The 57,748-nt window shown below is 42.0% G+C and overlaps 1 protein-coding gene across 1 annotated transcript; it reads left to right on the top strand.

Annotated features, from left to right (window-relative positions):
• Window positions 1-379: 379 nt before the first annotated feature.
• Window positions 380-52,159, top strand: igsf9ba (immunoglobulin superfamily, member 9Ba). Its single transcript, XM_071536350.1, has 21 exons — window positions 380-443; window positions 16,754-16,951; window positions 22,953-23,099; window positions 28,377-28,528; window positions 31,579-31,696; window positions 33,216-33,357; window positions 34,498-34,643; window positions 35,828-35,970; window positions 36,767-36,907; window positions 37,027-37,146; window positions 37,283-37,433; window positions 39,090-39,213; window positions 40,061-40,236; window positions 43,033-43,259; window positions 44,192-44,276; window positions 44,471-44,632; window positions 45,088-45,133; window positions 46,084-46,170; window positions 46,887-48,512; window positions 51,729-51,859; window positions 51,951-52,159. The coding sequence occupies exons 1-21, from the start codon at window positions 380-382 to the stop codon at window positions 52,157-52,159; spliced, it is 4,395 nt and encodes a 1,464-aa protein (XP_071392451.1).
• The last annotated feature ends 5,589 nt before the right edge of the window (window positions 52,160-57,748 follow it).

Here is a 57,748-nt window from a genome sequence, read left to right as displayed (position 1 = left end):
TGAATCGGTGCACGGCTGCTCCGCTGTCATTCGGGCACGGGGCGTAGGAAGAACCAATACACGCCCCAAAGCCTCAATCAGTAACCAATCCAATGACAGAAGAGGCGGACCTGTGGCTGCATTCTCACACTTGGTTTCACTATGCGCTCGTAAAACGGCTCCGTCTACTACAAACGCGGCGGTGCAGGTGCTCTGTCTCTTCGGGAGAGGATGCGGATGGAAGGACGGGGGAGGGAAGGGATGAAGGGAATCGCCAAGAGGAAAGAATATAGGATATGAAAAAGGGGTGCTGATAAGAGACCGTGCGGTGCAAGGTCGAATATGAGAGATTGGTTGAACGGGGCACTTTGCGTGGTAATAGCTGGTCGGCAATAGTACTATGATTTGGTATGTGGCCACTCTGATAGCAAGTGTATTCAGCACCAGAGGAACGGCCGCTCAAGGTGAGTTGAAGTGCAATATATCTTGTGCCGCACATAACATATGATTTCTGGCGTCTCCGTGTGCGTTTGGTAGTGTTTTTTTGAATCGCATGACATTTTTTTCTATGATAGGTCATATGAACTGTGGGCTTTTTCATTGTAACAAATGGCTGCATATCTCGTGTCACGTGAAAGTTCAGCCTCGGTTAATTCGTATCAGGGAAATAGCAATTGTCTTCAAATGCCCAGGCTATGTATGTTGGTATCATTAGCTTATGAATGATGTAGCCTATATGGGATATAATAGCCAGGGAATATTCATATCTCAGGGAATTGATGCTAGTGTCCAAAATGATTGACCATTTCAAAGGTAGGTTGAAGTCTATTGATACGGCAGTTGGTTTGTGCGATGGGTTAGGCCTGCATTGTTTTGTCTATGTGGCACAGTTGTGTGATAAAACACGAAGCACATACTGCTCCCTTTGAAATAACGTTACCGCTGAGGGAAAATGTATGCAGTGTATCATGGCAAGCAGTCCCATTTGAGTTCTCCAGAGAGGGGTGTGACCGTCTCAGCCTCCAAGATGGAAAAGTAACTAAATAATGCATCACGTGTCAGATAAAATGCACTCTTGAGTTTGATAGCATCCATTGCTGCATGCATGTATGTGATATGCTGAATTTCACATTTCACACCGGGTCAAGTGCTGTGTGTGTTGCACGCAGCCCACTACAGGCAAGCCGTCGCCTGGTGCTCATTTAAGTGGCTCATCAAGCAGTAATTCCTCAAGATTACCCGTTATTATTAATTTTATGATATTTTCCCGAGCACTGTGTATTGACCTATGTACTTACTTAACCTTGCTTTTCCGCTGATGCCCAGATGAGGGAGACATGTGCCACGCTGTCGCCTGGTAACTGATCCCAATGACCCCACATACCCAGTCAAAACTGGTCTGCTCACAGGTCTGGCTCCTCTGTGATGCCAGGTCCAGGCTAAGCACGATGTGAACACCTATAGTGCAGTGACACATGTTGGATTTAGAAAGGAGGACGCTCATAGATAGTACTGTTAAAGCATTTTTTTCCCCCCAGTTTATGAAGGCATAGATATGGCTTAAGTAGTGAGAAAACAAAACAATAGCTATTGAACCCTCAATCTAATATGGCATTAGATTGAAGATTCTATTAAAACACAACAGATTTTAATTACAAAGGAGGTCTTGTATGCCATACGTGTACATTACAATGTCTCAATGTACACCGATGCCAATTTTGTGCCACACAGAACCACAGAAATGCATGTTGGTTTTTGCTACTTCAAAAATCTATTGATTACCTATCTAATACAAACAACACACCCACCTATCATCAGAATTTATGTTGTGACCGCATTTGACAATATTTAAGCAGTTTTAATCAAATGATTGCCTAGAGTGACCTACATTCATATCAACATAGACGTTTGACAGATTATTGTTGGCTGACAGGCCTGTGGGGTAACTGAAGTACAAAAAAACTATCACCACACCTAAGTTAGGCTCACTGAACAAATTGCTGATCATTGGGGGAACGTGCTATTTGCAGTGCTTGTGGGCCGACATGCTAGGCTACAACATAGTAATCTACATGACATTGAGGGTTACAGTCGCAAAATAAGTCGAAGTGTGTTGCACTAACTTTTAAGATAAAACATTGATTTTTGGAGGTTTTGCACTGTGGGACATATATAAAAAAGTAATGGTATCAAGTCAGGAAGCTGCCATCTTTATACACCTGCTCTGTTATACAAATCTGCTAACCACATGCCTTCTTGTCAAAAGCCAGGGGCTAGTGACATGCACGTCAGCTGTTTTAGCACCTGCCTTATCCGTTGAGAGCAAATCTGAGCCAATCCTGTCTGATATCATACAAACAAAATAGTGGTTTACACCTGACCCTCATTTACCAATATAAAAAAGAAAAAAATGCAATATAAAGGAATGGTTGATTCTTTTCTGGGATTTAGCCTGGTGAGAGGTAAGAGTAGCATTTCATTAATTTCATTCATTTTGTTTATTTGCCTCATGCATAGCAGGTGCCGGTCCGATTTCCAGGTAGCAGTGAACATGAATCTAAACCAGTCCATGACAGATGGTTGAAAAATCACTTGCTACAAAACAAACAAGATGGAAGAGTTGGGCCAGTGCATCTCAGTTGAGCTGGGACTTGGCGCCATTTTCTTTAATGGTATTTTGTTGTGTGTGCACTTTGCTGAATGTTAGGCTTTAACAAAGGATTGCAATGAGCCTACAGTAACGTATTGGCAAGAAATGCTTTAATTCCCTGTACAGAATCAGAATCCAAAACACTCAAATTGCCAAGTACAATAAATGTACAGTAATTTTTCTTGGCAACATTTGTGTAGAGATAGACACTAACCCTAACACAATACACTGAGACATATGATAAAAGAGCAACAGAACAATGCATTGCAGTGGGACATAGCAAAGATGACCAGGCAGGCTCCTGTGGAAGTCAGTCTTCAATCCAACCATTTTGAAGACTGTGACATCTCTCTCTTGTACATTGACTCAGCATTGCTAGTCATGAGGCCCAACAGGGCGGTGTCATCTGCAAACTTCAGCGGTTTGATGAAAAAGTGACTGGGGGAACATGCATTGATGTACAAGGAGTAGAGGAGGGGGAACAGCACATATCCCTATACAGTAACTGTGCTCATAGAGAGAACGTCTGACAAATAGGGTCCCAGATGCATTAATGGTTTCCATTTGTAAGGAAAACCGAGATCCACCAAATGGGCGAAGTTAGGTTGGGACAATTTTCTGTGGACCAGAAGGATGGTGTTGAAAGCAGAGCTGAAGTCAACAAATAAGATCCTGGCATAACAGCCTGGGGTGTCGAGGTTTTTCAAGACTTAAGTGTAAGTCCATGTTGAGCGCATCCTCCATTAACAGATTTGCCCATTGGGCAAACTGTAGGGGGTTTAGCAGTGGGTCTGTCAGGTTAAAAGTAGGATAGTACCAATGCGCTCAGGTTTACATTATGATTGAAGTCAGTGCCACTGGGCCTGGGCCTTCTTAGGAACATGAATGATAGCAGCAGGTAGAGAGAGATTCTGGTGAACCCCGGGGCTAGCTGGTCCATCAGGCCCTGCAGCCTTTTTGTTGTTTTGCTGCTGTGTATTGGGCAGGAAGGGAAGTTGTGGAGGAGTGATGGCTGTTACAGGGGAAGGGTTAGGGGGACCTGGGTCCACCCCACTTTGCCCTTACAAAGCTCAACAATAATTTGAGGCGACAAAGATCCTTGGTTGAGTTGTATTCTTGTTACTGGTCATTCTTTCCAAGTGCTGGGAGTGCTGGACTTTGCAATGTGCCCTTGTATTAGCCAGTGGATTAGGCTATAGCTTTTTACACAATGTATTTAAACTTGAAAGTGGAAACAGGCTACAAGAAATAATGAATTAAATTAAACAATTAAACCAGTTCCACAAACTTTTGAAATGAATTATGGAAAAGCAGGCCACAACTGTTTGAATAGATAATGAATGAAATTAAGCAAGTGACCAGACCCACAAATAAAATATAAAGAATTGACCAATTCCACAAATTGTTTTGAAAGCTTAACTGGACGAACTGAGTGAATGGACCATCATATTTAAATGTCAACCTCAGAGGGCTATTGTAAACAAACAACCAGTTAACTATATCAACTGGTAAACTATATGAAACAGCTTAGGAATTAAACAATATGTATGATTAGTCAGTCACAGTAAATGGACGGTCAAAGAAGCCCTCTTGGCAAAATGCCCATTGGGGAGAAAGCATTCGGCCGTGAGCCTGTAGCTCAGTTTGAAAAAGCCGACAAGGTGACTTGGCGACCAATCGGGGTGGAGCGAGGGAGACCCTGTCAGCAATATAGAAGTAATTAAAAGTCATTGGCAAGTGGGGGGGAGGCGTATATTTGAGAGACTCTTTGCCTGTAGCTTATTAGTGTGTTGAGCAACCACTATTCAGTCATTGATGGCAAACTGACTCTCCACTCTGGTTCTGTACTGGGACTTGACGTTTTTGATGGCTTTGTTGAGCTGGCTTTTGGCCAGATGGTATTCATCTCTAATTCCCTTCTTGCGAGCTTGCTCCTTGATGTTTCACAGGCTCCTGAGCTCCCTCGTGAACCATGGCTTGGCATATTTGTACTTGTCAATGGGCTTCTTTGGAAGGCAGGCTCCTTCAGAGAAAGAAATATAGGAGCAGACAGTATTTGTGAAGGTGTCAAAACTGTCACTCACTGATCTGAAGGCCTCCCAGTAGTGCTGAGGCAGAGTCTGAGAGCTCCCCAACTGTCTCTGGGGTCCAACTTCGAATTGTGGTTCAGATAGGTTGGACTGTTTTCAGTTTTTGCCTGTATGTTGGAACTGTCTGGAGCATTGTCTCTAACTGCTTTCCATGAGATGGTTGAAAGAAAATTTTGACAGCCATGTTCATAATTCTACATGTTTAATATAGGTAAGGAACATGAGTGTCCGTAAAACTTTATCTAAACATCTCCAAGGCATTTTCATAATGTTTTAGGATTAGGATTAGGATTTCCTTGATCTGTGGAACTCAGAACACAAAACTCACAAAAAACACCCTGGGAAATTTTAGTCTTCTTGAAATATCTACTCTTGCTGCTAGAATTCCCCTTTAAATAAGATTCATTAAGTTGGTTGGGCTCTACCAACTGTAGGGCTGTAGGCCTCCAAGACCCCCCAGAGCTCAAGCCCTGGTAGTATTGCAGTGTGTGCAGTCTGTTGGTGACGGACACTAGAAGATGAGGTGCCAGATTGGGTTGCAGGGGTGGGGTCAATTCCATTTCAAAGCAATCAATGCAGCAAATTAATAAAGAAAGAAAGAAAAAAAAACAATATTTGAGGAAGGCAATGGGCTTTAATTACATTTCTCTTCATCTCCTGGATTGACTTGCTTAAATGGATTTGACATAAATAACCTTGGTCTTTTAGGACGGGGTTTGTCTGGAGTATTTCATATATGTTTTTATATGCTGTTCAGTATTATATTTGAGGTGCATTTTGCAAGTTTGTGTGCTTGTTTTTTCAGTGATAAATAGCCATAAATGCTGTATGTAAACCTGTGATGCTGTTTAACTTGCTGCCCTCTGTTGTGCATTATATGCATCATACTCTCTGCACTGAGAATAGAGAGACCAGACTGATAAAAAATACTGTGAATGTGTTAAACTCATGAATGTTTTTTTATCTGCTGCCCACTGCTGAGTACTTTGTGCACTGGCCTTAATATTCATTCCTATAGTGACAGGACTGATAACTGCAAATGTTGTAAACTTGTTAATATGTTATATGTTGCCCATTGTTGTGCATGATCTTGTGTATGATGCACAATATATTTTCTATGCTGGCCTTTGCAAATTGAATTGTCTTCGAGACAGTAAATGGTGTTATATCAAATTTTATCAGATTGTATCACATCCGCTAAGGCCCGCTGTACTGTGCCACTTCTGCATGCTGCCCAGCCCCACTGCTCTGAATCTGAGAGAGGGACAGAGCTTCACCTCATCATACTTCCTTCTTATTCATTCGCTGGTCTCTGTAATTACCCACTTCTTATACACTCACACTTCATTTTTGATGTCATTCATCAACCTGAATCATTATGCTGATTCATTCACTATGTCCAGCATCATGCCTGTACAAATTTACACAACAATCCCCCTCAGATTTGCTCTCTTTTGGTTTAAAGATGTTGTCACTTTTAAGATTTAAAATTATTACTTGGTAAATTGCACCCTTATGAATCTTTAGTACATGCATATTTAGTAGCAAAAGGAAGATACAATTTTAATTTGTGCTTAGATTCTCTCAGACGGAACACAGAGGTCACTGGAGCTCTTTGAAGTATGTTTCGACTGTAACCTGACTTATTTTCACCTATTATCACCAACTTAATTATGTGCTTTATCTTATTTTACTTGATCTCAGAGAACAGAAACTACCAATATGAACCCTCTCCTTGAAGCACTACTAGCATTACAACACTATAGAAGGGGATCATGTACTAATAGAGGTATTATAGGGCCTTAATATCTTGAGGACAATTTTACCTGATTAGCGAATACTTACGAAAACCTTAAGTAAACCTATATAATATCTTTGCGCTCAGAATATGACCAAAGGTATTTTGAAGATCTCGATGCTCAATTGATGAATTAAAAGATTCATTTGGAACACTTATGCCATTTCACAGAAATTTCCCATATATTTTGAATTTATGTTGAGAAACACGTTCTATCGACCTGTAAGCTCTTACCATTAGATTTTCATTAAAAAAAAAAATTCTCCCATACATTGTAAATTAAAATATAATTTTCAGTTTGATTGGTGAAGGTGACGCGGCATCATATGTGGGAGACAACAAATGTATTGTTGGCTTGTATTTGAACTCCATCACCACCACCTGACATCTGACACCCAGTCTGATCATACCTTTTATTTGCTCAGTGAAGTCTCATAAATAGTATTATGTTAAAAATGTAAACTTTAAATTCTTAATTCTGAGAATGGCAGACTTCGTCCTTCTTTCAAAAGTCACTCCATTTCCTAAAAGTTCCTCCAACAAAATCTCCTTTTTAAGAAGAGGTCTATCAGAATTCTGTGCTTATTTGCTTAAAGTGAAAACAAAAATCACTTTGTTTATTGCTTATTGTCATTCCACATATGCATGACTTACATACAGGGGATGAAACATCGTTTCTCTTGGACTACAGTGTGACATAGAACACGTAACATATATAACAATATGAGACTCATGTATAATTTAGCTGTTAATGTAATTCATCCCTATTGTTTGCTGCAAATTATATGTAATTTTTGCTGTCACCTAGCCATTTTTTTAAGTTTGCTTTTTTGTGCTTAAAACTGGGTAACTATGAATATGTGTAGGTGATGTCTCATTGAAACAAATTTCATATTCACTTGACTCATACAACTTGTCAGCCGGTCTAGCTATCTTCCTCTGATATGGTCCAACCACTTAGTCACAGTCCTGTGTCACTGATTTTCCAAGAAACATACGTACATTAGTGTACTCTCACTTATTCATTCTGTTTGCTGTACTCCAACCATGAGAGCAACGCTTGTAAAACTAGCTTAGAAAAAGGGCCTGCGCTCAAGCTGTGGATGGCAGACTCACAGCACTGGGCATGTGCCAGCTCTTTCTGCTAATGCTGGCCCCCACCCCCACCCCAACCTCTCCCCCCCTCCATACTCTCCTCCCTCCACCAGTCCAGTCCCAGTGGAGTCTCCTTGCAAACAAAGCCTGCAGCATTCTGGGAAAGCCAGTTTTTGAGATCATGTGGTTCTGGTTGGAGGACCACTCTCTCTCATCCACAAGCTCAAAGATCCTCATCTAGCAGGCTGATAACAATTGCATTCAGTATTTTATACAGTAGCGTATGTTAGGAAAGCCTATGTCAAACAAGTCTCCACATATTAAAAATGTGGTCAGGCGGCCAAAGGAAAGATGACCTTGATCACTGAATAGGGAGTTCCAATGATTTAAATTGAGAGATAAAAAAATAGTCAATGGATCATCAGAATTTAAGTGCAGTTTATTCAGGCCATGATTCAGACTGCAAAGTTCTGCATGTCTTTCACAGTTCTGAGATTTGCACATTTGAGCTGTTCCTTTTCATACTTGGCATATTTGATATGCATATTGACAATTTTGGGTGGATGTTCATTTGCGTGAATTTTTATCAAACGTTTTCGCTTTTTTGTCCCTCTCATCTGGATGGTACAAAGTTGTGTCATGGATCAATCACATTTTCAGTATCTTGGCACTGAGTCCATTGATGGCTATGCAATGATGACAGGCCAGTTGTGCTGATCTTGCACATAATGAAGACCTTTGAGAGGCTGACAGGCAGCACCTCGGACCTCAGACTACGGCATCAGATACCTGCTCCACAGGACTTATTCCCACCTGGAGAGGCCTGGAGGCACAGGGAGAATGATCTTCTTTGATTTCAAGTTTTTTCTACACCATACAGACCTACTCAGAGCAATGCCGGTGGACAGTGCCATGGTTTCCTGTATTACAGTCTACCTCACTGACAGGCCACAGTTTGTCTGCCTCCGGAACAGGGTGTTGGACATGCTGCAAAGTAGCCCCGAAGGAGGTGTACGGTCATCTTTCTTGTTCTCTCTCTACACCTCTGACTTCAGATTCAACTCTGGGTCATGCCACCTCCAGAAGTTCCCAGATGACTCCTTTATTGCGAGATGCATCCTTGAGGGTAAAGGTGGAGGAGTACAGTAGTCTGGCAGCGAACTTCGGCGGGTGGAGCAGGGAGAACCGTCTGCAGGTCAATGTCAATAAAATGGAGGAGCTGGTAGTGGATTTCCAACTGAACAAGAAGTCACTGACACCTGAGAGATGGAGATGGAGATAGTGCAGACCTACAAGAACCTGGAGGTTCGTATCTACAAACTGGACTGGACTGATAACACAGGCACTATATTAGAGAGGGGCAGAGTAGACTGTTCTTCTTGAGGATGATCAGGTCTTTGAATGTATGCAGCAGACTACATATTCTATCAGTTCTGGCCTGCACACTGTTCTTTTTGGTGGCGTTCTGAGGAGGCAGCGCCAAGGTGGCGGAAGCAGGCAGGGTAAACAAACTGGTGAAAAAGTCTGGCTCTTTCATTTGGGCTGAGCCTGGACACCCTGGAGGCATAGCAGTGGGGAGGATGAGGACTGAACTGAACTCCATCCAAAACAAACACCTCCCATCCCCTCCATGGTGAGCTGATGCAGCTACGGAGCGCTGTAGGAGCTCTTGTACCAACGGCCATCAGACTGTACAATGCTTCCTGCCCAAATGGCCCCGACTTCAGCCAATAAGGAGGGTACTGAAGCAGGGTGACATGCAAGTAGCTAAATACAACACAGATATAGTATGAGGAATAATAATGACTGTGTAGGCCCATTTATCACCATGAAATTCTACTGTTATTGATTACCAAATAGTACTTATTTGGATATCATTTAAGTATTAATTATTAGTCACATTGATTGTAGAAATTAGTTTGTTCTATGCGAGTAGATCTAAGTTTTAAACTCAGAGTAGAAGTCAGTGTCTTCTGTGTTGTAGAGGATAAATATAAGAATTATTATATTATTATATTTGACTATAATCCTCATAAATTTAGTGTTTTTCAAAACAGTGTTACAAAGGGCTTTACATATAACAAAACAGTAATAAATAAAAGACAATAAGGCAAGCGGGCAATTAACAAATTATGCTAATGGTGCCAATGAATTTAATCAAGTTTTCCTAAAAATGAAATAAACAGTATGTGTAAATATAAAAGCCTGTGTGTATATTACCATCTTTCTTCAAAATACCACTATGCTCGCTAGACTCACTCCACCTTCAATCAAGAGCAGATATTCTGCATGTAAAAGGAACTGGATTTGCAATTTGGAACCCCAGATATGTCGTGGCACACCTGTGTTTTGGGGAAACCCATACATGCAGCTGCCCAAGAAGCACTTAGGCCCAAAAATAAGTCTGATGTGCACAGTTTTGGTAATAAGTCCACAGCACACTTATCTCAGCTGTGTACTGTACATGAGAGAGTGATGGAAGTCAAAGTGAGAGAGAGCGAATGGAAGTGATATTCGAGTGAATGGGAGAGAGGATAGATTGATGGGAAGATGTGGGGATTTGATCTTGGTCTTTGGAAGTTTTAGCAGTACGCATAAAGGAGTGCTGGCATTACCTTGAATTTATGGAGCAGCTTCGACCTTTCACACTGTGTTTTAGAGCTGTGCATAGTTGTAAGTGATTTATTGATGCTGAATAAACAACAGTCTCATAACCAGCTGTAATTAGACAAGCCATATGAAAGCACTAATAAGCACTATTAGCAGCAATATGCCTCTTTGTGTAATTAATTTAAAACACCTTCAGGTCGTGGCTGAAGCATTTATAACTCATCTGAAAAATTGCTGTGAGCAACTCTAAAAATGACTGAATCATTGCTGGCATGAGGAATTTCAATGACTTACAGCTCCTGCCAGTGATGCCCCCCTGTAATGTGCACCTCTGGCAGCGCAGGGCCCAGAAGTGTTGGTTTGCCCTTTGGGCCTTTGGCAAGCCAAGCCCATTTCACACCTTCACTCTCTCTCTCTCTCTCTCTCTCTCTCTCTCTCTCTCTCTCTACATCTCCATCTCTCTGCCTCGCTCTCTCTGTATTACTCTTATGTGCTCTGTGCTGGAACAGGTGTCAGCACATTCATTGCTTCCCTAATTGGGCATTGCTTGTCTGAGCGGGAAGTGTGTCATTAAAGAGGGCCAAAGGATGGAGACACTGGACTTTCTACTTTGGACTGTCCCTTGAAATGTAAAAGTTGATGACACTGAGGCCATCGTCTTGTCAAGCAGCAGTGCACAGGATCCTGGGCTGGATTGGAAAACAAAATCAGCGGCCTTTTAGTCTGCATACTGTAGCTGGGGGAACATGTGTAAAATGTATTAGAGGGAAGGCTCACGCCCCCTAGACATAAGATTGTGCTTAACTGCCTTACTCTGTTTAGATGACTGCAGTCTTGCACCCAGGTGAATAGTTGTGTAGATAGAGTGTGTGTGTGTCTGTGTGTGTTTGTGAGAGAGGGAAACTGAGAGAGCGAGAGGAGTGGTGAATGGGTCACTCATATGGATAAAATGGAGTGGCAGTAACCTGAACATTAGAGAGGCAACTGGAGGTTGCCAGTCTGAATCCCTGGACCAACAGTGAGAAATCTTTGTGGTGGACAAGGGTTAGTCAGAAGCTGTTTCCTGACCCTCAACAACCATCAAAGTATTCTTGAGCAAGGCACTACTGCAAAGCCAACAGCTATAGAGGAGCTCCGAAGTGTGTGTGTGTGTGTGTGTGTGTGTGTGTGTGTGTGTGTGTGTGTGTGTATGAAACCGTCCTCACATCTATCCCTCCCAGATCATTGCTGTAAGAGTGCTGCAACAATTGCTACCTGCTGTAAACCCACAGCAGCCTGTGTGTTGTGGGATGCTGGACTTTTAATTTGACAGACCTCATGTGGAAGTGGGAGTGACTGTGTGTGAATTATGGAGCCTCTGCTCATTTTAACATGATGTTTACTCATATGCTTGTATTACCATCTCAGGTTTCTCTGTACGTGTATGTGTAGCTGTTTATGTGTCTGTGATGTCCATTTGGGAACATATGCAGTAGTACTACTATATGCCATGTACTATTTAGAGCTGAACAATCAATCGAAAAAAAAAAAATAGAAATTGCAATATGAACTTCTGCAATTTCCAAATCGCAGAGGCTGCAGTTAATTGCTAAAGAGAGAGGAACGTCCAAAATGGATTTCTGTCTGTTTTAGAAGTCCAAATAATCTTTGGTCCATGAATCAAGTACAATATTGGTGAAAACCTTCTAAAAAAAACGATGAGAAAAACTTGATACGAAAAACTTGATATGAATCGCAGTTAAAATTACAATTGCAATATTCTGTCAAATAATCACATTTCGACTATTTCATCTTCTCTTTGCTTTCCTAGACAGAGATTTTGGATTCTGTTGTATTTTAGGTGCTGGTGTGCTTTAATTTTACAAACCCAGATGAACACTGATACACAAAAACCTACAGACATACACAACCCCACCACCCCCACCACACACACACACACACACACACACACACATTCAGGCCGTTTTCTGAAGTGACCTTCAGCACATGCAGGCTGGCATTCAATTACCGCCCTGTCAGTGGCCCATCCAGCCCAGTGGCTGCACGTCCTTGAGATTCCCTCTCTAGCCTCCGTCCAGTCTATATTCCATTACATCCTCTACATTGGGAGTTCTGGTCCGGCATAATTTGGTGCTCATATCCTCATCATTGTGAAGCACACACAGCTTTTCAGCTCTTGTCCTTTTACCAAATCTCTAACTGCATTGAGCAATGGTTGCCCTTCCTTATAACCAGAATCAAATCCATTTCTGTACCAATGTAGCATGCGATAAATATTGGATATTAGTTTTGCAGTGTGAAATATTGTGCGGGTGTCAAAAAGAGGATTTAGGCACCCTAGACCAGAAAATCCAAACACTGCTCATCTAAAATTGTCTCACATTGAACTCCCGAGGTTTTCATATTTTTCCACAATATCGTACAGTGTGTTATTGGCCCTCATTACTGTCACAATATTTCACAGGCTTTGTTCTGCTTGATTATTGCCCAAAATTGCCTCGAGAGACTATTTACTGTACAAATCTGTGATCATTACTGCAAGTACAGTGCAGTGTGCTTTTCGTTCGAGAGCCATTATCAGCACTGCCATTTGAAAAAGCTGTGAGTTGAAATCTCTTGCGGATTTAACTCGTCGTTCCCCTGCTGTTCTGCTGTGATGATTCATGTGCTAGTCTGGACAGATGTTGATTGACCTGGAACAGATGTCTTTTATTGGTTTATGGCCTGAACGTTTGTTACATCACATCCTGTGTATTGGTAAATGTTTCATTCTTTTTTCTTCTTTATTTAGTTGTTTGTGTTCTTGTTCATGTTCGCTATTTATTTATTGCTTATATTTTTTTTATTTATGTTTTAAAGCACTTTGTGACACTGCTTTGATAAGTGCCCTATAAATATAGATTATTATTATTACCGTTATTGATTAAGTGAGCTGCAACAGAAGGAAAGCGCTTGCTATGACTAACTCCACTGTCTGTTTAACCTATGCCAAACAATGAGGAATTATTCCCCCTGTATTTTGCTTTTGTACATGAACTACCTGCGATTTAGATAATTTATCTGACAGGTGCAGACGGTAGAATCTACTGAGTGAAATGTTACCCTTCAGGAATTCATGATCATCACAGCAGTAAATCTTCTATATGCCGAGGATAGATACATAAAACATATTGGTCTCCAGGATTTATTAGATGTCTGATTTATGCAGATCTTACTCAACAGATTTCTCTTCAGCCCTCACTCTGCAACTTGAGTTCAATTGATATTTACAGCACCAAAGTAGCACTGGTCCAGCAACAGTCCTGAAGTGCCATCATCCCTTGGCTGTATTGATCCCTTGACCGGCTACAGTTCTGTATGTTGGACGATCTCGGGCTGCATGGAGGTTGTATCACAGTTTTTACAGCTGCCATTTATGTCTTGTTGGGAGCGTAAATATTTTCCCCTGAATAAGCCCCCATAAACCCTACTGGGTCACCGTGTCTCCATTAAGGAAATGAAAATGGCAAGAGCAGTGACCGGGCCCGTGCCGATTGTTCCCTCGTGAGGATCTCATAAAGGGATTGGGGAATTATTAGCCACGCAGTATATTATCTGAAGTCTTTATAGTCAGTTCTCTGTCCAAGACTGCTGTCGGTGCCACCAGGATCCAAAAATAATGTCAGCCAGAAACCTGAACCGGTGAACTTCTGCAACCTGAACTGTCTGCAGAGAAAACAATGGATTTCAGCAGCATACGCTGTTGTGCCCCAGGGTTTGAGCTTGTGCTTCATGTCAAGTGACTCTGCTTACTCAAACCAAACAATGTATCCAGTGTGTTTCATTATGGATGGGAGCCTACTCCTGTTGTTTCTAGAGTGAAACCATAGAGCACGAGAACCACAAGTTAAGACAAAAGCCACGTAAAAGAACCATTCAAAGTCTTTGCCGTACTTTGTTATCCAACACCTGCTGATCTTAGGTGCATAGATTAGATTCCTGAAAATCTAGTCTAGAATTCAAGTCATTGGTTACCTCCAATGGAATTTTCTAAAGAGCATTTAAGAGAAATATCCAGGATGAGAGTCAAATTCCTATAGGCACATGCACTGTTTGGGGTGTTGATAGGGGTTATTGTAATCTTTTTTTAAGGTGTTATAATTCAGGTTGCAAGGGAGCATGTTCAGGTGTAAATTTCAAGCTTTTGGCAAGGCTGAAAAGGATTAGGTTATAGGAGACTTCTGATGTTGTTGTGCTCATAAGTGCATGGGACAGGTTTCCTCAGAAGCGCATTAAAAGGTCATGGTTCTTACAGGTTGCAGGGCAGCGTCATGCTTTCAGTAATTCTCTGCAACAATCAGCTCCCCTCTCTTTTGTTCAGACTCAGATGTTCTTCTGCATGTTGACATGTTACACTGTGAGCTTGATCAAACATCGAGTCCCCCCCAGTTTCACTTAATGAAAAATGCTGCTTTATTACCGATATGATTCAAAATGTGCAAATTCGCACATGCGGTTTTGATCTTTCTTTGATGAACAACCTCGGCTCTATGGCTTGTAGTTGTAAATCACAGCGGCCCTCTGAGCTTTTTCTCTTTTAAAATTTAGGGCAAATTTTTATTTTAGTATTCAGAATTGTGCAGCTTCTTGTCTCTTCTCATACTGGTCTAGCAAAGACCTAAAGTCTTGTAGGGCTATTTAATGGTCATGTGGGGGTTCATTGAGTCATGCACATGTGTTTCACTCGGTTGGTGTTGCTCATTAGAGCTTAGCCATGGCTTTTTTCCCTTCTTACCAGAGAGGCACAATGGCAAAGCAGATTCCAGGAGTGAGGGCTGTGACTGGCGGACCACATCTCCACTTTATAAAAAGTGTAATTTGATTAAATCTGCTCTGTTTCAGTCCAAAATCTGTGCTGGCTAAATCGAATAAAGTGGATTAACTCTATCACAGGATAAAGCAGATTTAACTGGTAAACACAATCACTAAGTGATGCATATGGCCTTTAGGGGTGGGGTTAGAGCTTTATTTTTCCGATAGAAGAACTGGATGAAAATATTTGGGTTTTAATTCCAATGTGCTCAGTTGGAAAGGCACAATGCTAGGAGGTCATGTAATAATTTTCATTTCACACAACAGTGATAATGGTGGAACACAGAGTAGAGAACAGACTTCATTACAGAAAGTAACACTACTGTTGCCTCCAGCTTGAGCCTCTATTACCTCCATGTCCCATTGTAGTCGTTCTTCCTGTAAAAATTAGCCCTGATAATGCAAATGATACTGCTAATGAAAGCGTTAAGTTATTCAGCTGGTGTTTCTCTAGAGTGAAACGTCAGCATGTCTCTTGATCCCCGAAGCGATTTTCCCTCTGGGCGAGGGCGGGCAGCCATGCTTGCTCTGACGGAGGAGATCCAGCAGGTTCAATGAAAGCGGGGGAGGCAGCTGGAGAAAATCCATTCCCAGAGTGAGCGTTCTGCTGAGGCAGGTATGCCGACCTTTCAGTCATCTGATAGGTCAACGCTCGGCAGCGTGCCTGGACATCCGTGGCTAAACGCCAGCCCTGGTAGCGCTCATAGTAAAGCTCATCTGAGCAGCAGCCAGCTATGATCAATGGAGCCCCTTGGCAGCTCATTTACAGTACAGTATGGCACCGCCACAAAACATTCACCAACAGATGCAGGTGACAGATGACGAAAGAGGAGAGCATCTGTGGAAGGATGAGGAAAGTTGATAAAAGGGACAGGGTTTACCCTCGTGCCCGTTGACCATTCAGAAATTACACAGCCGGGGCGCCCAGGTGGCTCAGTGGTTTAAGGCGTGTACCATGTGAACGTGACATCCTGGGTCCGAATCCGGCCTGGGACCTTCGCCACATGTCATTCCCCTCTCTCTCCCAATCTTTCCTATCAATCTACTTTGCGCTGTCAAATAAAGGCAAAAATGCCCAAAAAATAATCTTTGAAAAAAAAGGAAATTGCACAGCCATGTTGTCATAGGCCGTTGGCGTTCAATGTATCTTACAGAAATGTACTTTTGGTTCATTGTACAGTAGTTTTATCGATGGCCCTCAATCGCCATCCAATTATTGTGTAAATTGGGGACTTAGGTACAATGAGATTTTTCTGCATATTTTCCGTATTCAGGAATTCAGGGTTATTTATAAAGTGCTTTACATGATACTCAAAGACACTTTACAACAGCTAAGGGAAAAAGGAAAACACGTAAAATATATAAAACAATAATGATGATAATAAATAGAATGAGTAAGCATATTAAAACAATAAAATTAAAAATGATGATGGTGTGTTCATTGTTGGCAGGCAGTTTGCAAAGGTGGGTTTTTGAGTTTATTTTTGAATGTGGGGAGTGAGTCTGAGTTTCCGGCATGTGAAGGGAGGGACTTCCGGAGGATCGGGGCAGTGATGGCAAAGGCTCTGTCCCCCGAAATATGCGTCCATCTTGTTCTCTCACATGTCAGACCACAGTACCATAGAGACTAGAGAGTGTGATTTCTTGGTTGCAGTGAATGCCACTTCCCCCTCCTCCCAGGTGCCCACGGAGTGAGAGAGGAGCCCCGGTTTGTGACGGCGCGCGCCGGAGAGAGCGTGATCCTGGGGTGTGACGTGTCCCCTCCCCTGGACGGCCAGCAGCCCCCCTACGTGGTGGAGTGGTTCAAGTTCGGAGTGCCTATTCCCTTCTTCATCAACTTCCGCTTCTACCCTCCTCATGTGGACCCAGAGTACACTGGTAAGACCCCCATGTCTGTTGGTATGGCTAAGGATAAAGTAAATAAACACAGCTTGGACAGAATGGAGAGAGAGATTGTGAAAATTTGGCTGTTTGATCTGTAATGGATTTAGATTAAAAAAAAACTTATTTGGATGCTGCTGGTATGAATCACAATCAAGATCACTTTGATTGCCAAGCACAGTAAATCCACAGGACTTTGTCTCGGTGACACTGCAGCAGAGACATGTTGACAACAGACTTTCACAGTACTTACTGATAAACATTGGACAAAAATGATACAAGGACGTCAGTGAAAGTGCAAGACATGAAATCCATAGTAGACAACACATATCACTCTACATATTAAATTTTCAATATGTGCATTTGAACGCATATGAAAGAGAGCAGCACACTCATGAGCTAATGTTAAGGGTTCTGCATAACTATACTCGTTTTCTAAACATTTCCATTATTACTGGTATGGATTTCCTTCCACTGCTGTGGACCTAATTACGAGGTTCTGGCTCAGAGCGGGGCCAATTCTGACAACCAGTTTAATGTATTGCAGTGTTAATGTGCTGTGTACATTTACCTCCCAATCCTATTTCATTGAGAAGATTAACCTGCCATTTCAGTGTGATCCAGTGCGTTTTCCCCCCATCATGGTGCTCTGACTGTTTGGCCTCTGAGTGTAAGGCATGGCACACTGAGGCCTTTATGTACTGTCAGAGGGACCCGGCCCCCTGTGCAAACTCCCCCTGCATGTTCTTCAACTGCACTTCTTTCCTTTCTTAATATGGCGTTCGGGGCTGGTGCAGGAGCATCTGCACAGAGAGAAATAACTGCTTCTCAGCAATTTACCACTGCATTGTAGCACATACATGCTCTCCTACACACTCCAGTGACAATGCAGCACAGAACACATTAAAGCCCACATTCATCTAGAACAGTGGTACTTTTTGGTTTGCAACTTCTAAAAAAGAGTTACCTACTTATGCCCCTCTATTGCAGGCAGATTCACACAGAAGTGTGAACTGTTTCTGGCTAATTGACTTAATTATTGGAGAAATCACAAAGGTTATAATATGATAACACACTGTATGTTAAATATATGTTTTTCACATTCTTCACATCATCACACATGAAATTCCCCTCTCCAGAGTGGGAACACATGACATAGACATTATGTCTGAGATTGCCTTTGCACAGACTACTTATAAGAGGAAATTGGTTCCTCTGACGCTGCTTCAGTTTCTGTGGCAGATGATGAGCCATCAAACAGGGGTCAGAATTATCCCTTTGCATGCCCACCTCTTAACTGAATACAAAAGCCCTTCCTGACCTGGTAATATAATGTAAAGCAAAGCCAAGGCATGGCTTGTACAAATGCTGTATGAACCATTAAGTGCAGCGCAATTTTCCATCAGCAGTGCAGCAGTATTCCATTTACCTAGTCTAACAGTTCATTTTTCAGTTGAAAGATGTTGCACAAACGGTGATAAAAGAATGGAAACTGTGGAAATCATATTGAAATCACATTGAAAGTTATCCTTGTGGGCTTTTTAAGTGGGGTCATTGTTGCGAGGAAGCCTCATGGTAGTGACTCACCATCAAGGAAACACTCCTTTTGTCACATAGTAGATACTGCAGCTGCTGGAGCGTTTCATTGTTTGCTCTAACCTCCCGACTAACAGCAGGCTGTGAGTGAACAGGGCTTTTCAAACAGCGTCGTATTCCACTGTGTTCACTCGGGCTCCAGTGGGCCGGTGCCATGTGGCGTGAAGTCCACTGTTGAGGAATTACCAGTGAACAGATGCAACGTGAATATGCCCAGTCTCATCACATAGATTAAAGTGTATTCTGGGGATAGCATGTGCGTGGCGACAGTGTGATAATGGCTGACACTGGACTGCAGTTTATGAGAGGCTCTGTGGGACACTTAATGGGCCCATACAGTCTCAGAGTTCATCCAGGCTATTCCCATGAATTCTCATCCCCTCGATGATAAATAATTCATATTGGTGAATAGAGTAAATGTACTATCATTCCGTCACACAGCTGCCGCCGAAAGGGAGTAGATTGGCTGTACTTATGTACAATCCTAAATGTATTCACGGTGGAGATGAGAAGTCTGCAGATTGCATTTTACAGTTTACAGATACAAAAGCCATCCAGGTTCAATGCAACTCGATTTCTCTGTGTCAGTGAGCTTGACTCAGTCATTACTATTGTTCACTCTACAGCCTAACTAACTGTTAGTAGGCTACAGTATATTAATTTTGAGTTTTGAACGTAATAGATTTCTCAGAGAGAAGATAGGATTTTTTTTCAGTACAAGCAAGTCTTATTCACTGCTAGAGGAAAAATTGTACATATCTGCTCTCGACTCCCATTTTGCCAGTTTGCCCTGCGGCTATATGGAAATTATAACATTTAAAAACATCTATTTTTGCACCCACTCAAGCAAAGAGGCAATCAATAATTCAGATATGAAATGCAGCTTGTGAAGTTTTAGTGTCAGATTCTCCCGTTTTGGGACAAGCTGTTCGCAAACTAATCATATCTCCCTTAATGCCAGCTTCAATCTGAGCCTGCACAAGAATAATATGTAGGCCTGGTTGTGTGTCAGGCCATTGCCATCCTCTCAGCAACTCTGCTTCCCCTGTATACTGACTCTGCTTACCTGTACACATACAGTACAGGCTATTGATGTAAAATGTCATTGTAATTTCAAGTTTGCTCCTCTTTAAAGCAGGAGGGAGCTAATGAACACGTGGACAGAACTTATCAGTGGTAGGATACATATTGTACTTTTTCTAGTGGTGATTTTTTTTAACCAGGCATATTATTAAAAAGGTGTTTCAGCATTTGTCTTGCTGTCCTCCATACAGCTTGTTACCATGGCTAACAAGCTGATGATAGCCTTCCATTCTGAGTCCAGTGAATTGCCCAATTTGCAAGCTAGCTTGTTAGCTTGCAGTTAGTGGTCGCCATTGGTTGCAGTAGGGGAAGCTAACAATCATAACAAACTGATGGTCAGTCAATTAACTCCATACAGTGACAAGTGCCTGGGGACGAGAAATACCAAACTAAATTTAAAAATGTCGAGGTATCCCTTTAAATATTGAGTTCTCATAGTTTACTATTTTGTAGTAGCGCTAATTTAAACCGGAGGATAGACATGAAGTTGAGGTTTCATGCTTCATTTTTGCTATATTTTCCTCTTTTAATCCTATTTCTTTTGGAGTAAATTATGTTTTTTGTATCTAAGTGTATTTTTAATGTTTTTAAGTGGACCAGACTGTCTGCCAACTTTGTCACTTTAGACCTTTAGAATTTCTTCTTTAAAGCTTTCCAATCCAACAAAGTCTGTGATGTGATTTGACCAACGTGTAAACTCCTCTGTTTCCACTGTAGACAGCGTTGCTAGAATCCTGTAGTGTGTAAGTAGTGTATGCCCAGGGGTCCGGTCCTGACGTGGATACAGGACTGTTAACTCTGTTTACAGCAGCACCCTCTCACTCCTTGACAAATAGGAGCTGAGGTCGATCCCTACCCTTCACGCCACCACCCACCCCACTCAGCACTTCAACGCCCAGGCAAAAATAGACCTGACTTTTTAAAGACAAGCTACCTTTTTACTGCAAGACTGCAGTCCCCACTCTTCTCTCTTCCCCTTTGCTTTATTGATTTTCTGCTAACAAAAAACGTCAGTTTTCTACCCCAAGTATGGCAGCAATCCCAGGGTGAGGGTATCTATCTATTGCATCTATATACAGTGCTGGAGGAGCAATTCAGCCCACCCTCAACGTCAATATATTTGCCTGACACTCAGACTGAGGTAACAGGCAACAGTACTTACAGTACATCTACACATCAAAGTTTGGAAAAATGCTCCATCTCAGAACACTCGTCAAACAGAGCGGAAGCGAATGTTTTAGTCTGTTGGGCTGTCAGAGGCAGCCATGTGAGCAGCGGACTGGAAGCTCTGAGACAGACAGCTTAGCAGTTGAAGATTTCACCATGCCTGCTTTCCTAAACTTCTCTCATCCCTTGTGGTTTCCCCCTTTCAGAATTCCAATTTATCCTGAGCCTTGAAGAAAAAAAAGGGGTTTGGGGGGGGTTTGTCTTTTTCAGCATTGACACCAAATGCTTCTCTATTTTAATCCAACTGCCTCATCAGGCATCGAGGTTCGCCCACCCCAGGTAATGCTACCCATTAATCCTAATACTGGAGGGCAGCTTGCCTGTTGCCAGGCCAGCTGGTAGTTTGTTTATAGTAAAACATTGTGAAGTAGTATGGATTTGGGAATAGCTCAAATTTAAATCCAATAATCTTCATTTTGGTTAAATCTAATCACCATGACTTTGATCAATCACATTAATGTTCTATCTATTGAAGCCATATGTATTCACACAGGATAAGTTTAGAATTACATGGTAAAGCATAATTTCAAGTTCAAATTCATTTATTTATATAGGCCCCGTCACCAAAAGCATGTCTCAGAGGACTTTACAAAGAATGAGCCTACCTAGATCTAACTAATCAAAAATCACACACAGAACAAAATGATTTAATACAGTATGCAACAAAAACAAAGCAAAGCGCAAGACACAAAATAGCATGTTGAAAGTGATTTGTGGCTGCTGTAAAAGACAACCTGCTTAGTCACTCAGAGGTTGTTCGTTCAGCACCTGTGTGTCAGCTGTCTGCAATGTCATGGCTGTAGTATATAACTTTAAGTAGAGAGGCACTGATGAGGTTGTTTTGGGGCAGATCGCCAAACAGTGCAATCGATTCATCACCAGTCTGATTGCTGATTGAAATGATGAATTTATCCTGAGCCTTGAAGAAAAAAAAGACTTAAGACTTAATACTGACAGAATTTATCTTGTACCATGCCCTTGTTTTTTTTTCTGATAGTGAATGGCTAACAGCTTGCTTGCAGTAACTCCATAACACATCCTTAGAGCTATTACTCCTCAGGATATGCAGCCTAGTCCACTCAAATATGGCAGAAAATAGCCATGTAATCATCCTAAAGAAAGCTGTTTACATTCCCAATGAAAGTTTGACAAAGCCTTAAGTTGCGCTTGTGCAGAATGGTGGACTGTAACACCAACCACTGATTTCTCCTGCCTTGTTAGACTACTTTGCGTGATTAATTAATGTAGCCCTAGAGGTTGAATATTGTTAATTATTTCCCAAGAAGAATGCATTTATTAGAGACATGGCAACATGCATATTAGAAATATGAGTTTTCATATCCCATAAATCATCGCACAATCCCCCTACAATTATCTTGTGATACTGACTCTAAGGTTTCTTTCTGTGAGAATGCATGTTTGTCCCCCTGTTCACATGGGTTTCCTCCCACAGTCCAAAGACATGGAAGTCAGTTGGACTGGAGACTCTAAATTGCAGATAGGGCAGATAGGTATGAGTGTGAGTGTGAGTGATTGTCTGTCTGTGTTAATGCTGTGATGGACTGGTGACCTGTCTAGGGTGTTTCCCTGTCTAACATCCAGTGCTGGGATCGCCTCCAGACCCCTATGACCCTGAATAGGAATAAGTAGGTAAAAAATGAATGAAAGAGTGCATTTATTTTTCATGTTTAACTTGGCTTTTGTACATCTTTACTTAACACTTACATAATGCTTATTTTGAGGTATATTAGCCTAAGCTGTTTCGATGGTAAGATGGTAAGAAGTAATGCTTCCCCCTCCCTCAACTGCCAAGGTTGAGGTGTCCTTAAGCAAGGCACTTAACCTCCAACTGCTACAATGGAGCTGCTCAGTGGCCAGCAGTGAAAGAAAGAGAAGGTTGTACTGGGCAGCTCCCAGGGGTGAGTGTGTGTAACTGTTTGAAAGGGAAACAGGGCGTTGCTGGAAAAAAGCATGCATGCTCAGTCAACTCCCTAGGTGAATAAAGATTAAAAAGGAAGGATTTTAAAAAATAAGAATGTACAGTATTGGACTGGGTAATATCTGACCCCAGCGTTGCTTTTCCTCTGTCCAGGTAGAGCCTCTCTGCATGGGAAGGCCTCCCTGCAGATCGACCCGGTGCGCTCTGAGGACCAGGGCTGGTATGAGTGCAGGGTCCTGATGCTGGAGCAACAGTACGACACCTTCCACAACGGCAGCTGGGTGCACCTCACAGTCAATGGTGAGTCACCTGCACACAGCACCCGCTCTCAGATCTGGGAACATCTGTTTGTGTGGGTGGGCGCTGTGTGGTTAGCGGATAACATGCATGTTGACGGTTATTATGTTTTGGGATTTTTCATTCGTTTTTTTAATCTAGTTATAGATTTTTATTTCAGTTTAAGTTGTAGTTTCAGTTTCAGTTCTAGATGTAGTATTTTTGATAGGGGTGGTATATTTTAAGGTATCATGACAGAAGTTCAGACCAAGTATTTTCTATATGTTTGCAACAGGTATTGTGTTATACAAACAGTAAATCATGAATCCTTTTAAAAATTTATATACATGATTTTTTCATTTAACATTCAGTAAATATAGCCAAAAATTCAAGAACATTTTACATATACAGTATTTCTATTTCGTTAGTTGTTTTAGTTTACAACAGTTTTTAACACCTAGTTTTCGTTTTGGTTTACAATAATAACCTTGAATGTTTATTTGATTTATTTTGTACTGGTATTTCCAGATGATTAACTATATCTTGAACATTTTATGTCAAATAACCCTTGTGTCACACTGAACTACTTCTGTCTCTGGTGGAAATACTGGCCTGCTGTCTATAAAAATAGATCATCTGACTGTCTAAAAAGTGTCGAGTCTCTGTTCCAGTTGGACTTTTTGTCTGTTGGTGAGGCTTTATGGTCTTCTATCCTCGAGTCGTTACCAGGCCAATTTGAATGAGTGGCCATTAGGCGTTTTTTAGATTATTCTCGCAGCTCCTTTTCAAATGGCCTGGGATAAAAAGGGATGAGCGACTGGTTAGAAGAGAATTGATTGTGGCCTGTTTAAGGCGGTTCCGGCAGGGATCGTCTGTGATAGTCTGAGAGCTATCAAACTGATGACCAGGCGGAAAAAAAATCTGCACCTTTGCATTTCCCAGGAATGCCCCAGTGGCTCAGAGAATCCTATGTGAAGTGTGTCTTTACATTGTTGTAGAGCACCAAACATTATAGCTGCAATGATACCGCCATATTTTACTTTTTAAAGCCCCATATCTATTTCATATGAGGATTGTTATTCTGGCTTTGTTCGGATACATTTTGGACAGACATTGTATTAAGCTGTTCCATATGTTGTGCTGCAGATGTAATTAAATAAATGTTTGCTGTTTGCAGATGCAGGATGCAGCCAAGATGCAGTAAGCAAGTAACTGCAGCAAAATTCATCCGGCAATTTTTTTCTAGTATTATTGCCATCCTGTGCAATTCTTAGTTGGCTATTCTGTAACTGGATAGCATGAGTGGATTAATATTTTCTATATAGGCATTTGAAACTTATAGCTCAGGCCAAAAGTAGTGATTTTCTGCGAGGGAGCATCACAGGTCTCTAAGTTCAGAAAGCTGTAATCCTCTGTGCCGTTTGAGGAAGAGTTCGCGAGCCGCGTGCTGTCAGGCTCATTCACATGTATATTTTTGGTCTGTGAACTTATGTGCGCGGCGTGAAACTCATGCATATTCAATTTGACCATGCATATGCTTTGCAATGGATGAGATGAGATTCTTGTATTCGAATAATGATTACAATGCACTGTGTGTGAAATGCTCTGTGAAGTCCCATTTACAAAGCCCATCCCGCTGCATAATCACTTTAGAATAAAAAAAAAAATGCTGATCTATATAAATGGTTATTATCAGTGCAGGACATAATGTTTTCTTGTGTGGGTGCGTGCATGTAAGCGGGGGTGTGTTTGTACACTACACACTACCACTGTGTTCTGTGTGTAGCGCATTACATTAACATGGACATGATAGCATTTCACTGTGTGTTTGGTGGGGCTAAATGAGAGTTCTGTCCATTGGGTCATACTCTGCCACTGAGTGTGTCACCTGCACACTCTCTAGACGTTTGGAGTCTGTGAACATCTGTGTGTGTGTGTGTATGTGTGTGTGTGTGTTCGTATGAATGTCTTCCTGTGTAGGCATACTGCATCTCTGTAGCTCGCCTCATCAGTATTCACTCTTAACTTCGACTGCTCCCTCCCTCTCTCCTGTCAGGCCTTTCAACAATGACTGAGCTGTTCGGGTTATAGCAGAAGTAATAATATCCCTGAATTTCATATATATTTGGCATAGTACATGATGGCATATTACATGATTTCATGTATGTGATTTGAATGAACACACACTTTTTTTTAACCTGTGGCTGCATTTAAAGACAGGCAGTCGCACTGAAGTACTAAGGGCAGCAAAATAATTAGCAGTAGTTGTTTCGCTGTCTAGACATCTGTGAAGGGAATTGATATTTAGACTTTATGTTACTGTTGTCCTCTAAATGGCTGTTTGTGAGGGAAGCAGGTGCCATCTTCGTCTGGCCTCAACACAGACACTAAGGGCAGCCATTTCCTTTGGCCGGTGCTATTTGCATACACTCCTCCTTTGAGTTCCTGTTTGCTGCCCTTAACTTCCTGCCAAGCGGACAGGGAATTCATGCCCACTCAGTGGCAGGTGTCAGATGGCAAGGCCTTGTGCCCGAAAAAGACAGTAAGGCCACTCTCTGCCCTCCCTCCCTCCCCCCATCTCCTCTCCTCTCCTCTCCTCTCCTCTCCTCTCCTCTCCTCTCCTCTCCCCTCCCCTCCTCTCCTCTCCTCTCCTCTCCTCCCCTCTCTTCTCATCTTTTCTGCTCTCGTCTCATCTTGTCTCCTCCTGTCTTTTCCCCTTTCCCTTCCCTTTTAAACAGTTTGGTGATCAACATGCTTTTCAAAGACTGAAAGACCAAGGAAAGTGTGTGTCTATGTGTGAGAGAAAAGGGAGTCGGGGTGGTTGAGCAGGGGAGGGGCGGGCAGTTAACATTCACTTACTCAACTTTTCTCTTCTCACCTCCTTTCCGCTTTTCCCCTCGCTTATATAATTCCAAAATATGCTAATCAGAGTTTTGCAGAGATTGAACGGCTTGAGCAAGGTGACAGGGAAAGAAGAGGGAGGAAAGTCTCCTTTAAACCCCCTTTCCTCTTCCTATAAAATGTCTGCGGCTCATGAAGTGAAATCAATGAAAAACGTGTACTCAGTATGTAACTGTATTCTCTTCGGAGCGGAGACGAGAAGAGGAAAGACAGGGCAAGTGAACAAAATGACGCAGACGCATCCGAGTTAGTGAGGGGGAATAAGAGAGAAAGGCGAGGCTTCAAAGAACGGGCCGAGCCTCTTATCCGAGTATCCAGGCCATCTGCTGATGTGGCGTGTGGTCTACAGAGGAGAACAAAGGCAGTACAGTATATCCAAGCATATATAATGTATATAATAGATGAAGAGCTGCAGTAAGTAGGGCGAGAATTTGATGCTCAGCTAACTTTTTGTAGAACAACTCCCAAGTTTCCCAGCCGTGGTGACACTTCTGCGACGCGCCGTACCTGACGGTGTGAAACAACTCCCTGGGCGACCGGTGTGCTTACTGCAATCGCCGCCGTGTGTCTGCCACCTATTTTCTTATCAGCTGATGCCATTAGACGCATCAGAATCAGGATTAGATTTATTGGCAGGGACATTTACATGTAGCTGAAAGTACAGTACTGACAATGTACAGCAGAGCAATTGCATAAGGTTGTTTTTAAGAACTATACAGCAAAAAAAAAAAAAATATGCATCATGATGCGTGTAATGTAACAGTTGACCCATCAATTACCTGAGGTTCCCACGGCACCAAGAGATACATAAACCAGTCATGCATTTTATTAGCATCTCCATTAATCTATCATACAAAGTTATGAGTGGTAGAGAGTGAGGGAGGCAGTATGGACAGGCAGATGTCTAAAAGTGCTAATTGGGCTATTTGTTTACTCCATGCCAGGTGCTTGTGTGCAGTCTGAAGCATGGCAATACTCCCAGCGGCAAGCAGTGACCCACTTGTATCGTGACGCCTCTCTCTCTTTAACTAAACACAGTGCCACTGTTTGTTATCAAAATGTTGCCTTGAAATATTGAGAGCAGCTGGCTGAGGAGACTTGCCACAGTTTGTTCGCTTGAAATAGATGGTGAAGAGCGCCCGTATGGATGTTAGTATATGGCTCAGAAACATCAGGTGAAAATGTACTGATTGGGTCTATACAGTAAGTGGCTTCTTTAGGTTTGATGACACTCCACATGACGCTCAGTGAGAATAAATGGCAGTGTGCAGGAAAGATTGCGACCCAACTCCCTTCCACCCAGGCGTCTACCTGCTCCAGAAAACTGTGGCAGCCACGTCACCCACCATCGAGGGTGTCTCTCTATTCAGCTTGCCCTCCTCAGAGCCCGTCCACCCCCCCATCCCTCAGACGAACACTTGTACCAAATGTACAAAATGAGTATAAGTTGAACTGACTTTTGCATAACCTTGTATCACTTTATGAAGTTAAGCACGCTGGTATTTAACAACCTCATAAATAGTAAGATAGATTTGGCTTCTGCAGTACTTCAGACTCCCTTCCATCACAGGTGTTCTACAACTGCAATCACACTGTATGCTAATGCTGATATTGATATTGAATCGAAACATACATATGTTTAGCTTAACACAGCCGCAAGCCAAACTACCTTAAAGGATAAGGCCGGTGTTTTTTAATGCACTGCTTACCGTCAACAAATCCTATGAAAATAACAAAATCAACAATGCGTTTGCTCTACTCCCGTTACTTTCTGACTTCCCACGTACCGTTTTTAGCTGTCAACCCGGAAGTAATCGGCTCCAATTGTAAGCTAAAAACCTTGAAATACAGCTCACAAAGACAGTTTCATTTTTAAAAATTGCTAACTGTTACCACGAAAAGTCAGACTGTTGTAGTTATTACCAAATCAAATTCAAATGGGAACAAATTCTTCATTACGCCAGGGACTATTTTCGGTGCTACGGAACTACTTTCCTGAGATCGCAAACGTGTTTACAGCCGGCTTATTAAGTTGTTTGAGGAAAAAGTCAGCTGGCCTGGTGCATCGCGATGATGAAATATGCTGCCCAGAGCAACGGCATGGCTCTTTGACGTGTTTTTAATCATTTTTTTAATACAATGGAGTTCTGTGGCTGCTGGGACATGGCTGCATTGGGCACCGGCTACATGGACGAGATTTGCTGGCAAAACAAAATCATTGCTGATTTTGTTATTTTCATAGGATTTGTTGACGGTAAGCAATGTATTAAAAAACACCGGCCTTATCCTTTAAAGAAACCAGATGGAAACTGAAGGACCCTGTTAATTTGATTTTATGATGATCACAATATTTTTTGGGAATGTGCATTTTAATGATTATTATTTTCACTTTTTCCACAGCCCCGCCTAGTTTTACAGCGACGCCACCACAGTATGTGGAGGCGAAGGAAGGGGGCACCACTCTGCTTAGCTGCTCTGCCCAGGGAAATCCTAAACCAATGATCAGCTGGCTGAGGGAGGGGGAGGAGCTTGAAACCACTGTAAAATACTCGGTAAGAAGAACTAATGGCTACAATTCTGACTTATGAATGTGCACAAATATATCAGTAAGGTTTGGGCAGGGATGGTCTGGTCCGATTAATTCAGCTCTACTTTAGTGCTGCTAATACAGTTTTGTAATAAAGCTTCAATAAAGCGCTCAGTACATGTACAAAGTTTTGGTACTGAGGCTTTAATTGATATGTTGCAGACCTTGAAATGTTGAGTCATTGCAGTAGTGAGTCAGTTCCTAGGTAAGAAACTAAGTCATTTTCATATCTGCAACATACTATATGACTGATACTGATATTTACCTGGTCTTAGTGTACCCACAACCTCAAAGTTGGAAACCTGTCTGTGATTGGCCAGACAAGTCTGTCAGTCACGCTACATGAAGCTTAAAATCCTCTCCTTTCTCTGTAATGTCTTCAGTTAAAGGAAAAATCCACCCTAAAACATTTTAACACTGTTAAAAAACATCTATTGGCGATTTGCCTTGCATTTCTGAGCTCATTTTGTTGTTTGGTGGTGTATTTTTCTTATTCCTGTAGATAACTGACCAAACATAGATGATGTGACAGATATTTCTAGAAAGATGTTTCCAGCACAGCTACAACATGTTTGTTTGATAGCAAAACATTTTTTTCAATTATCTAAAATATCAAAGGTAAATGTCATATTTTGATCAAAAAGCAAGGGCTTGTTTCTAGACTCAACATTTTGCACCAATACAGGGAGAAATCCATGGTAGACTCTCACTTTTTCTCGAGTGGACAAACTCGCTCTCTTGCTCTTTCTTTGCTCTCTCCTCCTACACATATAACTCACAGCAGAATGCAACAAGTTCACGCCTCTTCTCTGGGGCTTGTCAAAAATCATTCTGGGAAATGTAGGAAGTAGTAACTTGAGGGAAACTGTGTACAGTATATCAAAAAAGTAAATTACAGCACTTCATCGCAACATAACTCACGGAATGCACTGAACATCACAGATTGATGATATATAATATCCGAGGGTGGATTTTTCTCTTAATATTCCAGCTATATTTTTTAGGAACTCTTTGAAAGGTGGGGGCCTCCTCCGTTTCAATGCCTCTACATCCTCATACTGTATGTCACTGATATTGAGAAGCCTCAGCCTGCTGCAGGCGGCACTATCAACCATTTGGAGCTGCCTATGTGATATACAGTAGTGTACAGCAAGTGACAGGAGTGTGTCCCTGTGCCCCCCCCCCCCCCCCCCCTTCTCTTTCACCCCTCCCTCTCGCCTCACTATCTCTCCCCACAGCAGCCTCGTTTTAACACAGTTGCCTTAGTAAACGATCGGACGACATCCTAATGCATTATTAATCTCCTTCTACTGCATCAATATTACATTACTCCTAATATGAATGTTACACTGAAAATGAATATCAGTAGTGAGAGCCAAATGCCTCAACTTCACTAGCTTCTCTGGGAGACATACAGAGTGCGGTGCATTTATCAGCTCTCGCCTTATCCATTCGCCCATTCATAAAACTCTTATATTCATGTGGTAGGAGCGGGCAAGAAAGCCAGACACACGGTCAAGCGAAACCCTCAAACTTTGGAAAGCTCCTTCTTGTGGCGAGGAGGAGACAGGAGTATGCAGGCATGTTTGCTCACCCACATGCTCACTTCCATGGGGATGCCACGGAGAAAGGGAGGAATGTGACAGACAAGGACTAGAGAGGAGGAGGAATCCTCGTCGTCCTCTCAGCAAAAACCCCTGCTGTTTGAAAACCCAATCTCAGTCTCTCTGGATGTTTCAGCGTTCGGTGTAGTGCGCGTGACAGACACACACATTGAGATTCTGCTCTTCATCTAATGCCTCCCCCTTATCTACTTTCTTCGTCTTTCCTCTATCCCATTTCTCATCATCTACTGCCTTCTCTCTCTCTTTCTCTCTCTCTCTCTACTCTCTCCTCCCGCTCCTCCTTTTCTTTAATCTTTTCTCGCTCAGCTCGGATTGAGGATAACATGCGGCACACAGAAAGTATTGAAATGGACTGACGACCATTACACTGCATCAGATACCGTTAAGGTTGCTGTCTCAGAAGTCTGCCACAATAACTACTGTATGTGCGCTCAGCCTGCCGCACGCATTTCATGTTGTAGCAGCTACGCACAAAATGCTAATGCTGCTGGCTGAGCAATGATACAGTTTACCGACAGACTGACTGGAGCTAAATGTTATTTGGGTGGGTCTTGTAGCTTCTAAGCTCTCTTGGCTAAAACATTTGAAAGACAGATGAATAGGAATAATTCTGCAGGCATAGCAGATTCCCCTCTCAGTTGCATGAATGGACAGGCTACAGCTGTGTGTGACTTGAATGGACAGAGCCTTACAACCTGTTGCATAATTTATGAGGGTATTTCTATTAGGTTTGGTTAATGTGTTTCTTCACCACTTATTGGTTCTCATCAGTGCCTGCGCACAGGGACACGCAGCTACATAGAGTTAGATGTTTCCAAGGTTACCACATGCAGGAATCAGGACCCAGAGTTAATTAAAGGATGACACGTTGATGACTTTTAAGCGTTTGTTGTATTCTCTTTGGAGTAGACTCTCACCACACACTTATCCAATCAACAGAGACATTCTACTTTTAATACCGATCGTTGATAGCCAGAAAAATGGCTTGCAATGCTTTGGTTGATCATACATCATATTGTATCTATATTTGCATTTTTAGTAAAAAAAAAAAACGAAGGAAAAAAGAAAATCGCAATATGTGGTGAGTGCTCAAAATAGACTCCTAAAGATGGTATTCTTCTGCTGAGAACAATTTCTGGCCTATACATTAAATAGATCATTGTAAAAAAAACCCAACTTAATTATATTCAGACAAAGCAAATCTCAAGCAACAACATCTCAGTTTATGATTAAAAATGTGTCTTGTTTGCTGAAAAATCTAAAATAATGAAAAATCTGTGTCTGTAGTCTGTATTGCAATTTATATTCAGCAAAATAATCGCAATATGATTATTTGTCAGTATCATGCAGCCCTGATTTTAATCCCTCTCCCTTGTAAATGGTACCGCAGGTACACGATGGCAGTCTAACCATCCTTGGCATCACTAGAGATGACAGAGGGGCGTACACATGCCGAGCCCACAGTGACCAGGGAGAAGTCCTCCACACGACCCGTCTGTTGGTTCAAGGTACTGTTCGCGTGAATCAGACACACACACGCAGTGAATGGAGTCATCATGGTGAGCAATCGCACCGTATGGCCGGTATAATGTGTTAGAGGAGGGTTTACAAATCTATTTATACAGATCACCAGTTCATGAAATAAAATTTAAAAAATAAAATAAAATAGAAATAAAAAAAATGTTGAGATGATATGCTCTGATTCCTGCTCCACCCATACCTGCTGCCTAATGTTGCATTCGTATCACTGAACTAGGCCATTTTCATTATTTAGACGAGGATGTATTTAGTCCAGGAAGAAAGCCATGCAGCTATCTGAACTGATGTATGTAGCATTCCTTATGGGTCTGTATCAGTCAGTCAATAGCTTTGTCTGGGGCTGCGTGTGTGCGTGCGTGTGTGTGTGTGTGTGTGTGTGTGTGTGTGTGTGTGTGTGTGTACAACAGGGCCTGTCTGTGAGAACATCACTGTCTGTCTCCGGTCCATTAACTAGGCTCTCTGCTACACACAGATCAGATAGATGGTTGTGATACCAGCCTCACTCTCCCAATACAGCGAGCGAGTGCTGCAGGAGTTAACAGTGTGTGTATTTAACAAGCAACTGAGCACCTTGCTTTTATGGTAAAGTTAGGATAACGTCTATTTTAGTCAATATGCAAGAGTCTATAAAGAGGATGAGCTGCGGGAAGTCCTTGACATCTATAGGTGCAAACTGAGCAGAGGGTCTTTTTAGTCCACATATAAACACAAAAACACAAAAAACAACTGTATGTACACATTCACACAAACAACGTTACATTACACCTCATAAAATCTTGGTTATTTTAATATTCAAAGCATCTGAGTAACGCTGTAGAAATCTAGAGTGATGTGGAATATGATAACCACACAAACAAAATGTTTGCTCCCGTGTTTTGTTTGGTGGAATATCGGCGAGAATGAAGTGCAAGGGCAAAATACAAGGTGAGATAAGGACTCATACCCAGAGCAATAACAAGCAGATATCCAAGGAGTCATGATTCTCATTCCCATGATCTGTTTTTAATTGTTATGTGAGACAACCGCACACTGCACTCAGTAGTCCCACCTGATGTATAAAGCCGTGCACGCTGAGAGGAAAATAACCAGGAGGCTTGTATCTGGGCCCACTCATAAAAGACAGCTTACCTTTCATGGCTTCTGCTGTTTTATTGAGAGTTCAGAGCAACCTACAGTTCCTCGGGGGACGGAAAGGTTACAATGTGAGGCATGCATAAGCTCCACCGCTGACTACTATTAAGGTTACAATAGCTGGCTGCTCACTGTATTTCACATCAGGCTGTGGTGATGTATTGTAAATAATGCATAGTGTGTGCTCTTTCTCACTCTGTCTGATCTGTTCCTGAAAAAGAAGTCTGCATTCCCTAAGTGGAGGTAGAGTAGGCTTGTATAGGGTGCCATATTGTTTTTTTTTTTTTTTTAGGATTTGATAGTAGAGTGTGCTGTTACAAGTATACAAGGTACTAAAACTGTTTCTGTTTCTCTCAGGGCCTCCATACATTGTCTCACCGCCAGAAAACATCACTGTAAACATATCCCAGAATGCACTCTTCACGTGTCAAGCGGAGGCATATCCTGGCAACCTGACCTACACCTGGTTTTGGGAAGAGGACAACGTCTACTTCAAGAAGTAAAGTTATGATCAAGTTCACCACTGTACCGCAACTGACTTTTTATGTGTTTTTGCTCTGACCGATGGGAAAGTCTTGTTAAGTCTTGTTTAAGCACTCGGGCAAGGTTGAGTCTTCAGGTTCTCTTCCTTTGAGCCTCACAGTCGGTTAAATCACCGTCCTGCTAGCTGTCTAAGGCTTTTATGCCAAAGCCTTTGTGTTGTGAGTGACATTGTGTGTGCCTGGGCGCCTTTTGCTGCGGTGTATTTTGAGTGACTATGACTTGGTATGTGGCTTGTGTGTGTGTGTGTGTGTGTGTGTCTTTGTGTAGGTGTGTGTGCGTCAGTGGCCTGTCCTGCTGTGGCCCCAGAGGCAGTAAGAGTGGGCCTAACAGGGGTCTGTCTGGAGCGTGCCAGGCGGGTTAGTACGCTCTGATGACAATATCATATGACTCAGTCTTTGTGTCATCATATGCCTCTCATGCAGTGATGATCTGAAGCGTAGCCAGGAGCTCTGCAGGCTCCCCAGAGCAGGTCTTTAGAGGCTGAGAGGCTTTACAATGAACAAGTGACAGACAGAACAAGTGGAAGAGGAGAACAAGTGAATGGGATTTTGACTGGCAGTGAAAACAAGTGTCCCAGGGACTTTCAAAGAGGAAGTGCACTGGAGTGTGGTGCCCTCAAGTCCAATCTAATTTTACACCGCTTTTTTTTTGTCTGCAATCTTGATTTATCGCAGTATATAAGTGAGATATGCAGGAGAGAATCACATATAATTTGATTCAGAGATGAATATTCTGTTTGAACCTTCATTTTCATCGCATAATAAAATGTTGAATTAGGTCATTGTGTGGACAATGGGAGCGTTGCTCTGTATTCAAAAAGGCAAACTGAAAATGTGCTTCTTCATTAGAGTGTTTCATTTGAAATGGTGGCAGGGGAGAAAACATGAGGGCTGCAACATTGGGCGATTATGGCAATTAGCAGATTTATTTGACTACTCTATTTTTTTGGAGCCCTCTTACAACTGGTTGCTGTTTGACTCTCTGCTGCTCTCTCATGGCACCCTGGTGTAATTTTGCACAAAAAAAAAACAGATCTGTCCTGTTATGACTATGTTTCAGTGACATGTTGTGACAAACGTCTGCGTCCTATTTGCAGTGATCTGAAGCTCAGAGTGCGCATCCTCATCGACGGCACCCTCATCATCTTCCGGGTCAAGCCAGAGGATGCTGGGAAATACACCTGCAGTCCGAGCAACAGCCTCGGAATCTCGCCCTCAGCATCAGCACACCTGACTGTTCAGTGTGAGTGTTACCGTGGCAACGCAGTGTAGGGGGAGGGGTGTGGAGAGGCTGTACAGTGAGCTGTGTGAGGAGGGAGCAGCAGCAGTATGGAGGCTGCTTGTGTTGGAGGCTGCTGTTTTATCAGCTCCACTGCCTTACCACTGTAACGCACTGCAACCTTCTTGAATTTCAAGGTCACACGTTACGGAGAGAGAGCGTGGTTTTTGCCCCCTCGTCATTTTGACCGAGCCTTTTCTCACCAAGTTACAGCCAATTCAACCATTTTTTAATATTCTCTATGGATTTGACGATGAAGTTATTATCTATTCCAATTCTAGCCTTATTCCCAGACACAAAGATGAGGCCAGGCTTGTCCTCAGACTCTATTTGTCCTGCTCCCTTTGAGTCTGGCTCCCTCAATGTGCCCCGAATGAATTGAAACGGTGACCTTTCTGTTCATCAGCTGAGACTGATGAGAGAGAAATGCCACTCCAGGCCATCTGACTTTTTATCGTCAGCCCCAGTGTGTTGGCTATGCTAATTTGCTCCCAAGTTGCTGTTGGGAGCATTGATTTCTGTGCTACAGTATGTGATAGAGATGGGGATCTGCAGCACTGCAGCCAGGCCACTGATTTCATCATTGGCCTCAAACAGCCAGTGATGAAACCAGGCTGCTTTAGCTCAATTATCAACCTTCATATTATGCTCTTATCTTTTATGGCAAGGAATATACCCCATGCAAGTTACTAGGGGTGGGACAAAATATCTAAATTCAATATATCGCAAAACAAAAATGTGACAATCGTGGGGCAGAAAAATGAATCGCAATATTAGCTACATTTTATTCTGCTGTAGTAATCACAAAATTGCACTTTGTAATGCCATTTTTACATTGTTGTTCACATTCTAGCAAGCCAATGCTATAGTTAGAAAGATTTGTGTCTCAGAAATAAATATAATTCTGCACAGTCAGACTTTGTTGTCATTGAACTTTTATTTATTACATTGTATCTTGGTTGTATCGAATCATATGTTGAGAATCATGAGATAAGCATATCGTCCCATCCCTACAAGTTACAGGACATTTTACATCTGCTGTGAAACTTCTTTACGGATTAGATGGTACTAAATATTTGACACAGATGTTATTGATTATTTGCCTGTAAAACAGCAGTCTTTTTGACTGTTTAACCTCTGACCTCCAGACCCTGCCCGAGTGATTAATATGCCCCCGGTCATCTACGTCCCACGGAAACTGCCAGGCGTCATCCGCTGCCCGGTGGATGCCAACCCACCCGTGACGTCAGTGAAGTGGGAGAAAGACGGCTACCCTCTCAGAGTGGAGAAGGTCAGCCTGCCTCAGGGCTTCATTTGCATATCCAGATGTTGAGCCTCCACTGTACAAACATCTCCTTTATAAATCGATTACCCCTCTGAGTTATAGCATCCACCGTCACACTTACCCCGGCCTAGTTGAGAAATTTCTGCCTTTTTAAATCCAGATTGCAAATTAGCAATTTTATATCAAGGTGTAACAACAAAGAATAATTTGAAATGATTGCAATTAAAGATTGGTCCGAACTCCAGCAGAGGCATCATCACACTGTGTTATATTTGGCACATCCCTTGATATAAAAGTGGTTCAGTTCAACCTCACAGCATCAGTAGAGGTTATCATGACGATATGATAAATCATAAGACATGTACAAGATATTTTCTTTTTTAATTAAGTTTGCTAGATTGAGTTTTCTTATTTATTTTTAATAGACAAACAGCAGATTTTTGCAGACTTGCGTAAATTAATGTGGCTAAGGGGCGCTCAGGTTTGCAGAGGTAAAATTAGCGCTAAAAAACAACAAATCACAGAAGGGCATGCTATTGATGAGTGCAGCTGTACTCAATTTCAAAATAATGCTTCTCCTTTCCCAAGTTTGTCAGTGTGACTGTTTAGGTTTTTTATAGTGCTGATCAGACTGACTTAAGCACTTTTTGCCCATCTAAAATAGGCTTAATTCAGCTGATTTAAATGGATTTTTGTGTTTTTTTCTTCTTAGGCAGCTTGAAAATAAATATTTAGGTGGGCCGCCAAGATTTTACAATACAGGAAAAACCCTGAAATCAACTACTCTTATCTTCTGTTTCAGTACCCTGGTTGGAGCCTGATGCCAGATGGAAGTATCCGGGTGGCGGAGGCCACAGAAGACTCCCTGGGCACCTACACCTGTGTGCCTTACAACGCCCTGGGTACCATGGGCATGTCCCCCCCTGCTACTTTGGTGCTAAAGGTACACCACTGCCCATGTTTGGTACATTCTGCTGTCCAGTGTCTCTGTGGTTTAACATATACTGATTTATCTGTACATGTGTGCATTATGTACTCGTGTGTGTGTCTGTGTGTGTCAAGGATCCCCCTTACTTTAATGTGAGGCCTGGGGGGGAGTACCGTCAGGAGGCTGGGAGAGAGCTAGTAATTCCGTGTGCTGCTTCTGGAGACCCTGAGATACCAACCATCACCTGGAGAAAGGTGCAGTAGACAAAAATACACCACAACAAATCTCTGAAAACCAATTCAGCTACTTGATCTGCTTGTTTTTGGTTGTGTAGTGAAATAAGATATTTGTTATCTCACTAAGTAATTGTAATTTTCATGTCCCTTGAAGGTGGGGAAGCCTAGCAGGAGTAAGCACAACGTCCTACCCAGCGGCAGCTTACAGTTTCTGTCCCTCAGCAAGGAGGACCATGGGGAATGGGAGTGTGTAGCCACCAATGTGGTCACGAGCATCACTGCCAGCACGCGTCTCCTAGTCATCGGTACAAACAATCCACACAGTGCTCTCAGCTTGCCAGAGCTTGCTTATAGTTTCCCCAGCTGTTCACCTTTCATAGTGATTTTGTTGTGATTTTGAGTTTGCAGTGATCTACTTTTACTGTATTTTTTGAGTTATTTGCATGCAATAACTGACCCTGATCCCTCTTGCTCTTTGCCTCTTCCTGATTTCCCTGTTGCGATCATTAAAGTTTCATCTGATCTTATCTATGGCCGCAGTAGCTTTATACAGTAGATTTAAAGCCCCACTGCAGTATGGCACCCCCTGTTGAAACACTGTGGGCTTTGTCTGTGTGTTGAGTCATTGGACCAAGGACGTCTTTTTACTCTCAGATTGACTGACTGAGGTACTGATACAAGCACTGACAGTAAGTGACAGCCAAATGTGAGTTACACAATACATGTAAAAGGGTTATTAAGTTTAAAATTCATAGGTCCAGATTTGCTAAGATTGCGTTGTGAGGTCAAGTCTGTGCATGTTTTTGCACCTCAGTTGTTACTGTAGAGTAAGAGCACAGAGTTTTTGTTTTATTCACTAAGAAATGTATGCAAATTAAGTTGTGGACCAAACAAGGCCTTAAAAAGAGTACGGCACAAGCAAACAGCCCCCTTCCAACTAATTGCAAACACAAATTGGGAGCTTCAGCTTTAAAACTCTAAAGCTGGTGTCTTTACGCCCTAATGCAGCCAGTGATCTGATTTGAGATTCTAGCATGGATTACCCTCTCCTTTGCTAGCCTTAGTTGCGATGCTGGCCATATATTGCAGCAATAATAGCAGCCATTTTGAATGACCAAACTCTTTACAAAGAGTCTTCTGATTTGTTCATTTTGGTGATATAGCATGTGCTCTTCCCTGCGCAAACCTTTAGTGAATCTGGGCCTTATTTTCCATTTATATGTCAGACTCTTCAAAATTTATAGGGCTACATAAATTCTGGATCAGGGCTTAGTCAAGTGCTTGTAAGTGCGTGTGAATGTGTGTGGCTTTCAGTGTGGCTTCTCGTATCACGTGCGACATGTCAACAAGTCAGTCAGTCTGCCCCAGTGCCCCAGGACCTATGGAGTCATTATACCACAGCTGGCAGCGTTCAGCCCGTCTCCTGGTGACTGGGCCTCAGCTGACAGGTGTCACAGGCTGCGGAGCAGACAGCTGTGGTTCCTCAGACCAGGCTCAGGTCTGCCTTTTATCCCAGTGAGGAGGAACTGGCTTTAGGCCACATAGCACAGCTGGTAGGTGGGTGGGATGTTTCACCGCCACCGACAGCATCGCTGCTCTTGAACTTGACCTTACCCTGGTCACCACCTCAGCCAACGTTATATTATCCAATGAGCAGGCAGACGCATTACGCAGCAGAGCAGCTTGGGGGATGGTAACAAAAGCAAAACGCTCTTCATTTGACTCAGTAGATGATGCATTATTGGACTTGGGTTGAACTCAATCAGTGTGATTCAGAGTCTGAGTTACCAAAATACCGATTAAGGGAATAAAATTTGCATATTGACAGCGCATCTATAGCTTCATTACTGCAGGTGATAGTGAAATTATAGTTTTAAGTAACCTATGTAGTATTAGATTTGGTATATAAACTGTACTGTGTGTTTTATATCTATTATTTCCTCTCTCTCTTGAACACTCAGGCACCAGCCCACATGCTCCCGGCAATATCCATGTATTGCCCTCAACAACCTCTGCTAATGTGTCCTGGGAGCCAGGTTATGATGGCGGCTTCGAACAGACATTCTCTGTGTGGTACGGTCCAGTGTGAGTGCATGTAGTTTACTTAAAATCAATGGTCTGCGGATGTGGAAAAGGCCGCTTGAGAGGTTATGGGGCTAGTCTGACATGGGAGCAAATCTTTTTTCTGCCCCCCTCTTGATGATGATAACATATGAAATTCAATCATCCCTTCATGACAGAAATGTTTTGACACAGCATATTTCTCAGGGCATTTAGTAGATATGCATGTGCATAATTCATGTTGTTGTGTATTAGGAAAGTAATGGAATGTAATAGGAAGTCATTGCTGTAACATTTGACTAACCCATACATGAGGTGCTGTGAAGGCACAGTTATGATTGTATTTTTGGATGTGTGTGAGTGAAATTCTGCTTGAAGTTTTGCTGTAACAAGTAATATGGTTAACAGTCACCTCTGCCATGTCCTCACACCATTAGATACAAATTTGTTGACTGTAAATATTAAGAAAGAGACACTGATGATTGCATATGTATCGACACATCCTCTTCAGTGTGCTTGTGTGGTGTAACATTGGGCATGGAGTTGTAACTACAAATTTGTGAGTCAAAGCCCTCTAATTACCTAGTTAAGTGATAATTATACACTGAAGGAGTAGATTTCACATTCTGGAGAAAACACAAATTATAGCATACTGCAGCATTTGTTTTATGTCCAGACCAACCAGAAACAAGGACAAAATCAATTTGGGGTCCTGACCCAAAGTTTAAGTAACGCTGATCTTCCGCACACACCTACGACTTTATCTTCTGACCAGTCACAGCTAGGATGTTATTTATCGTAATATTTACCCTCACATGTTGTACTGCTTCAATAATGTGCATTCCCCTTTCTCTCTCCCTGTCTCTATCAGGTCAAAGAGGATAGACTTTGGACCTCACGACTGGCACTCCATGCCAGCGTCTGGTGCTCAGACGTGGTTGGTGGTGCCGGGGCTGGAGCCTAGGACTGAGTACCAGTTCAGTGTGTTGGCACAAAACAAACTGGGCACGGGCCCATTCAGCGAAGTTGTGACAGTTAACACTGCAGGTAGGTACTGGTGACAACTGCCTTCAGCACACATAAAGGTGGGGTGGGGTTTTGGCATCCATGTTGCCTACTATTTGACTGGAGGATCAACCCACTGAGTGCCTGGTTAATATACAGTGCATCCTTGAGTTACTGTATGTATGGAATGGCTTTATTTTTCTATGCTTCTTGGTCTTGATTGGTTTTGATTCTGTATGCCCACTAAAAACAGTGGTATGGAATATACTGCCCTCTAGTGATGTCTAAACTGATGTATATAATATGTCTTTTTTTTTTTTTCATTTTCTCACTCACACAAAGTGGGTGGTAGCTTTGGGCCTGATTCAGACTGTGACTTAAGCACAGACCCCACTGCACCAATTCCATCCCTTGAGTCACACATGGGGATACACACGGCCTCCTTCAGGATACACACTTTAGGATATATCAAGGCATGTCTACCTACGATATGCGGATTCTGACTTTGAGTCCATTTGTGTGCTCCTTTCCCTGTGCACCCAAAACCTTACAATATGTCTGGCACGCACATCAGTTTTCATGATGTAAAACAAAAAATCTGCATGCTAATAAACATCAAAGACATCAAATAGGCAATTTAATGACTCTTTACATCTAAGCAAACAAGAGGAGTCCTGCCATGTATGTGCTGGAGAAAGTAAGGTGGTGCCAGGGCGCACAGAGTGTGTCAAGAAATCATTTAAATGTGCTAGTTTTTTTTTTTTTGCAAAATATTTTTATTGAAAACAGTACTAAACGACATAACAATGAGCATACGGGTGTACATTTTAGAATTTTTTACTATATAAAAGAAAAATGACAGTAAGGAACACACACATTACGCACATAAAAGAAAGAGCAGAACAAAAAACAGCAAAAGCAAAAGTACAAAACCCCAAGAACCCACACACACCAACATTTACACATCCCACCCTGGCTCAGTAATAGTGAAGAGTACACATACCCATAACAGAATTTTAGTGTGTGCTAGTTTAACAGACAGCCAACATGTGCTCATGGACAGGACCTTGATAATTGAGCGGTGCCACTGACTTGCAGAGCTGACATTCCTCCTGTGTTGCTCCAGAAAACAAGAGAAGTTTTAAAGCAAAAGAGTGGCTTGTTGTTGATTTTAATAGAATATAAATGCCATTAAGGAACTCATGTTTTGATATGTAACCTGTTTTTGATAGAAAAAAAAAAATTTCAGTAATTGCAGATTCACATATTTCAGATTTTTGACTATATTTTATTATGTTTGTATCCATTTCATGTCCCAAGGGCATGTTGCCAATTCAATCTTTGTGCGCCCTCGTCCTAACCGAAACTGAATTAAAGGCGCATGGTATTTAAAAGCAATGCCTCAGCAAAAAGGCATAAAGGGAGAAACGTCCATGGCCTAATTTTCCACCGTACCAGTGGAGAGGACAAAGAAGCCAAGGTTTTGAATAAACCCATGCACAAATAGAGGCACACCCAAAATCCTCAGTGCGTGCATCAAATAGTGTGAATAGGAATTCAAACCTGCATATCTCAATCCGCTTAAGACTCATGCAAGTTTACACAGTCTGAATCAGGCCCTTCGTGAAGAAAGTCAGACCATGCCCATTCATTAACCCCAATTCACAACTGAGTGCACAAGCACAGAATAAAACATGGGCAGATTATTGTTCACTTTTCCCTCACAATGTGGAAATTGATATGTCAGCGAGCCATCTACCAATCAAGCCATGAGCTGTGAAGAAGTCAATTATTAAAACACTTTTTTGGTCTGCTAACTCCATGAAGTCCCACATGAAGACTGATGGCTCTTGCTTCCTCCTTTGTGCATCTCCACACATTGAGAGCAAGAAAAGAAGCAATAAAAGAAGTGGAACCAACTTGAGAATCTGTGTTTTAAGGAAGATCAATCCCAATGACTTGAAGATGACAACTTCCTAATATTCCTGGCCTTGTTTTATATAGTTTAAATTCCTTATTGTTTTCCAAAGCCTATTGCTTTTACTCAACATAGGCAAAATGAAACTTGTGTAGCTGTGACCTAGCCCACTGCTAGTTTATCACCTTGATATAACATTATTTTCCTCTTTCTGAAATACTTGTGATCTGTGCCATGACTTCAGGCTGGGATAAAGATGTATTTTGGCTAAAGCGACGTATCATGGTATATCTTCCTAGGACCGATGTATTACATCCACACAGGTTTAGATCCATCTCAGGCCTCATAAGACATCTTTCTCTATCCTGTGCTCTCTAAAAACCAAGCCAAATGTACTTTTATTGCTGTTTGCTGCTGCGTAACGGCTCTAATGTCAACAAATCAACTATCCCACGAGTGGATTGAGTGTCTGTTGTGACATTCAGGTGTTTTGCATTCAATTTTGCATTCAATTTTTTGTTCTGTCACATCTTGACATTAAACATGCCCCATGGGCAAGATTGTACAACAGAATAGTGAACTGCTCAAAATATGTACATGTCAATCTACATGCAGCATATTATTGCCTGAGAAGGAAAACAGTCTATTCTTATGTAGTCAGGTTCTTAATTTGTGGGTAATCAGGAACTGTGCTGTGTTTCCAATTATTTTATTTATTTTCAATTAGAGAGGTTACCAAATAGTTTTTTGATGCACTCAGTCCTGTCTGTAAAAACCATCAATATCTGAGATTTGACTCTAGTTAGCACCATCTCAGTTTTCTCCACATTTTGGTTTTCAGAGTTTTCTGTCTGCATTGTGTCTGAATGAGTTTTCTCTGTGTCAAGTATTATCTGCAACATGTCTGGTCTGCTGCACAGGCTCCCCTCTGAGTACCCCAGAACCACTGGTGCTTCTTACTCCACCACGGTGCCTCACAGCCAATCGCACGCAGCACGGTGTCCTCCTCACCTGGCTCCCCCCGGCCAACCACTCCTCACCCATCGACCGCTACATCATGGAGTTCCGCCTTGGGGAGAGGTGGGAAGTCCTGGATGACCTGATCCCATCCACCGAGACCGAGCTCATAGCCAGAGACCTTGTTCAGGTGAGATCCGCATGTATTTTGATAGAAACAGGATTGTTTGATATTTTGGCTTCGGACCCTTTTTTATAGTTTTTTAAGTGAAATGGCGCACTGGGTATGAGGTTTAAGTGCAGACTGTCTAATTTGAGGGTGTATTTGACTGAAAAATTAAAGAATAAAAGATCTAATGTTTATATATTTCATGGTCCTAAATACTTTTGGCACAAAACATTAAATTCAATACATAAACATTAAATATGATAAACAGTAAAGAGGTAATTTTTTTTATGTGTAGTCATCTTCCTCATGATCTCTAGAAGACTGAAATTCATACTAAAGACATTACAGAGTCTGGCTATCACATTTTCATTTCCTCTTGCCAGCCGTTTTCAATAACAAGTCAGCTGTAGACTTCACTTGGCTCAAAATTACACAAAGGTAGTTTGTAATAAATATGAAATAATAAAAAATATTAAATATAACTCACATAACTGCTCCTGCTATCATGCTAATAATAATGCTGCTTTCATGTAAATGATAATAATCCTACTATAAAATGAGGAAAACTCTGTCCGTCTGTCTGTCTGCATCCATTTTGCTCCTCAATGGGTTGGCCAATCAATCTGAAACTGCACATGGGCATTGAGCATTGGCATAGGCAGGGACTGACGAAGCTGATTTCTCCATTTTCCCAAATTTACGCTGTTTATGCGCATTTTTGGCAAGTCTGCGCGGAGTTGTGGCGCACGGAACCCCGGGTATGGACTAGTACTAAGAAGAAGAAGAAGAAGAATCATCATCTTTACTTATATATTTATTTATATTTTCAAAACAAAGTTACACAGTGCTTTTTGTATATCTGGTGTGCTTAACCATAAAGAAGTAAGTTGTACACAATGATCAATATGTGATCCGGTTATAAGAGGAGTGTGTTTGGTTTTGTTCCCTGGCAGGAGTCTTGGTATGAGTTTCGAGTGATGGCTGTCATGGATGACCTGATCAGTGAGAGCAGCAACGTGGTGGGAGTGTCTAGCACAGGTCAGTCATTACAAACGAAACAAAAATTACAATGTATTTTTTGAGTGCAAAATGTATTATATATGCTACATTTTGAAATTATTGACCCATCTAACAGCTTGCATTGCGAGGTCCTTGCGAAGAATAGATTTGTGATTTTTTCCTCTTTGTAGCCTGTCGATTTTACCCACCCTTCTAAAATTGCTTCACTTCAGATCCCTTCCCCCCTGCAGAGGTGGCTGATGAGGGGTTGGCGCGGCCTGTGGTGGCGGGCGTCGTGGCAACTATCTGTTTCCTGGCAGCGGCGGTACTGTTCAGCACTCTAGCAGCTTGCTTTGTCAATAAGCAACACCGCCGCAAACTCAAACGCAAACCAGGTTGGCCTCCCTCTGATATTTTACTGGATATAATATACATATACTGTACATACATACACTACCAGTCAAAAGTTTGGACACACCTGATTGAACGTGTTATGTTTTTCATTATCTTTATGCCATGTTGATCTAAAGGCTTATGCTTAAATGCTTGAAATTTGTTTGTTAGACAAATATAAATAGAAAAGTTGATGCCTATGTATGGATTTCTTTCCAAAGCCTTTGAAAGAATCTAAAATATAAGATAGTTTTGATTTGTTTAACTTTTTTGGTCACTGCATAATTCCTTTTCTGTTATTTCATAGTTTTGGTGTCTTTGCTATTATTCTAAAATGTAGAAAACAGTAAAACATGTGGTGTGTCCAACCTTTTGACTGGTAGTGTAGCTTGTCTGATTTCTACTGGTGGTGTTCAACACAAGAAACACTAAATTCCTTTTTGTTTTGTCCTCTTAGATCCTCCCTTGTCGGTGACACACTTCAGGAAAAGCATAGAGTCACCGTAAGTAGCTTCTAACAGCCAAAGCCAACACCAGAGCCCCTGCAGTCCGCCAGAGGTGGCTAGTATTGTGCATGTTCTTATGCACCTTACGCTGTTTCACAAAACCTCTCTCTTCCGAGGCATGCTGTGACACGGCATAAATTTGAATAATAAACAATAGTAAACTTTTATTGTGAAGCAGCTGGCAACTGGAAGTACACAGTTTGGCTAGCGAAACACTACCTTGTAAGTGTGGCTGCCTTTTTCACACAGCATGCATTCTCTGGTGCTTTTTTTAGCAAGACAAAGGTTTTGTATGTGGCAAAAGAGATGTTATTATATCTGGAATGAAGCACACAAGTGGTAGACAGGGTATCAGGGAGGTGTGGAGGGACATGTACGGTAGCAACCTCTAGCGGATCATGGGCAGATTAAGGATCAAAATAGCCAAGTCAGCATTTTAAGCACATTATCCAGAGTGCCAAAGCTGCAGTCTTTATATTGATTTTTGATCCATCTGTATTCAACTGTATTCAACCTTTAAACCATTTGTATTCAACCTTAAAGGCTGTCTGCTTTCTGCATGATTCCAAGTGTTTAATAATGGCTATTTTTGTTTATCATTGAAGCTGCACATTTAATGTACAATATCCGCTATGTGTCTGTCTGTCTGTCTGTCTGTCTGTCTGTCTGTTTGTCTGTCTGTGTAAAAACTGTATACATGTATGACTACATTTGAATCTCAAAAGAAAATCATTTGTGACAATATTTTGTGTAAATCCCATTCCAGATCAAATGTGTGGTTGCTTGTGACTATAGATCGTCAGCAGAATCAAAGTAGCCCTTTTATTTTTCGTTTATTGTTTTAAGCGGTCCAGGCAGGTCAGGGAATCCATATTTAGTCCTTCTTGCAAGGAGTATTGGCGTAGCAAAAGATGAACCAGGCCCATGTCGTTTGTCTCCCATCGCAGGCCTCCTCTCACCCCCTTGCCAGGGGTAGAGCCCTGCTGGGACGAGCCTGCCAGGAGCAGTTACTTGCCCCCGCCCGCCAGCCCCCTGTGAGTGCCTGCCTGCACCAAAATACAGAGTGTGCTGCGCTGCACTGGCTTGGCTGCATGGTTAATGCATTGCATAGAAATTATCAACTGACAATGACTATTTGCTTTAGTGTACCGCTGGCCTAACTGCATGCACGGACTTTCACGCACCATATACAGAGATTAAATTTGCATCGGCTCAGCTGCATGTACAGTACTGTGTATATGCGCTCTCTATACATGTATGTCTACCTTATGCATTCAGTGACTTAGGAAGTGTTGACTATGCTGCTCCTGGTGTGGGCAAATGAGGCCTGGTTAGATGTCATCCGCTTTTCTCACATCAGCATTTGGTGCAGCATATTGCAGACTGGCCTCACTTCTGCTCAAGAAGATGTAGTTGACATAGATCTGTGATACGGTTGTCATGGTTGCGTAGTTGGTTCTCCTCTCATCCCGTCACTCTGGCTTGGTTCATTAGCTGCAGTCCTATCAGGACGCTGCTGCCGCCATGAGCTGGTCATTATCATAATGCAGTTCATTATGGCTGCCTTGATATAGTGCAATGGCTTTGTATTGTGTCATCTGTTTAGTTTAGGAATGAAACTCTGTGGAAACTTGCCAATTCAATTACTTTGCTTAAGTTCTTTCTCTTGTTTTTGAATATTTTATGTAGTTTCCTTAGAGTCTCATTAGGTGTTTGTTAATAAAACCCGTGTCTCCTTTTTCTCTGTCAGGTTATCGTCAGGGAAGATCAGTCCAGAGAGCTCCCCTCCATCTAGGCCCCGCTCTCTTTCTTCAGAGGGTTCCCAAGGTCCAGGCCTGTACGTCAGGAAGCTGCCCAGCCCTCTGAGAGAAAAGGAGAAAGAGCTCTCCTTCTACAAGAAAACCAAGCGTGCCATAGCCAGCAAGAAATACAGTGTGTCCAAGCATGAGGCGGAGGTCACCACGCCTATCGAGCTGATAAGCCGCGGGCCCGACGGCCGCTTCGTCATGGAGACCAGCCCACCGCCCCGCCGCATCCAGGGCTTCCCCTTCGCAGAGGAGTCTGACATGTACCCTGAGTTCCGGCAGTCTGACGAGGAGAACGATTTTGACCCCGGGCCTCTGCCCCCCATCATGCCCACGCTGCGGCCACAGCTCTCCCCAACGTCCTCCAGCCTGGAGTCAACGCAGCCCCCCACCTACAGCCCCCGCCTACACAGGGCCATGGAAGGTATGAGCTTTGCGGAGGGCAGTGCGCTTCACGCCTCAGGGCAGGCCCCCGCCTCCCGCTACAGGGGCTTTCCCCAGGGCCCATTCTATGGGTATCTAGGCAGCCGCGGTGAATCAGGGATTCCGCCACCATTCTACATGCCTGACATCAGCCCGCGTAGCTCCGCTCTGTCCTCCCCCCCAGGCACCGCCGAGGGGCCCTTTGGTTACCCCTCCATCCCGGAGGAGAGTGGAGAGATGGAGCACCATCAGTACACTGCCTCTGGCCATTCTCTGTCTCACACACACAGCCCTCCTCCTCGCTCACCTGAAAGCTGGCAGCCTCATGAGTTCCCCTTCCTGGGTCTAGAGGGTCCACGGTTCATATACCCACCTCACCATCCCTTACATCATCCCCAGGACCTCCCCGAACCACCCCCATACCCCCCTCACTCTCTCCCCCCTAGCCGCCTGCACCTCCCTCCCCTAAAGGATCCATCTAGCCCTGGACTCCTGCAGCTGGAGGTCCCTGTGGCTCCCCCAGGCAGAGACAGGCCCCCGGGGCCTCCGGTTAGGCGTTTAGCTATGCAACAGGCCCAGAGTCTCGGCCAGCTCAGACACACGGCCCACGGTGTGGGTGTACCAGTGTTGCCTTACCCCGACCCGGCAGCCCGCACAGGGAGCCCAAGCACAGCCCCCAGTAGTAGCCCTCAGTCCTGGCTCAGCCCGAGGGCGGGGCGCCGGGCAGACCCCAGCCTCCCCCCGCTAGTTCTCCAGCCCTCCCGTCTCTCTCCGCTCTCCCAAAGCCCCCTTAGCACCCAGCCGGGTTCCCCAGATATTCTAGTGCGGCCCCCTCCCCGCCCCAGCATCCTCCGCACCTCTCGGTCTCTGGAGATGCCGGAGATCACCCTGCAGCCCTCGGCCACTGTCAGTTTCTCCCGGAGGTCCTCCCTGACCACCTCTCCCACTCAGGGCCAGGGAGCCAGGCACCCCAGTCCCAGTTACCACGCCCACATGTCCTATGCCTCCACTGCAGCCAGTTACCCCTCCCAGTCCCCTTCTCCCCCTCCGGAGGGCAGGGATGTTTTCGGGCAGAGGCCATCCCAGAGAAGGACAGAGGAGGAGATGCTGCCCTCAGAGCCCTCCCAGCTCCAGATATCAGCCTCAGGGTAGGTGATCCATTCCAGTAGAGAATAGTCACATATTTATTTACAGAGGAGACTTCTCTCCTCATCAGCTCTCTATTCCAAATTTCCTCAGTATTTATCCACAGTTTTACATGATGTTTTCATTTAGGCATAGTTAGGATGCATATTTTACAGTAATATGCAGAAAGCATGTAATTGCATTTAGCACACATTTTAGCAGTTCATAAAGATGGAAATTCTCTAAATGTTGACAATTCGATGGCATGTGAAAGCTGAATTTGATCTTAAGATTCTGTAATATTGTCCTTTTGATTTAATGGCTCATATTTAAACCTCATAAAATCATACTGATTTACAATGCAAGTAGAAATCAAATATAAATATGGTGATTGGAGGAACATTTGAAAAAAAACAAAACATTAGCTAACCCTCTGTTATTAGACTGTGCCATATATTTTTTTATGTCCCCCATTTTAAACACAACATTGAAACTTTGAATTGGGGCATCTTTTCTCATAGGTAGATTTAAATTGGATTTGATGAAGTCTGAAATTCTGAATTATTGGTAGAAGCAGCGGCGTGATAGCATCCCGAAAATATAAATGGAATGTGTGAAGTAGTATTAAGTGTTATTTTGATGCTCACCTTTCCATATCTTTATCACTTAAATGTATATTTGATTAACTATCATATACCTTTCATTATGTTATATTAGATTAACCTCAAAAACTAAGGGATATTGTGCTATCAGCTTAAGCCGGTTTTCCATGAGGGAATACTGCAATCAAACCTCACTGGAGGAGCAATTTTTAACTTTCCATTACATTAAATATTTGGATAGATCAAAGCCCTCATATACAGATTTTAATCCAGGAGGAGCCTTTGCAGATATAAAAAGGTACCTGAGGCGCGTACGCAGTCGTACTCCAAAGTAGTTTTCTGCACTGTACACATTCCTGCGCCCCCTCACACCCACCTCACCACCCTCTGTGAATGCTAGAAACTACGAGCCTAGCTTAAGCCATGAAGCAGGGACTTGCTCCTGCAGTATCACTGGCCTATATGGGAAAGTAGCATATAGGGCTGCTGCTTTATACGGGGTAAGGGTCTTACCTGATTTGTTTTTGATTGATCTCAGCTATCTGGGCAGCGTTGTTGTGACCCGGTCCCCTACGCCGCAATAGGTAAGGGTCGGACCCATGTCTGAGAGGGGAGGGGTCAGCAGGGGGAGGGCTCTAATCACTCTCTCCTTTAAAGGGGAATCGCTTTGGGTTGTGCCTCTGTACTGGATTCAAGTGAAGTACAGCTAATGGTTAATGATTGCAGGATACATTCTCAATACAGTTCCAAGGCACAGAAAGCCTGCTGTGGTGTAGGCTACAGTAATTAGGCTTGTGAGCAATATGCGGAGCGGTTTTGGACTGTGGAGTAGCATTGGATTTTGTCTTTGATTGTGGAACACAGACATGTTTCCCTGCACAAAAAGCCTTGAATCAATAGAGGACCCATATGACTGATAGACTGGAGTATTCCCCTTTAAAGTTTTGTTCCATGTGCAAAATGCCATGCATGCATTCTCTAAATCTCTCTCTATGACCAAACAAATAACAACAATTCTCAAACTAAATTCTTTGTCACATTTGTTGTCCTAAGTGCTTTCGTTTTCTGTCATGTGACTGTTTTTAATGGCCATTTCCTCTTCCTGTCATGTGACTGTTCTTTAACGGCCATTTCCTCTTCCTGCCATCTCCTCCCGTCAGCATGGTGAAGCCTCTGTACGCAGTGTTCATGTTTATGGAAGTGTGCTGTACAGTGTTCATGTCTATGGAAATGTACTATATTTAACACACTGTGGCCCTTCACACAGTATAAGTGATAATGGAAATGTGCTCTATCTGTCCAGGACTGTTGCAATTCTCAGATTTGTCCCCCCCTCTCTGCTAATGGCTCTCAATCTCTCTCTCCACAGTGACAAATGATGGACAGCATCTCTAAAGCTTTGTGTTCCTATGCCTTTTGAAACAATACATGTTTGGCACAACAACTTGACTTAATGAATCATTAAGTCAGGTTTTGAGGCTGTTGTATTCAGTTCTTTGAAAGGCAAAGACATTGAGCTAACACTGAGCCTCATGAACCTGAACTTAAATGTTTAGTGTTTGTGAGGTTATTTGGATATTAATAATTTACTCGCATCTTTCTATGAGAGATGGACAACAAAACAAGAGTTTTCGGTATGAGGTAAAACTATTTCTGAAACAGTATGAGAGTGAAGATATTGAAACTTGATATGTAATAGATATATGTTGTGCTGATTGAACATTGATTATTTTTCATTCAATTTAGCATGTATCACTCATGAAATGAAAATAGTTCTTACAGTGTTCCAAAAAGAGATTTCTGTTTATTTTGCATTTTGAAGAAGCACCCAAACATACCTCTATACCAACACACCTAACAAACTGGCACAAAGACTTTCATGCACTTAGATAGATACTGCAAATAGTGATATTGGAGGAACTTAACATAGAATCTGCAGTAAGACTACAAAGTTACAAGGAACAGTGATTTTACAGTTCCAGAAATTATTTTCATTTTATGGGTTTTATACAGCAAAGAGACCAATATTGCCCACATTTCTGAAACAATCACTATTTAAAGGCCCAATCCTGAATCTGAGTACAGTGCAATTATTGACTGAACTCTTGATATAATAATTGTACAAATATAAACCGAAAACTGAGGTTCAAATGCATTTGTTTACATTTTTATCATTGTTTATTGCAAAGACTACAAAATGTCCCTAATTTCGAGCTATAATGAGAACTGAATATCACCATAATTAAGTCCTAAATTCTGGATTGGGGCTTTAATTTAATGTTTGTTTGAGAAGTAACTTGCAAATACTAGCAAATAATCTGAAAAAACACACTGCCAGCATACGTAAACTGATCATTCTTTCTTTCTTTCTTTCTTTCTTTCTTTCTTTCTTTCTTTCTTTTCTAAATTTTATCATCCATCAATGCAGGTAGAAATGGAAATTCGTCTTACAGTAGTGAAAGGGCTCATTAGAAGTACAAGAGCTGCTCATCAAATCATATGATAGAGCCTGTTGGAAATAGGAACGGCTTTTTTTTTTCTTTCTTTTTTTTCTGTCGTTTCACTTTGAGAAGGTAGCGAGCCCGGCTGTTGGACTAATGTAAAACAATGTATGCTGTGCCTCTCTCTTCTTCCCAGGGAACCTCTAGGTGCGTCTAGTGATCCTGCCGGGTCTGAGAGCTTACCAGCACTGCTACACCACTGTATTACTAAAGCCAAGGGAGCGGCTGCCAACAACAATAACAACACAACCTCCAGAAGGAGAACAGGTTGGTCCGACAATTAGAGCGAAGAGACGGCATATTAGCCCAGAACATGTAGGCGGCGTGACGCTCTATTGACTCCCTGTCTCCCTCCCAGGTGTGTCTCCCTCTCAGACCCAGCAGCAATCCCAGACACCCCAAGAGGGAGAGGATCTCGACTTCCGCAGAAAGAGGAAAAGGCAAAACAAGAAGAACCCGTATCTCTATTTGACCTCCTTCCTGCATCGCAGGCGGTCTGAGGAGGACCAGACAGGCATTCTGGCCAGTGCAGACTCCGAGGGCCCCAATTATGGGACTCTACGCTGACCTGTGCGCCCAACACTGTCACTGACAGGCCAAGCCATTGGACTCGACTAAACTGACCCCCCACCCCCTTACCTCCCCCCCAGTCCCAGACCCCCCGCCTCGCCCCCCACTCCCGCCTCCACCCCGATCTCTCTATCAAGCTAATACATTTCTTTTAATCTCTAATGTTCATCGGTGTATGGGAGTGGGAAACATCAAGCTGAATACTCCAGGGTTGGAAACCTGTCTTCTGCTGGCATTTTTCCAATTATTTGAAGACAAGAACAATGGCTTTTCTCAGTTGTCACCACTACCTGTCTCTGAGGAATTTCACTTGAAAAACGCTCTGAAAATATATAATGTACATAAATAGTAAAACAAGGGAATTTAAGCTTCCTCCTACAGTAATAACAATGTGTTGGTTGAATATGTCACAACACGTTAAAAGTTTTCACTCACTGGTCATTGAGGGGTCCATAACTTTAGGTTTTTCAGTGATACAGTGTACTGTTAAGCCTGGTGCGTCCTTGGACAGGGACATGAGTCTACCTTTCCTACAATACAAATAGTGTCAGTATCTAACACAGGGTTCTTATCACAAAATATACCTCAGAGTAAACGCAGAGTTGCTGTAATTCTTGTGGTATACTGTACGTACTTGACCTTTTTTCATATGAAAACGTATGGATAAAAAGGTTTATATCACACGCCGCACTCATGAAATGGATAATATGGCCTAACTTTTATCTGATTTTGAAGCTTTTTATTATCAATATTAACCGGCATATTTTGTTTTTATTTTGATTGATTATCTGATACCAAGCATGGTATGATACTCATAATACAAACCATTAGAAGATGTTGTCTTAACTGCAGTGCTTGATGACACCGGTCATCACAGCATCACGTTGAGGCAGAGACCGCAGCCTTCAGTCTCGTCAAAATAATTTGGGACTTACGCGCTCAGAAGAGGTTCAGCTTGTAGGGTTAGAACAGGGTGATGACTTGTGATGTGTATAGTAGTATGTATTTCATTAATACGGAATCATTTGTGAAATTCGGCACGTCTCTAGGTGCCTTTTTTGCCTTTTCTCTCTTGTTTTTTGAACATAAGAATCAACTGCCTTTTCCTTCGCCTTCTCATATCTGTCTCTTCGGGGAGCGAGAGACACCAGTATTATCTGTGTTAACGGTTTTATTTTCTCTGCCAAGGACACATGAGAGAGAAAATGCTACAGAAGATGCATTACTCTTGATTCTTTTTTTTTTTCTTTTTTTTAATATATATTTCAAATGGGTACCTGCTTTGACTGTGTATATTCCAGTAATAGAACAGAACCATGATACCCATGAAAATAATAGTGAAAATAAAATTGTTCTGGGTTACAAAAATATAGCGTTGAAGCTTAGATTTGAAAAACACAAATAAATCAGTACATATGTATAATGTCAGTGGAGAAGTACAGAAGCACTGTACATTAGTTTTCATGCAGAAAGAAAAAGTAGGTACGGATGTTTATCGTTCACAACAGTTTGCTAGAGCAGAATGTGATTGCTGTTGCTTCAGAAAAAAAAAAAGTTGAAAACTGTTGCCCAGGCACAGTGCTGTAATTACAAGTGATGGGAAATATTCAAACGGTGGCCATCCTGACTGTTTATCTCTTTAACAACTGTATATTACTTGCTAGCTATTTCTCTGTATGTTTGTTAATTTTCAACACTAACCGATAATGAATGTATGTTTTGCTGTACAGGAAATGAATGTCCCGATGTCACAGTACATTGAATGACCCATTATGTTGTTGACAGTGCAGCTGTGATTGGTAAGATGACCAGTTGGCACAAGAAGTCCAAATTGTTTTACTTCTCTCTGTTATTCCTGTATGCATTTTACAAGAGGTAATAGCTGGTGGGCCCACGCAGGTTTCGAGCCGAGCTCCCTTCGCTCTGATAGCTACAAAAACGAATCGCCATTGTTACAGTTTTCCTTTTATCTTTAAAGCTAGGTCAATCATTAAAAGACATATCAAATAGATTCCCATCTACTACTAACAAATCAGAGGTTTTCCAACGAATATCCACATGAATGAATTGACTCAATTTCTGCTTACACTGAAATCTCAAACTCTTTTGACAAAAGTGAGAAAGTGATGATTGCCTGAAAGTGAGTTGCTAGAAATTGATGCATCAAAGTGCATATTCTACTTTAAGAATTGGTTTCATGTAAGATATGGGGGAAAAAATCTATATTTGTTATGTACTGTACATGGTGTGTATTGTATTTGTAAAGATAAATCAAACCATGTTTTACAGGAAGATGCTCCGTGTATAAGGATGTATGAAAAGACGGGAGGACTCCAAGGAAAAAGAAATTAGATTATATATAAAAGTATTTGCTTACAGTACGGCTTTAAGTGGACAATGTTTTTAAAACATTTTAAGGTGCCTCGTTTGTCATACTTTAGCAGACATTATTTTAACTGAGAAGAAAATAAACCTAAATGTTAGTACCGTACAATGTATTATTGCCATAGCCCGCTGGCTGCACAAGTTGAGTAGTATTTTCTCTGATGTATAGTATGTGAATGCCCATCCTAAAAGCTTTAGAAGCAGAAGTGTGTCGCCCTCTATAATCTTTCTGGAACAAGGAATACAATATTTTCCCCTTTCATGAGCACACATGTAGATCCACTCGAGATATCTTTGCCTTCAGGTGTCCAAAGCAAATAAACTGAAGGAAACTTTTCTAAAGAGTCACAGACATGTCATAGTCATGTACAATACGTGCTGTGGAAGAAATTGTGTTTACATTAGTTTGATAAAGAAAAGTGTGTTAGGGCATAGTTGCTTTGAACATTACGACTTGGTGCTATGTTTAACTTTGTGGTGCTGTAGAATAGAGGTCTAAGATTTTTTTTTTCTTTTTCTTTCCACAAGCAACTCTTCGGTCCTCTGTGTTTGACCAACTAAACTAGCTCCGTTAGACACTAGGTCCTTATCATTACAGTATCATGGTGTAATGACAGTGATAGACAATGCTGAACATGGAAAATATTAGTATAACCTCAAATAATAGAGACTTGTGATGCTACATTCAAATGAACTCAAGATGACCTATTTCTATAGTGTGTTTGCAATGTCTGTCTGTGCTTCCAAGGTACCCTCTCTAAAGTATCTTTGTGTTGATATGGAGAATATTAACCCAGCCTAAAGGAGAAACATAATTGATCGTCACACTGATTTAGATTAGTATTAGTACGCGTTACAAAACACGTGGAGGGAATCTGAGAGCATCGTCAGGTCACGAGGGGATCTTTCCACACACTTCCAATAGGTCTAAACTCTTCGGTCGACAGCACTGTTTCAAGCACACTACTGCAGGGGCATAAACTTAATCACATTATTTCACCACCTTTGACGATAAGACTCTTACTAGTACTGTACAGTATAGCCATGAGTATTCATCTGACCACATTTGTATTTATGCTGATTCTCCTAGTAAAAGGTATTGGGAAAGCTATTACTCATACATCCTCTCCATGTAGGATTTTACAAGTGGATGTAGTCTTCCGGGCTCTTTTGCATATTCAACAAAAACATGTACAGTGTTTAAGAGGGCTGCTTTGGACGTACTGTTAGATCAAGTTTTGTTTTCCAATTTTCTGCTTACAGCTTTTAGTGCATCACTAGGTGCTGGTAGGATAATACTTAGAACCGATTTGATTTTATTGTATTAATCTTGCATGTAGAGACAATACAAAACGCCTATTTAGCAATCATTCATGGACATCCAAACTGGTTGTTATTGGACAGAAAATAGAATATGTAGTATTTTCTATATTCTCTGTTTTTTCATGTGTACCAGCACTGAGAAACTAGAATGTATTATTATCGTAGGCTACAATAAGCACTACATCGTTGACTGTTTTAGCTAATGCTCATACTCAAGCAAACCAAGTAGTGCTTAAAGGAAGAAAATTTACTACATTTCATATCATTTTCATCCATCGAACTCTGTGCTGTACATCACATGTTTACATTCTGTATTCTATGTTGTTTTTGTGCATAATCTGTTTCCATAATGTTCTTTCAATTGAAACATGTACCAACAATGTTCATATGTAAATATTTCAAAGCAAAAACATATAATTCTTTTTTTTTTTTTTTTTTACTTTTGTCTACTTTAAAATGATAACCTGATGTTTTTTTTTTGTATTTTATTTTATTTTTTTTAGATTTGTCATTCTGTTGTGTCATTACATCAGGTATTACGCTTCACTTAACTTTTTGTGAGCAATTAACTCATACTGTATGGTGCTGTACCAAAGCCTTATGTATAATACTTGTATTAGTTTTCTTGTTTGCCACTGCTGTCCAGTGAATTCTGTATTTGTCTGAGATCATGTCTTACTCACTCTTCATGTTCAACTGCCATGGAACTTTGTTCTTCAGAATAAATAGATACCGAACGAACAAAACTGTAAAAAAAAAAAAAAAAAAAAAAAACGAAACAAAAAAAACAAAAACACTCTGGCCTGTTACCAACTGTGGCCTGGATAGTGACAGTCACAGTCACAAGCCTTTAGGGAAATGCACAGGCTTACTTGTGGTGGCTCATCATGACGTAGACATGGGCCTGGCACATGCTCTATGCTCTATCTATGGCATGTCTGTGAGAATATGAAAGCAGTGTTGTATTCATGTCACCATATCATTTCAAATGCTTAGTCCCATACAAAATTTTCCTCTCAAATTTTTGTATTTTGATATAATAAAAAAATCAAAAGAGTTCTGTTTTGTGTATGTGTGTGTGTGTGTGTGTGTGCCTGTGTGTGTGTGTGTGTGGTTTCTGTCTTTTGGAACACACTTCCCTCTGATCCGGACGATGAAGGTGTAGTTCAAATGCTGGACACAGGGTGTAAGTGTTGGGTAGAGAGTGGGGAAGATACCAGGATAATACAAGCAGCTTAATCAGGTCAGGTCTTTTTTTTGTTTTTTGTTTTTTTAATTCTAGGACAGATAGCAGGCTGCTATGAGCTAAAGTATCATGTTTCAAATTTTTTTTTTTTCTGCAAATCATAATGTTCCTTTGAATTCACAACACCACCTTAACAGTCCTAGATCTAATATATGCCATTTAATTTAGGATAGACATTAGATTAACTGCTACTGTATGTTTGACCACATGTAGGCTACAGTATATAAAATGATTAATATTTTCAATCTAGCTCTGCCATTTCCACCCATACATTCAGGGAACATGAGTTGTGCTAACCAGTGGAAAAAAAAAAATCCCTGACTTGAAAGAGATGAGGTCTGTCAGACTGACCTTTGTACTTTTGTTCAAATTCTTCCTCGCAGGCTTGGAAACAAACAAATGTGTAGTCATGCATACACCTGAGGAAATGGAAAGAGCAGTTAGTTTACTGACCTAACGCACAGACATTTCGAGGCCGAGCCTTTTGAATAAGCTGCATGATCTATAGTTTATTGAATAGAGAGATTAGACTCCATTGTTTTTCATATTTGTCTTTATAATTAAATTCAAAAATAAGTAATTCTTAAAAACACTTTAATTCAACTGTTCAGTTAGGCCCTTTTTTTATGCAC

This window comes from Centroberyx affinis, unplaced genomic scaffold (assembly GCF_046629955.1).
Source record: "Centroberyx affinis isolate AG114_WGS23_722 - 3 ecotype Tasmania unplaced genomic scaffold, CSIRO-AGI_Caff_v1 ptg002859l_1, whole genome shotgun sequence".
In the NCBI taxonomy this organism is placed as follows: Eukaryota; Metazoa; Chordata; class Actinopteri; order Beryciformes; family Berycidae; genus Centroberyx; species Centroberyx affinis.
The sequence above is the reverse complement of the archived record's forward strand: the minus strand, read 5'-3'. Positions and strand labels throughout refer to the sequence as shown.

Excerpts from the sequence above, each read along its gene's own strand:
- igsf9ba (XM_071536350.1), top strand. The coding sequence starts at position 380 with ATGATTTGGTATGTGGCCACTCTGATAGCAAGTGTATTCAGCACCAGA. Across the intron at positions 34,644-35,827 it reads AGCACACCTGACTGTTCAGT|ACCCTGCCCGAGTGATTAAT; the intron begins GTGAGTGTTACC and ends TCTGACCTCCAG. Across the intron at positions 36,908-37,026 it reads CTGCTACTTTGGTGCTAAAG|GATCCCCCTTACTTTAATGT; the intron begins GTACACCACTGC and ends GTGTGTGTCAAG.